Consider the following 72,089-nt stretch of genomic DNA (forward strand, 5'->3'; position numbering starts at 1 on the left):
AGAGGATCTTGCCAATCAATCCAGGGATCAAACCCAGGTCTCATGCATTGCAGGCAGATTCTTTACCAGCTGAGCCATGTTTCAATTTTAGTATACATTATAATTATTTTGTGAGGCTATGAAATTCTAGAAAATATAACATTAAAATGTCACTGGTCATGTTAATGTAAAATAATTTATCATAAATTAAACTGATAGAAATTTGAGGATTTTAAAAATAAAGTCCCCTTGGATAGAGTCTGATATACATTTTCTACATGAAATATGATTCAAAATTGAAAGAAAATTAAATTTCCAGGGTAAAATATTGAAAAACTTTATGTGACCCCTGTGTTGACTTCAATTTGCATTTAAAAGGTAAGATAGTGGAGGCATTTCCCTGGTGATCCAATGGTAAAGAGTCTGTCTTGCAATACAAGGGACGTGGATTCAATGTCTGGTCAGGTAACTAAGATCCCACATGCTGTGAAGCAACCAAGCCCACATGCCACAACTACAGTGTCTACATGCCACAGTGAACGAGTCCACATGCTGCACTGACAGCTTCCCCATGACTCAACGAATATCCCCCAGCTTGCAACTAAGACCCAGTGCAGCCAAATAATTTTTTTTTAATCAATTGGTCAAAAGATAAAAGGTAAGATAGTGGAGTTCAGTTCAGTTCAGTTCATTTCAGTTGCTCAGTCGGGTCTGACTCTTTGCAACCTCATGAACTGGAGCACGCCAGCCCTCCCTGTCCATCACCAATTCCTGGAGTCCACCCAAACCCATGTCCATCGAGTCAGTGATGCCATCCAACCATCTCATCCTCTGTCGTCCCTTTCTTCTCCTGCCCTCAATCCTTCCCAGCATCAGGGTCTTTTCCAATGAGTCAGTTCTTTGCATCAGGTGGCCAAAGTATTGGAGTTTCAGCTTCAACATCAGTCCTTCCAATGAACAGCCAGGACTGATTTCCTTGATTAGATGGACCTTTGCTGACAAAGTAATGTCTCTGCTTTTTAATATGCTGTCTAGGTTGGTCATAACTTTCCTTCTAAGGATCTTAGTTTCTTGAATGTTGAGCTTTAAGCCAACTTTTTCACTCTCCTCTTTCACTTTCATCAAGAAGCTCTTCTTCACTTTCTGCCATAAGGGTGGTGTCATCTGCATATCTGAGGTTATTGATATTTCTCCCGGCAATCTTGATTCCAGCTTGTGCTTCCTCCAGCCCAGCATTTCTCATGATGTACTCTATATATAAGTTAAATAAGTAGAGTAACAATATACAGCCTTGACGTACTCCTTTTCCTATTTGGAACCAGTCTGTTGTTCCATGTCCAGTTCTAACTGTTGCTTCCTGACCTGCATACAGATTTCTCAAGAGGCAGGTCAGGTGGTCTGCTTTCCCATCTCTTTCAGAATTTTCCCCAGTTTATTGTGATCCACACATTCAAAGGCATAGTCAATAAAGCAGAAATAGATGTTTTTCTGGAACTCTCTTGCATTTTCGATGATCCATAGGATGTTGGCAATTTGATAGTGGAGAGAAATAAGTAATTAGCCATTGTATCTTCAGAAAATATATTTCAGAATGTACTCACTGATTTCAGGATTGTTTGGGTTCATTAGAGCTAAGTCTGTGTTAAAGACACCCTCCTCTCTGTTAACTTTGTTCTTGCTCCCCCTATGGTTTTGATGATTCCCAGCCCTTCTCTTTTAAGAATTCAAATCTATTGCTTCTTTCATGACCTGTTTCAAAGCTTATCTTTTAAAGCAGGATCTCTTAAATATCACCTCCCCAACAAACAAAAAATTTTTCTACTCTACTGACCACTCTCAGGTAGGAAAGTTGATTTTTATTCCTAGGAGAATGAGCTACACCCTTTATATTCCACAAAACTCTTGCTCATCTCTTAGATTTTCATTACTAAAGACTCTTGTGTGTGTTAGTCATCATGCTCTCCTTGAAATTCTCTTCTGAAAATATAAGTATCTGGGGAAAATCTAACATAAGACCCTTAATACTTCAGTATGCATAAGATTACAGTATGTCTGTTCAGCCCAGAAGTCTCATCAGAGTTCTAGGTGCCAAAAGGAAAAGATGAATGCTTAAAGAAAAATAAGACAAAGTCTAGAGTGAGATCAGCCCACCACTTTTTCCTTTGGCCTTCTTAAGTTAGCATGTAACTATACTTTGGTTTAATGTGAAAAGTAAGATGGTGAGGTCTACTGTTAAATTTGGTTCAGTTCAGTCGCTCAGTCGTGTCCAACTCTCTGCGACCCCATGAATCGCAGCACGCCAGGCCTCCCTGTCCATCACCAACTTGCAGAGTTCACTCAGACTCACGTCCATCAAGTCAGTGATGCCATCCAGCCATCTCATCTTCTGTTGTCTCCTTCTCTTCCTGCCCCCAATCTCTCCCAGCATCAGAGTCTTTTCCAATGAGTCATCTCTTCACATGAGGTGGCCAAAGTACTGGAGTTTCAGCTTTAGCATCATTCCTTCTAAAGTGATGGGACCAGATGCCATGATCTTCGTTTTCTGAATGTTGAGCTTTAAGCCAACTTTTTCACTCTCCTCTTTCACTTTCATCAAGAGGCTTTTTAATTCATCTTCACCTATCTGCATATCAGAGGTTATTGCTATTTCTTCCAGCAATCTTGATTCCAGCTTGTGCTTCTCCCAGCCCAGCGTTTCTCATGATGTACTCTGCATATAAGTTAAATAAGCAGGGTGACAATATACAGCTTTGACGTACTCCTTTTCCTATTTGAAACCAGTCTGTTGTTCCATGTCCACTTCTAACTGTTGCTTCCTGACCTGCATATAGGTTTCTCAAGGTCAGGGGTGGCAGCCGAGAGGAGCTACCCCACATCCGAGGTCAGGGGCGGCGGCCAGGAGGAGCAACCCCACGTCCAAGGAGCAGTGGCTGCGCAGGCACAGGAGGGCTAGAGGAGCTGTTCCGCGTTCAAGGTCAGGAGGGGCGGCAGTGAGGAGATACCCCTCGTCCAAGGTAAGGGAAACACAAGTAAGACAGTAGGTGTTGCAAGAGGGCATCAGAGGGCAGATAAACTAAAACCATAATCAAAGAAAACTAGTCAATCTAACCACACTAGGACCACAGCCTTGTCTAACTCAATGAAACTAAGCCATGCCCGTGGGTCCACCCAAGATGTGCGGGTCATGGTGGAGAGGTCTAACAGAATGTGGTCCACTGGAGAAGGGAATGGCAAACCACTTCAGTATTCTTGCCTTGAGAACCACATGAACAGTATGAAAAGGCAAAATGATAGGATACTGAAAAAGGAACTCCCCAGGTCAGTAGGTGCCCAATATGCTACTGGAGATCAGTGGAGAAATAACTCCAGAAAGAATGAAGGGATGAAGCCAAAGCAAAAACAATACCCAGTTGTGGATGGGACTGGTGATAGAAGCAAGGTCCAATGCTGTAAAGAGCAATATTGTATAGGAATCTGGAATGTCAGGTCCATGAATCAAGGCAAATTGGAAGTGGTCAAACAGGAGATGGCAAGAGTGAACGTCAACATTCTAGGAATCAGCAAACTAAAATGGACTGGAATGGGTGAATTTAACTCAGGTGACCATTATATCTACTACTGTTAAATTACCTAGTTTAAAATTCAAGGCTGCAGTATTCTTTTAGAATATTGTCTAACATGTCAATGTACTTTTCATGCCAATACTCTTTGTACATCAGATCTCTTTTCCACATTCCAAATTATTTTATAATTGAAATGTTTGACAGACCTGGTTTTTACTGAAAATACTAAAAGGAGAGATGCTAGCTGATATTGATATTTGCAATATTCACATGCTAACAGAATATATTTATTCCAAATAGAATATTTGGTATATTAACATGTTAACAGAATATATTTTTAGAATATATATATATAACACAATAGATTTTTAGAATAGAGGCAAGAAAGGATGAACATTATAATGAAGGAGATTAGCGATTTACACATTAGTGATATAGATATCAAATCTATCCAACAAAGCAAGGTCCCTTGAAATAATGTGCATTCTCAATGTAGCTTTCAGCTCAACATCACTCCTTAAAGTCCTTATACTTGCCTTCAAAACAGGACAGGTGCTGCACTAAAAATAGACATTCTGATTCCTAGTTACCTACCTTCATTACCTTTACTCTCAATGATCATTTTAATTCTTGTCTTGCCTTGTTTGGGGTATTTCTTTCTTCCTGGCTACATTTTCCCTCTCTGGGACAAAATGATTAGTCTTCCCTCAGTCTCTTCCAAGTTTGACCCATCAACCCATCACTGCTCCCCTCCAATTGGCATCTGGCATTCAAGTAGAAGAAAGGAAACTACATATCAAAAATTATATAAAAAGAGCCCACACTGAATAAGAAATGTTAACACCTAGGATTTGTAATCCCTTTCAAAGGTAAGACACACTGTCTTATAAAATGCATTTATATTATTACCCTCTCTAGAGAAACACATTTATTTCTGTTGGGGGAATAATTTAAGAAAAAATCTTTAAATTTTTATTGTTTTAACCCAAGTAAAACTATTCTTGTGTAATCATTGTGGATTAACCATTACTGATGCAAGAGATGACAATACATTAAGATTTTTATTGATGGTATGGTGATTCCACAGAGGCTTGACATTGTTGAGCAGAATTTTTCAGTCTCATTTTGCATTTATTTTCACAAGTAAAGCACAAGCAATTTATAAATATTTAAAGATGTGAATAAAATACACTATTGAGCCCTTGCTCACTTACAGTCTGGCCTGCTTTCTTATGTTAGAGTAATGGGGTGAGATTGGAATGAATGTAATGGTACTGCATTCAGTCCTGGACAATGGGGCTTGTTTCTCCTGTGTGTAGTAGTGGGGGGAAATTAAGGTCCTATTCTTGCTTTAATTCAGGTCACAAACTGCATCATTTTGAAACAATCAGTTATGCTCACTGGTACTCTAAATTAAGATTCTGTCTAAATCAAGGTAAACCAGGGTCTAAATTTTTAAAAAGCTACAGAAACCATGGGAGGAGGGCTGGACTGGGAGTTTGCCATTAGCAGACACAAACTACCAATATTACACAAACTGGATAAACAACAAGGGCCTACTGTATGGCACAGGGAACAACAGTCGATATTCTATTTTAAACCATAATAGAAAAGAACATGAAAAAAATGTATATAACTGAATCACTTTGCTGTACAGCAGAAATTAATACAACATTGCAACTATACTACAATAAAATTAAAAAAAAAAAAAAAAAGGAGGCCAAGCTGGCAGAGCTAGGCAAGGTGGAGAGAGACACAAACCTTTATTTTGCAGCTTCCAAGATGCTAGTGGGGCCTTCCTTTGGAAGAGTTGAGCGCCCTACCAAAAGTCAACTCACAACACTTGGCGAGGCCGCGGGGAAGTGCACTATGGTCCATGGGAAGCAGAGGCCCTACCCAGCAGCCCCCACGGGAGAGGCGGGGCAGATCTCTGGATCCTACCAGGAAAGAGGTGAGGGTGCGAGGAGGACTGCCGGAATGAGCTCCACGTGGTCGGCTTTCACGGGGAATCAGTGCCCAGAAGAGCCTCCTTTGCTCCAGGTCAGCTGAAACGGCCCAGGTATGGGTACAGGGAGCGGAAGCTTTGCATGTTCACTGCAGCACTGAGTCCATTGGCCTTAGAAGCAGCCCTCCCCTGGGTGTGGACCGTGACGGCAGCGGCACTGTGGTGGACCACTGCTGAATGAAGTTTTGATGCGTAGGCACTTGGGTCTCAGTTTCCTGCGCATATCTCTGAGTCCTTTCTGGAGATGACTGCAGAGATCTCGAAGCTCTCATTAGCCCTGCTGAAAGCAAATTGCTCGGAACCCGGGAACAAGTGCTGCTCCATATCCCACTTGGGTCCATGGTCCCGGGGAGGAAATATCTTCTGTCTCTTCTGGAAGCCCTTGGATGACACTAGCTTCACTGCTTGGAAAAGAAATAATTGATCACTCATAGGATATTGTCAGCTGAGCAGCAGTGACAAAAGAACCATCCAGACTGTGCGGTTACCTAGGCCTTGGCTTCACCGCCTCTGTACATAAGTCTATCCTCTGCATGAGCTCTTTTTGAAAACACTAGTGATCTATCCTGTAAAGTACTTGATGCTTCTCGGTCATAACACCCCAATCTACCTAAGGAGATGTGGATATAAGAGTTGGAGAAGAAATGAAAACGATTGGAAAGAAAAGGGTATCCTTCAAGATTAAGGAAGCAATTAAGCAAAAGTAAGCAGTATTGCGAGTCCAAGAAACAAATTACACAAAGAAAAGTACCTCTCCCAGTTTCCTCTGCAGCTCTTCACTTACACCCCAACCGAAATACTAGTCTTTCTGCAGGATGTATTCAGGGGACATTTGCACAGCAATCTGTAAGAATTTACTCTACAGTATTACTAAGGATGGAGAATTAGGGACCAGTTATAGTGGGAATTTGTTAGACTCACTCTGCTTTCTCTGTGTTTTCATTAGCCTTTGTTTTGTTTGTTTGTTTTGCATATGGGTAGCCAGAAGGGGCATACATGTGTGTGCATATAGCTGAATGATTCATCTTCTGGAGCTGTTACAACTAATTTTTTAATGAAACAATTATTTATTGTGGTTAGCATTTGGCTTTAGTCAGATGATGATAAATTAGATAAATATTCCAGTAAAGACTATATTTTGAAGTCTTGCCTCTTGGATTAGAGAAAGAAGGCTATGGACTTCCAAAATACATAGAGGATGATAATGTACCTGCTTCCACATGTTTATTCACTGTTCATGATTCTTCCTCTTCATATGGGCTCTAAATAAGTGTTTCCTCTTGCCGGTTGACTTAACCTTGCTTGAAGAACTGGTGAGCACAGAGGAGAGCATTACAGTGACTTGAAAATGCATGAACTATTCAATAATATTTAATACCATATATGGTTTTATTCAGACACTTTTGGGACAAAGTGGCTGGTTCTGTCCTATTCTCCATTGTTAAGGAAACTTAGCAATATGTCATTATTTATGTTGTTTATACCCCTTTCCCTCAAAGGTCTTAGCAAACTTAGAAAATGAGTAATAGGTAGGGCAAGTAGAAATTCTCAGAAAAAGTCCTGCCTTTTTCATAGATTAAAAACATGACTATCTTTGGACATCTTCAGTAATTTAAAAAGGACACCCCACTGGTTGAGAAAAATAATTTAAAAGATGGCCCCAAGCATGTTTAGACACTGGGACATGAGGCAAGTTTAAAGGAATTGCAAAATAAGCTCTTAAATTTTTATTTTTATTTGTACAAAGTTTTGGTGGGTTTTTCTTTTTAATTAAATACTCCCTGTCCTTCACCCTTTTCCACCTCATTTTTAGAATGTTCTCTTGCAGTGACAGTTAGCAGTGCAGTACATATGGCCAAGGGGCTAACAAAATATTCCGCTGGGATATTAGGAGCTTAATTTGTGGGATAAATCTCTGTTCTCAGGCCTCTGCTCTCAGACCCCACAGGGCTGTCAAGCAGTGCTGGAGGGCAGTAGGACTTGGTTATAACTTTTATAGCATTTCACATGACGCTAAGACAATTGTTTTCCACTAGATTTCAGATGAAGCTGTTAGTTCCTTAGGAGTTCCTCCATCTGGGTTTCCATTAATCTTCCTAAGAGGCTCGAATCCTTTCACACTCATACTTTGTCTGCATCTGCAGCAGGATGATGGTGGATGGAACAAATTATTCTTATTGTTTTCTGGTATCCTTGCTCATTAGAAAATATTCCATAAAAGATGGCACCTTGTGGGTGGGATTTATTACAAAGAACAAAATAAGAATGGTTTAAAGAGATTTTTGTTTTAAAATACATTTTTCTGGAAAGATCTTTGTGCATGTGGGTGGGGGGAGGTGGAGGGGGTAAGGTGTTAACCTAAGGATTATTGAAGTTAATTTAGGTTAGAGACGTTCACCCTTTATTGGGATATAGTTCTAGGCATTTTAGAATAAGGTTAACATTACATAAAGCAAAATAGTCCATTTTAGTGACTAGTGCATGTACAATTTTTTCCAAACATGGAGTCATGAAGCACCTCTGAAATCAAACTATAGAATATTTCTATAACTCCAGACAGTTTTCTTATTCTCCTTCATAAATTTTCTTCACTTACCCTAGCCCCTAACAACCACTGATCTAATTTTTCCCCCACAGTTTTACCTTTTCTAGAAAGTCCTGTAAATGAATCCAACATGTATATAGCCTCCGTGTCTGGCTTCTTTCACTTAGTATAATCCTTTTGAGATTCCTCCATGTTCCTTTCATGTTCAATCAGTTCAGTTCAGTTCAGCCACTCAGTTGTGTCTGACTCTTTGTGACCCCATGGACTGCAGCACACCAGGCTTCCCTGTCCATCACCAACTCCCAGAGCTTGCTCAATTTCATGTCCATCGAGTCAGTGATGCCATCTAACCATCTCATCCTCTGTTGTCCCCTTCTCATCCTGTCTACAATATTTCCCAGCATCGGGGTCTTTTCCAATGAAAAGTATTGCATCAGATGACCAAAGTATTGGAGCTTAAGCTTCAGCATCAGTCCTTCCAATGAATCTTTAGGACTGATTTCCTTTAGGATTGACTGGCTTGATCTCCTTGCAGTCCAAGGGACTCTCAAGAGTCTTTAGCACAGTAATTCAAAGGCATTGATTCTTCAGTGCTCAGCTTTCTTTGTGGTCCAAGTCTCACATCTATACATGACTACTGGAAAAATCATAACTTTGACTATATGGACCTTTCTCAGCAAGGTAATGTCTCTGCTTTTTAATATGCAGTCTAGGTTTGTCATAGCTTTTCTTCCAAGGAACAAGCATCTTTTAATTTCATGGCAACAGTCACCATCTGCAGTGATTTTGAAGCCCACAAAAATAAAGTCTGTCACTGCTTCCATTGTGTCCACATCTATTTGCCATGAGGTGATGTGGCCAGATGATCTTCATTTTTTGAATATTGAATTTTAAGCCAGCTTTTTCACTCTCCTCTTTCACTTTCAAGAGACTCTTTAGTTCCTCTTCACTTTGTGCCATAAGGGTGGTGTCATCTGCATATCTGAGGTTATTGATATTTCTCCTGGCAATCTTGATTCAAGCTTGTACTTCCTCTAGCCCAGCATTTCACATGGTCTGCTCTGCATAGAAGTTAAATAAGCAGGGTGACAGTATACAGCCTTGACGTACTCCTTTCTCAATTTGGAACCAGTCCGTTGTTCCATGTCCATTTCTATCTGTTGCTTCTTGACCTGCATACAGATTTCTCAGGAGGCAGGTAAGGTGGTCTAGTATTCCCATCTCTTTAAGAATCTTCCACAGTTTATTGTGATCCACACAGTCAAAGGCTTTAGCATAGTCAATGAAGCAGAAGTAGATGTTTTTCTGTTATTCTCTTGCTTTTTAGATGATCCAACAGATTTTGGCAATTTGATCTCTAGTTCTTCTCCCTTTTCTAAATCCAGCTTAAACATTTGGAAGTTCTCAATTCATGTACTATTGAAGTCTAGCTTGAAGAATTTTGAGCATCACTTTGCTAGCATGTGAGATGAGTGCAATTGTGCGGTAGTATGAACCTTATGACCAACCTAGATAGCATTTTAAAAAGCAGAGACATTACTTTGCCAGCAAAAGTCCATCTCGTCAAGGCTATGGTTTTTCCAGTGGTCATGTATGGATGTGAGAGTTGGACTAAAAAGAAAGCTGAGTGCCGAAGAATTGATGCTTTTGAACTGTGGTGTTGGAGAAGACTCTTGAGAGTCCCTTGGACTGCCAGGAGATCCAACCTGTCCATCCTAAAGGAGATATCTATCCTGGGCGTTAATTGGAAGGACTGATATTGAAGCTGAAACTCCAATACTTTGGCCACCTCATGCAAAGAATTTACTCATTGGAAAAGACCCTGATGCTGGGAGGGATTGGGGGCAGGAGGATAAGGGGACAACAGAGGATGAGATGGCTGGATGGCACCACTGACTCAATGGACATGAGTTTGGGTAAACTCTGGGAGTTGGTGATGGACAGGGAGGCCTGGCGTGCTGCGATTCATGGGGTTGCAAAGAGTCGGATACGACTGAGCTACTGAAGTGAACTGAACTGATGAACCTTCTTTGGCATTGAAATAAAAATTGACCTTTTGCAATCCTGTGGCCACTGCTGAGTTTTCCAAATTTGCTGACGTATTGAGTGCAGCCTTTTTACAGCATCATCTTTTAGGATTTAAAGTAGCTCAACTAATTCCATCACCTCCACTAGCTTTGTTCATTGTGATGCTTCCTAAGGCCCGCTTGACTTTACATTCCAGGATGTCTGGCTGTAGATGAGTGATCATATCAGCATTGTGGTTATCTGGGTCATTAAGATCTGTTTTGTACAGTTCTTCTATGTATTCTTGCCACCTCTTCTTAATATCGTCAGCTTCTGTTAGGTCTGTACTGTTTCTGTCCTTTATTGTGCCCATCTTTGCATGAAATGTTCCCTTGGTATCTAAAATTTTCCTGAAGAGATCTCTAGTCTTTCCCATTCTATTGTTTTCCTCTATTTCTTTGCATTGATCACTGAGGAAGCCTTTTTTGTTTTTTTTTTTTAATCTCTCCTTGCTATTCTTTGGAACTATGCATTCAGTTGGTAATATCTTTCCTTTTCTCCTTTGCCTTTCATTTTTTTTCTTTTCTCAGGTATTTATAAGGCCTCCTCAGACAATAATTTTGCCTTTTTGCATTTCTTTTTCTTGGGGATGGTTTTGATCACCGCTTCCTATACAGTGTTATGAACCTCTGTCCATAGTTCTTCAGGCACTCTGTCAGATCTAATCCCTTGAATCTATTTGTTACTTCCACTGTATAATCATAAGGGATTTGATTTGGGTCATACCTGACTGGTCTAGTGGTTTTCCCTACTTTCTTCAATTTAAGTCTGAATTTTGCAATGAGGAGTTTATGATCTGAGACAAAGTCAGGTCCTGGTCTTGTTTTTGCTGAGGGTATAGGGCTTCTCCATCTTTGGCTGCAAAGAATATTATCAATCTGATTTTGGTATTGACCATCTGGTGATGTCCATGTGTAGAGTTGTCTCTTGCATTGTTGGAAGAGGATGTTTGCTATGTTCATTGTATTCTCCTGGCAAAACTCTGTTAGCCTTTGCCCTGCTTCATTCTATGCTCCAAGGCCAAACTTTCCTATTACTCCAGGTATCTCTTGACTTCCTACCTTTGCATTCCATTCCCCTATGATGAAAAGGACATCTTTCTTTGGTGTTAGTTCTAGAAGGCCTTGTAGGTCTTTATTGAACTTTTCAACTTCAGCTTCTTTGACATTAGTGTTTGGGGCATAGACTTGGATTACTCTGATATTTAATGATTTGCCTTGGAAACGAACAGAGATATTTGTCATTTTGAGATTGCACCCAAGTACTGCATTTCACACTCTTTTGTTGACTATGAGGGTTACTCCATTTCTTCTAAGGGATTCATGTGTCAGTAGTTTGTTCCTTATTTCTTTTGAGTATCATTCCATTTTATGGATATGTATTTACATACAAACTTTTTTTATGTGAATGTACTACAATTTAGTAACTATAATAATAGATGAACTTTTGAGTGATTTCTAGTTTGGGGTTATTATGAAGAAAATGACTTTAACCATTCACATACAGGTCTCTGTGTGCCCAAAAGTTTTCATGTGCCTCTATAAAACACCTAGAAGTGGGGTTGATAGATTATGTAATTATATATTTAGTATTATAATAGACTGACAAACTTTTCCCCATGCTAAACCTTGCTGGTGATTGCATTACCCCTGCAAGATATGAGCATTCCAACTGCTCCAAATCTTCACCAGTGCTTGGTATTGTCATGTTTGAAAAGTGGGGGGCATTGTTTGTTTTTTCTTTATGATTCTGTTTATGTAGCTATATCTCTTTGTGTTTTTGATTAAATTTGCCTAATGACTAATGATGCTTCATATGTGTATGTGTCTAGGTATAATGATGTTATATACGCATGTTACAATGCACATACTGTTTTAAACAATGAGGAAATATTTCATAATCCCCACCTTGGGAGACTGAGCATGACATTGTGGAAAAAGTGAGAACTTTGGAATTGGGCAGATAAGGGTTTATATTCTGACAAGTTGTATAGACCTCTGTGTTCTTGTTTCCTCATTTCTTAGATGACAATAATAATACCAACTCCATATAGCTGTTAGAAGAATTACATTAAGATAGCATATCTAGTATGACTAGCCATATTCTATGATCCCTTTTCCTCTTAGGACGGTGCTGGCCTTAATATATATGAAGCGTCTGCAAAAATAATCTCCATAGATGTTTGATGTCTGAAATTTTGGGAGCCAGAAACTTCATCTCTTGAGTGCCCTAGGTGGAAGGAGAAGCCTTGGAAGTGTAACGAGAAATGATGAGTGACCCTCTAAAGAATCAATGAGTCCTCTGGTGTTCTGCATCATTTATCTTCACCATTTATAAACTCTTGTCCTGATTTTTAATTATATGGAGAAATAGCTTCCCTCTCACTGGGCCATGTGTTTTACAGGGACAGGGACAGGGACCATGTGTTACTCACGCCTACATCCCTGTTGTTGAACACCATCTGGCTTGAGGTCACCTGGTACCTTGACAGTGTTATGCCTGTAGCCTGAAGACTGGTAGAAGGAAGCCATGGTTTGTCATGGGACTGAGAACAGCCAGTGTTTGGAGATTTACCAGAAGGTTAATGTTTAGTATCAAGTGTACATTCTCTCTGTTATTATGTGTTAATCACTCAGTCACATCCAGCTGTTTGCAACCCCATGATCTGTAGCTCATCAAGCTTCTCTGTCCATGGAATTCTCCAGGCAAGAATACTGTAGTGGATAGCTGTTTCCTTCTCCAGGAGATGTTCTCGACCCAGGGATGGAACCTAAGTCTTCCCTCTAGGTGATGTTTATGTACTCAGCTTGGCAAACTTAGCTGGAGAGCTCTAGGAGTCTATGGAGAATATATATTTGTCCCTGCTCAAGCCAAGAGCACACACAGTTCTGCTGCCCCCAAACTCAAGTAACCCAGGTATTCCAAAGAAACCTGCCCTTTGAGATGAGGATGAAATGGACTCAAACCATAATGTATATGCAGAGGAAGCTTGGATTTTGCTAATTATTTGGATTTAGGAATTACCATTGGTATACTCTATATGCTCTTCCTTTGTCAAACAGCAAAACAAACCACATAACAGTAAAAATTAGATATCCCCATGCTCATAAAATTCCTGTTTCTTCAAATTCAGTACAGCATCCTGATTTGCTGCCTAGATTTCTTTCTTCTGCCTCTCTGTCTAGAGTAAATTAAATAGAACAATATAACTTTCATGAAAACCAAAATTTTGTTTCCATTTTTTAATAAAGATTAAATTTTCTCTTTGTTCTTAACTTTCCTGTACAGGAATTTCCATTTCCATGGTTCTGGTTCTAGACGTCATCATTTATTTTAAAATTTTTCCTATAATCTCTTATTTACATTCTTTTAATATGACCAGATGTGTTTCTTAAGTATAGATATACTCACAGACTTCTTGGGGGAAAAGGGGATGTCTCATGTCCTTGCTTATAAAATAATTACAAATTTCTTGCTATTAATATATAAAATCTTTCACAGTCTGGCCACAAATTAACTTTTGCCAATGAACTTTTAACTTATGTATATAAAATAACTCAAAACACTTAAAGTATATCCCTAAGCCACTCCATCTTGTGAGTTCAAGACCAACATTTCCAAATGCCCTAGAGCTGTTCCTCGTGGATGTCTTTTCCAAGCACTTTAAGATCAAAATGGCCCAAATCAAGGTAATTATTTTTGTTATTTTTATCCTCCTAAAATAATCCTTTGCTGCTGCTGCTGCTAAATTGCTTCAGTTGTATCCGACTCTGTACGACCCCACAGACGGCAGCCCACCAGGCTCCCCCGTCCCTGGGATTCTCCAGGCAAGAACACTGGATTGGGTTGCCATTTCCTTCTCCAATGCATGAAAGTGAAAAGTGAAAGTGAAGTCGCTCAGTCGTGTCTGACTCTTTGCGACCCCATGGACTGCAGTCTACCAGGCTCCTCCATCCATGGGATTTTCCAGGCAAGAGTACTGGAATGGGTTGCCATTGCCTTCTCTGAAAATAATCCTCTAAGGATTAATAAATGATAGTCATGTTATAAGTAGATGTAGGTATAACTTGATGGTGAGCCCATGAGGTGTTTGCTTTCTAGTGGCCCAGGAATGAATAGCTACGGGAATTGAAGATGTTCTGATACATCCTATGGTACTTGAGGCTTGTTGGAGCTTGAGTATTTTGGAATGGGTAGAGTTAGCTGGTTAAGCAGATTTAAAATTTCTGTCACTGATTGAACAATTGAAACTGAAATTATGTAATTTGCCACTTAATGCTAGGTCTGGAAGCATCACTTGAGTAGCCTTTCTAAATTAAGAGAACCACAGGCAAGTAGCTTTGCATTGCTTTAATACACAGGTGTCATAGCTTGACAAATTGGCATCCTTCTCAGTACTCTTTTTATGCAAGCGGTTATTGGGATGAGGTGGGTGTAAATTTGCATAGGGACCAAGGAATCTCCCAGGAACAAATGGGTTGAGACTGCAACTCCTTTTATTTTGAGTTGCTATATTTTTTGAATGATTTTGGTGTATGCAAATTAAATTCTTTGACAGGCAATGATCTCTTTCCCATGTGCCTCACCTCTCCCCCATCTAAGAGAATGACCAGAGGAAGTGTTATGATGGAAGGAGAGGAGTGTGAACTGAAGACTGGGCTCAAAGCTTTGTCTGTTGAGTGAGGAAGTTGGTCTGAATGTGGCATGTGATTGAGTCCTGACTTGTCTTGTGATCCAGCAATGCTAGCAGAGTGGGTATGTTTGGCAGCACTGGCATAGCTCCAGGTGCCATGGGATGTAACTTAGTGAGGTAACTTACAGTAGTGATTAAGTGCATAGAGTCCTCAGCCAGATTTCTGACCTCAAAATCCACTTTGGGCAAGTTACTTGTCAGTACCTCAGTTGATTCATCTGTAATATGAGGATACTAATATTACATATTTTCTAAGATTGTGAAGAGGATTGAGTGACTTATTATTTATAAAGTGCTTAGAATAATCTATTGTTCATATTAAATGCCATTTAAGTGTTTTTAATTAAATGGAATCTCAGGAAGCCACTGGCATATCAACCTTGATCAAATATGTCAGTAGTCTCTAGAAACTAGATTTGTTTCATAGGGATTAAAATATCTAACACCTTAGTTACCTAATACATAAGATATTGCTTTTCTATAGTTTTATTTTAGTTTCCTTGTATATGCCTGGATATTTTTCAAATTAGAATACAATATAGCTGTGATGTTTTATTTAAAAACACATAACTGAGTATCCTCTGATAATTCAAATAATTTTTCCCATAATAGTTTTTAAGCTAATTGTACAAATGTAAATGCAAATGTGTTCATAGTGTTACATAAGGCTGTAGTCTCTGGGCTTATATGTGTAAGTACCGAGACGTATATAAGTCTGGCAAGTTGCAGTTCCTGTTTATAATCAACACCAGGATAAAAAAAGACTGTTTTCAAAAGTCCTACCCCATTAGAAATGGCATATCATATTAATTCTTCTGCATTGTTTTGTGGCCTGAAACTGGACATCGTCCCATTTTGTTAACCTCAAGAGATTCTGTCAGACATTTGGTCATCCTCTTTCACTAAAACTAAAAACTACTTTGCATTTTTTTTAAATGCATTGTTGACCCCTCCCAGTAACCATGATGGAATGACAATACCAAGGAAATAAATGAGCAGCATCAGCAAATTCAAACAATGTTTCCTTTAATCGCTTCAGGGATCCGAAAGACTAGAACTATTGTACCCTAGACAAGGTTGGCCTCTGTAGGAAAGCCAAAGACTTAAATTATGAGATTTCTGCACTTGGTAATCCTTCTCAGCAGATCATTGTTATAAAATCAAGCAGGATATACCTTACACCTGAAATATAGGTGAAATGACATGTTATTTTTGCAAAATATGAATGCTTCATCTAAATTATAGCTAAAACATTTTTTATTAACTCACTTATCCACGAGTCATTTATTAAACAGTTTAGATTTTTGGAATGTGATCACAGATGAAATTTCACAAAAAGGCGACCAATAATAACCACAAATATCACAAGCTTTTTTCAGGTCCCCATTTAGTTCTACTTTAAATCCAATTCCTACAAATTTGAGAGCCTGATTTTTCAACCCATGTAGATTCTAATTTGTGTGTTTTAGGAGGATAAGGCCAGAAGACATAAGTGTAGTTAGGTCATCACCTGATTGACTTTGGCAATGCAGGAAAACTGTAAAAAAATAGATTCAGCATCTCACAAAAAAGTGTGAGGTTATTGAATTTAAGGGTAAGTAGCTATGTATACTTCAATAATACTAAAGAATATGCTACAGAATACTGAACAAATATTTTGAGTTATTAGAAATAGGTTATTTTAACACATTTTAGGAAGTTTTCATTTAAAAATATTATGTGGGGGGTGGAGGGAATGGTTAAATTGGCAAACTCCTATAACTGAAAAATCTGCTCACATTCAACAGTTCATTCTCTGTGGCCATCATGTATCTGTAGTTCTAACCAAGAAATGCCATAAAACATAATCATCCAATGTTTCCTAATATTTTATCCTTATTTTTAAATCAGAAGATTTAGGAATAAGATCTATATCATATAGAACAAGCTGAATTCTAGTCTAAGAGTTCATGCAGTTATTTTAGAAAGTCTTTGTTTATCTAGAATTTTATCTATTTTCAGTGTCACAAAAGAGAGCAAGAAGATAAAAGTTGATATATCTTTCTCCTCCTCTATCATCTTATTCATTTTGCAACTAATACATATAGACATCACTCAATATCTTGGGTGATTGTTTCCAGGACCTCTGCAGAAACCAAAATCTATGGATGCTCAATCCTTTATATAAAAATGGTGTAGTATTTGCATATAACCTACACATGTGCTGATGTGCTTGTGCTCAATCTCTCAGTCGTGTTCGACTCTTTGCAACCCCGTGGACTGTAGCCCACCAGGCTTCTGTGTTCGTGAGTTTTCTCAGGCAAGAATACTGGAGTGGGTTGCCATTTCCTCCTCCAGGACATCTCCCTGACCCAGGGATTGAACCCGCATCTCTGGTGTCTCTTGCGTTGACAGGTGGATACTTTACCACTTGAGCCACCTGAGAAGCCCAACCTATGCATACCTTCCATATACTTTAAATCATTTCTAGATTGCATATAATGCTTAATACAAATGCTATGTAAACAGTTGTAAACACAATATAAATGTTATGTAAATAGTTGCTGGTGCACAGCAAATTCAAGTTTTCCTTTTTGGAACTTGCTGGAATTTTTTTTCTGAAAAATTTCTCTCCTTGATCAGTTGAATTCAAGGATATAGAACCTGCACATCCAGAGGGCTACCTGCAGTTGAGAGGTTCTGTGTATACTTCATTCTTCCTCAAGTTTGCCTTTGCTTGATAGAACAAAAAACTTGAAAATGTGCCCCTTAAGTTCAGAGAACTCTAGAAGCATCGGAGGTAAAAAGCAAACCAATTCCTAGGATGTGCCAGAAAGAAGGATGTGAATGACATGATAACAGTGTGGGACATTTACCAACTGAAACCAGATTTCAAAGATATGCCTCAATAATAGAGATAGGTACTGAGATGCCCAATTTTTGTATGGCTGAGGAAAACTCTGGAAATTCAGTTGCCAACCTATCACAAACTAGTACAAGTAATACATATGTCCTCCACCTGTGTTCATTTTGCAAATTTCACGACAAAAAGTTCAGGAGAAAGACAATGCAAATTTTGGATTCAAGTATCCTGTCCACCTTATCATTGTTCTAACTTCTCACAAGTATCCTTATTACATCTAAGTAGTATTTCTTCTGTAGAGTCAGTTATGGCCATAAGAGCAGAAATGAACTTCAGTAGACAGAGTAAACTCATTTGTTTTGTAAAATTTTAAATTATTCTTATCTCAATATAAGAAAATAAAGTACTTGATTCATCACTGAGTTTATTTATGGTTGTTAATATTTTCCTACATCAAATTACTTGCTCCTTCACAGCACTCATCAAGCTAACCTTTTGACACTTGTTCAAACATGATAATCATACATCCTTTCCCTATTGCCATTTTGAATGTATTTGGAAAAAACACAAAAAATGATTTGAACTGTGAAACCTACGGTATATAGTCTCACCATATTCACCTGCATTCTAAAAGATGATTTTGATTTGTGTTTTGCTTACTCTGTTATATTTCTTGCTTATGGGACTTTTCATTGTTTTGGATTAAAATTAAGTATTTTTTATGCATTTACAACCGATTTGTTGGAGAGGGTTCAAATTTGATTGCAGGAAGCCCAAATGATACTTTCTCATTAGAATTTTAATAAATTTCATATTTCATTATAATCCTAATGTCTTTCACCTTAACAGCACAAGCTGCCAGCGTAAGAAGCATGTTTTACATCATGGGGTCACTGAGTAGATTGTAGTTTCATTAGTACAAGCCTTGGGTAAAACTGGAATAGGTGACATTTGGCTTTGTTATTCATAATCTCATCTTTATTTATTTTATTTTGGGTTTTTTTTTGCTTTCTCTGAAACTTGGTACAGCTGGTATTCCTTCTGGCCTCGAGCACCCCTGTGTGCTGTCCTTCCTTCTATCGACCCATACTTGTTGCCTTAGGAAACGTCTGATTTCAGCTTTCATCTCTTTGTATGAATTTAGGTCTAGGTGTTACTCATATTGTGGAGGCAAAATTGATTGATTGGTCTCCTACTTAAAGTATTTCAGGCATCACTGAGGGTGGAAGAGGGGGCAGAGGGCCTTCTCCAGTGACCTAGGGGTAAGGTCAGCCTTGATGTCAGGAGCTCAGGTAGTCCAAGGGGAAAAAAATGAAAAAGAAAGAAATCTGAGCCAACCTTATCAAATGCTAATGAGTTTGGTAGAACGGATTTTTTTTTCATGGAATTTACTGTACTGAAATTGGCATGTTCCAAGTCAGATGCTGATTTTTTTCCTGCTTCAGATATTAATTTGATTCACGCAAATTATTTTGCAAACCATCCAGCATTTCTATGTTTTCAAGGTGAGATTTACCATCCTATGCACCTGCCCATCATTGGGCTATATCTGTACTAAGAACACTGGTCAGAGAGGGTTTGTACAAATCCCTGAGACAGGTGTGACCACGTGTGTGCAACAGAGATCAGTGAGGAAAAAAATAATGGCTGAAGGAGAAAATGACATCATCATCCTTAGGAAAATATTGATCAAATAATCTATTTTTCTTGATATAACCAACTGCTTTGCATAATTAGACTGTAACTTAAAACACATATTACATGAAAAGATTACTTTGATAAATATATAAAAATCTGGATATGATCCTGTTACTTCACTGATCTGAATTTTTTGTAAACTAAGCCTAGCTTCAATGTTCAGCCTCACCTCTGGACACAATTTAGTTGTACATGTTTATTTGAGTCCATGCTTCTCAAATGAGACAGAATGGCATAAACTCTGAGGTAGTAGTTTATGAGGTAGCCAAGACAACACAAAGTTTATGAAGTAACCAGGACACACATAAAACCCATGGGATATGCTTGATACATCTTCCCAGAGCTTCAAATATCCCTCCATGAAAATGCTAATTCACATGGCAAGCAATTTTAAAACATTATTTATAAACAAATACAGGTAAAGTTTGGACTAGAATTCCAAATACTAATTTTTGCTAATTTTTAAAATAAAGCAAAAAATATCAAATAAATTCTACTTTGGTAAGATTATTTCCATCCTGACCCGAATCTCACATTAAAAACTTTCACTCTATTCTTTAGGGGTATTTAGAAGCAGATATCTGAGAAGTACTTCATTAGGTACACCAGATTATTCACAGATTCCAGAACATTCCAGTTGCTATCCTGCCTCTGTACCTTTGCTCAGAAGTTCTTTCTGTTTGGAACACTTGCCCCATCTCATTTCCCTTGAGAATCCTTACTAAAGCATTGGGTCTGGATCAAAAGAGATTTCTGCCTTTTTTTTAAATATTCCTTGAACAAATCCCATCCTAACTTTCTAAATGAACAAATATGATTATATTATATTATATCATAGTTATGTATTATTTAACTTTCCTCAGACTGAGAGAATTTTAAGAGACAGGACTACATCTTTCTGATTCTTTAGAATTTGTATAATATCTGTGGAAAGCTTATATCAGGTGTTTCTTGAAATAGTAATGAACTTGCTTAATCTAATAACAATAGAATATATATTGGTTCTAATACACGGTTCTAGGTAAGAAGGTAGGCTGGTGACGACTGTAAGTCTTCAGTTAATGTATTCAAAGATAGCAAATATTTTGAAATCAGATCTGGGTTTGAATCCCAGCTCTGCTGGTTTTTATTAGTGTAAGTTTGGGGAATTATTTGTGTTTCTTCGTGTTCAAAATAGGGATAATAATAACTCCCTGATGGTATGGTTGTATAGATTCTGAAATGATTCATGCAAAATGTACAGCACCTAGTAGGTGCTAAATATTGTTTCCTCCTCCAGATCTATCAATCCCTGTCTACATGATGTAATTTGCAGAGTGATACATAAACTCCTAGCTCTATAATCACCCACTATCAATAAGTTGGAGTTTCAGAAATCATGGTCAGGGAGAGTCGAGACTAGGCAACTGGGACAAAGAGATGAAGTAAATGAAATATCTTGTCTACATTGGGAGGCAAAGCATAAGAACAAATCTAAAGCTGAAGCTCAATGAGTGAGCATCCTGGCTACAGATCCTATACAAGACAGAAAAGGTTGGCTTAAAGAGTGGGTCTGTAGATGTCCTTTGAAGCATCAATAACAGTAGGGGGTCAACTTTTTTTGAAGAAAGCTTTTACTGGCCCCACAAGAAGGGAGAGGATCTATTAAAGCTTTTGAGACATTTAAATAAAGTGAAAGTCGCTCAGTCATGTCTGACTCTTTGCAACCCCATGGACTGACTGTAGCCCACCAGACTCCTCTGTCCATGGGATTTCCCAGGAAAGAATACTGGAGTGGGTTGCCATTTCCACTTGAGATATTTAAAGACTAACCAAAAAATATATACTCCTCTCTGTCCATCCATCCAGTCCTTGAGTGATTTGTGGAAATGGCCAATTTTTAACCTGAATTATTAAATTCTGACTTAAGAGCAATTTGGCATTTGATCAGAGATTGTAGTATCCAATTTAAAGACATGACAATGCCTGCTCTGACTCAAGCAGAAAGCAGGACCTTGTTGGAATGAGAAGGAGAACAGGTAAATTCTGAGAGAAAAGGAAGTTGGGAAACAGTTAGAAAATGAGATATTGTCCAAATTCTAATGGGATGTTATTCAGTCCTAGGATACAGCTTGTACCTGAAGGGGCTGAAAGGAGAGGAGGATGGGATTGGGCAACCACAGACAGGCACTAGGGAAATCACATTTTGTCAAGGCCCTCTCACTTCCTGCCAGCCCGTGTGAGACTGGGAGGCTCTGCTTGGACCCCCATACACCATTCACCTGGTTGAAAATAAGCAGACTAGTCCATCCACTCAGTGGAAACGGATTAAAAGAGTACAGAGTGAGTTTCTGAAGGATCATTCCTACATGATGTTGCCCTTTCTCTAGTCTGGCAGGTAAACCCACACTGAGCCTATGGTGTACACCTATATCTGCACATCCTCTCTGCCCTTTCATTCGCATTCTCTTTTCCCTCAGTCTCCCTCCCGCTTCACAATAGTGCCTCATGAACAGCACAGCAATGTGAAGCTGTGTTTTCCAAATATCAGGGCACAAGATGGTATGAAGAGAAACAGTTCTATTTTCAAACTTTCCCCTCTCCTAGCTTCACACCCTGAGTTCCTCTTTATCCTTTAGCCATTTATAGTAACCCTATGGCTTTAACAGGAGGCTTACTGGCATCTGATATTTCTTGAAAATACTAATATGTAAACTTCAACTGATTAATATAATTAACGTAGAGCTCATGGATACCACTTTGGGACTGCCTAAAAATATTATTATTCAACAGAATAAGGATAAACTGGCTTGTTAACCACCAATTCTCTTAGAAGCATGTACCCACATGGCATCTCTGTAACTGGTGTGTTCCTTTGGTTTGAGGAAGGAATGCTTTAAAGTATCATGTTGAGCCATGAAGGACCAGTTATCCAGAAGAGCCAAGGGAAATATACGGTGTCTTTGTTCAGTTCAGTACAGTTCAGTTGCTCAGTCGTATCCGACTCTTTGTGACCCCATGAACTGCAGCACGCCAGGCCTCCCTGTCCTTCACCAACTTCTGGAGTTCACCCAAACCCATGTCCATTGAGTTGGTGATGCCATCCAACCATCTCATCCTCTGTCGTCACCTTCTCCTCCCACCTCCAATCTTTCCCAGCATCAGGGTCTTTCAAATGAGTCAGCTCTTCACATCAGGTGGCCAAAGTATTGGAGCTTCAGCTTCAACATCAGTCCTTCCAATGAACACCCAGGACTGATCTCCTTTAGAATGGACTGGTTGTATCTCCTTGCAGTCCAAAGGACTCTCAAGAGTCTTGTCCAACACCACAGTTCAAAAGCATCAATTCTTTGGCGCTCAGCTTTCTTTATGGTCCAACATGCATTCATGACCACTGGAAAAACCATAGCCTTTGTTACTGACTCCCAGACTAAAGTCAGGGAACAATTCAATAAAGCTAATTAATGCTGTTTTAACTCCACCTGCAAGTGGCACTGGCATAACATTTGCAGTCAGACAGTAAAGAATCTGCCTGCAAGGCAGGAGACCTGGGTTCAATCCCCGGGTCAGGAAGATCCTTTGGAGAAGAGAATGGCTACCCATTCCAGTATTCTTGTGTGTAGAATTCCATGGACAGAGGAACTTGGTAGACTACATTCCATGGGATCATAGAGTTGGACATGACTGAAGTGACTAAAACTTCACTTTAAGAAAAGGTAGTCATTCCAAGCATGGAAGAACAAAATTAAATACAAAGTAATTTAATATGATAAAATTCTTAAAGGCACATTTGCTGTAAAATCTCATAATGTTACATAGAATTTAGTCATAACCTGGCATAATTTAAACAATCACTGACTTCTTAGCTTCCAAAAGACTTTTATGGGGTCGTCTAATTGAACTCCCTCTCTTCACCCATAGATGTACCCAAGATAGATAGTTTCCTAGCATTCTGCTAAACATTTGAGACCAGAGATTCTGCAGTTTTCCTTCAGTAAAACATTGTGAGGTGGCTGAGTCATTCCTTGACTTGAGTGAATAGCAGTGGATCTGCACTGCAGAGGTTGGAACCGGTCTGCTCTCTCCCAGCCACACAAAATAGCAGGAAGGAGAATGAGCTGCAAGAAGGAGAAGGCGAGGTGGGGCTAAACCTGAGGAAAAGGCTGAGTTTGACTTGCGCTGCTGAAGTTTGTTACTTGGGAAAGTTAAGAACATGCGTGGCATTTATCAGGGATCACTTGATCTGATTTAAATATATGAGCACTGCCACCCACTGTTACTATAACCCACTGTCATTGGGGGATGTGGTTCCACACCCCAGCAGCTCAAGCCTGTTGTTTATGATTTCGTGAAATTACTAAAAATTGCAGTTTGGATCAGTGGGGCTTTACTGAGAGCTTGAAATTCTTCCTACAAGGGGATCTTGGTTCTATTTCTGTGACCAGGACCTCTGAGTGGCCCACGACAGCCTCAATACTGTAATGCAAGATTTCACAGTCTTTTTTTGGAGCAAAGCCTCCTCATGAAAATGAAGAACACTATTATGTATGTATATAGTACACAGAAAACTAGGCAGATAGTTCCAGGAGGTGTGCAGACCCCTGGTTATCAGTCCATTGGTGAATGTCTGAGTCACCTCAGGCCACTGACATTACAGAAAGCAGCAAGTGCAACTGGCCAGACTGAAGACCTCACATTTTCTTTTTCTTTCTTTCTCTCTCTCATTTTAGAAACAGCACCACCAGGAGCAGGGACATTCGCATATACAGTAAAAATGTACAGTATCTTCAATGCAAAGTTGGATGGGTGCCAACCCCCTCCCCCTCCCCACCCAGAAGCATCTTCATTTGAATTTAAAGGGGTGGATGAGTGACAGCAAGACTCTGTTCTCCTTCTGACAGGGCTTTGGCAGATCATTGGTTGTCATCAAACCTATTCCATTTCTTGCTCCCTGCCAGGAATTCCACCTACATGCCTGATGGCAATTAATCCCTCGTAGGTGCTAATGAATAAAACGCAGCATGTAGACTTCAAGAGGATGAAAAAGCCTACAATCCAGATCCAGAGAGGCACTCCAAGTATCAGCCCCCCACACCGGTCGCCCCTCAGATGTCACTCTCACCCTGGCCAGCAAGTGCTGTGCCAGGGCCAGCCCACCCCTGTGCTGTGCACTTGAGCACAGGGGGTAGGAGGGAGCTGTCCATGAGGACATAACTCCGTAGAAAGCATGATTTTAGAACCTGAAGTGTTAACCTGTTTTTTGGTCACTGTCACAGACCATGATCCTACCAATTTAAGTCTGTACTGGGGCATGAGAACTGAATCTCCAAACCAAAAATCCTTTAGAAGAAGCATTTAAAGATCTGATCAGAGAGGAGGCTGCATTGGTGGGGTGGAGATTGTTGTGTTATCAGTGCTTCCCATTCTTGCTGATAATCAGATGTCCCTAAGCAGCATTTAAAAGTAGTTTCCTTGGCCCTGTTTCTGGAGATTCTCTGCTGGGAGGCCTAGGATAGAGCCTGAGAATCTAAATTAAAAAAACAAAATTTTTTCCCAGGTGAATCTGATCTTCAGGCCAGATTCCATACTCCAGGATTAGATGAACTTCTGTATCCCATTTAACTGGAAAACTCCAGGATTAAGTATTGATTGGAAGATTCTCAAAGATTATGCTCACTTTTCATCTGTACTTTTACTATGTTTTGTGTTTAAAACGAGCAAGCAATTCTCTTTCGTAATGTAACCACCTCTCAGATATAAATTGATGTTCAAAAAGTTCTTTTAATTGAAGCTGTAGCTTATTTTTAATTTTTAATACTTTTATTAGAATTTCAAAATTTTATGTCTTTATTGAAAACTGAACATGGATATTTTCAATAATAAAAACTCAACAAATGTTATTTTTAAAGATCTTTTTGCTTCCCAAGAGAAGCTAATCTGTTCACAGAAAAAATTATATTTTAGTACTGTTGGTGTCTTTTAAATCCTATGTGTTTTAACCTATGCAGCTAAAATATATTTACTTAGAAAAGGGGATTATAAATGTCACCAGACTGTCATTTAGATAGTCCAGAGGAGTTTCAGGAAAAAAGGTAAGGATCCCTGATACACCAAAGACCAGTTTGTTATTCATATTTTACATGTACATAAACATTGTCTTCCTAGGATCTCAAAACACATTATGAGACTATTGCAGCTAAAGACTCGGAGTAACACAGTCTTGCAATTTGGTCTCCTCTGATAGTAGCAAACCAAAGAAAGTGACAAAAAAGGCATTTTTATTCTAGTTTTCACGGGCTCCCAAAGTCAAGATAGTTTGAATAGGATTCCCTGGAGCATTTGAACTCCATCATGTTTATCAGAGAGAAAACTTAATCCAAACCCTTTGAGGTTTGTTCTTCTCCAGTCAATATCTATTACAGCCAAACAATCATGGTTCTAAAGTATAACAGTGAAGCGAGGAAGAAAAGAGAGATTTTTCTTTCTGATAGCGAAATGGGCAGGTGCAGTTGGAACTGAAAGGCCATAATTAGAACATTGTTCAGCAGAGGCACGGTAGAGGTTCATGCAAGACTGCACAAATCCTCCACTACCCCACACGGCCAAATTCAAGGTTTTGGCAGGAAAGGAAGCCAAAGGTGCACTGCCATTCAAGAAACTGAGTCCTGAAGTCTGAACTTTAGGACCCTTGAGGCACACAGGGAAGAAATTCTACCCTGCTGGACCTGCAAAATCAGTTTGTTTAAATCTATACATTTTGAACCATATAAGGAAGGAAAGGAAAACAAACATGTTTAATTGAACATGTGGCAGGATTTATGAAGTAGTCCTTAGATAGTAGATTCTTTAAAGCTCTAATAAATAAATATTATTTCTATTTATTTCTAATAAATAAATATTATTTCTATCCTATAGAAGAGAAATTAGGCCTAATTATATAACTTGTCCATGTCAGATTCAAATATATTTTATGTTTACTGGCTGAATTATACTATGGACATTGACTACATCTATGTATGATCATATTAGAACATGCAGACTGAGAAAAGTGTTGAAAACAGCACTGGAAAATTCCTGGCACATCCTTTCAACCCACCTGAGGCAGATCTCATGAATCAATGACTGTGTTTTTTTTTTTTTTCCTTTCCAACCCAGAAACCTGCCCGGTAAAATATTCAAGGAAATCACTAGAGACCAACTGGAGCTAGCACATAGGTAACACCTACCACCAGGGATGCCAGGAGCAGTGGGCAGGGTAAAATGCTCAGGGAGATAGTCAGGGGCTGGCTGATGGAGCCCCTGATCTCTAGCCTTGTCCCCAGGCTCCATGAAGGGGCAGTTGTATACAAACACTGTACACTCCTAGAAAGATCATCTAAATTATTGAGAAGATGTCATCCTCTGATAATAGTTTATTATGTTAACTATTCTATAGAATCATATCAGGCTCTAGATTCAAAGGAAATAGATTGCTTTAACACAAAGAATTTAATCTCTGTGGAAGAAATGAGTTACTCCTTGATTAGAGGTTAAGGCAGTTTTCTTTCTTTCCTTTTATTATTATTATTTTTTTAATTTGGTAGAGCTTTCCCACATCCCTCGTGGGTAGCTGCCTCCTCTGCATATGCGTAAACCAGCTGTCGTCCATAATGACACAGGCCCCCACAGTGTCATGGGCTAAGACTGGTGGGAGTTGACTGAGAACCTTGAACAGCGATGGTGGGTGGGGGCTACTAGTAGTTGTGGGCCAGATCTTTCATTGCTAGGGTTCAAAGCCAGAAGGCCAAGACTTTTGACCTGGACCACCATCTTTCAGGCTACAGGCCAAGGATTGCTGAGGCCTAATATAGGCAGGGAGTCAATCAGGAGAACTTAAGAGGGAAAAAAAAAAAAAAAAGACTCTGCCTTTGCTTAGTTCTCCAGATTGGCTCTCCAGATGGCCCTCTTTTCTCTGGTAAATTATGCAACAAGCTGCTTCAGCCGAGTTTTGCAGACCTGGATGATCTTGAACTGATTTCAACAAACGGGCGGACTTGTGGGGTTGCAGGGCTTTCTCCTAGTCCTTTCATCTGAGGAAGAACACTGGGGAAAGAAAACCAAACAATTTCTGGTACCAGTCATAGAAACAGAGCAATACATATACGGAAGTACCACTGCTTTTTGTCCGCCTTCTTAAATGATTTTAAAGAAGTGAAAAGGCTGTTTCATTAAGAAAGGTTAGAGTTCATCATGATTAGTCCACAAAGAGGAACTTGGCCTTGCAGTTCTCACTAGTTAAATGCCAGAATTGTTCCCTAATATTGCAGGAATGGAAAAGGTAGAAAGGTTACTTCACAGCATAAACAGGTATGAGGTCTCATTCTCTGCTGCTATTAACAAGTCCTGGAACCAAAATCAATAGTGCATGCAAATGAGCCTCTGATTATTTCTTTGATTTGCAGAATGTCTCCTCCCACTGTACCCTCCTGGTTGAGGCAGAATGGATTAGCTCATCAAGCCCTGGGACTGCTCCTACCCCTGAGGAAGATGAGGTGGGGGGAGAGCAGTGGGTGGCAGGGCCATTCTGTGCCTTTCCACCCTCAGAAGCAAGATCACAGCCCTGACACAGCCTCTTCCTTCCCCTGCTTTGGAAAATAGAGGCACTAGGACCAGATTTTCCACCAAGCAGGGAGGAAGGCAGAGCGAGAACAGGAGGCAGAGTCAATAGGCCAGGTGGCGTGGGGAACTGATGGGTAGGTGGTGACTGAGCTCAAGCTACAAAGGGAAGAGTTTCAGGAAAGGGGAACAACCCACTAAGAAGACCAACTTGGGAACTGATATGAAAGAGGAAACAAACAGAAGACTGGCAAAAAAAAAAAAAAAAAATTGAGATGATGAAAGTGTATAAAAGCCAAACTTCATCCCTATCATCCGTTCAAAGCTTGTGAAGCACCTTTCTGACCTTGCACTGGGTGTTGGACATGGTCTTACTCCAAGTCTGTTACATAGGTGAGACCTTTAAAAGAGAATTGAAATATGATGCGATAAAGTGCCTCAGGAGAAACACCAAGCGCTAAGGAAACACAGAGGAAGGAGTGGCTCGGCAGGTGAAGGAAGCTCAACAGGAGACGAGCTCCTTGTCCTGGCTCATGAAATTGAATTGACCGGGGTGTCTCCGCTGACATGAAGAAGAGAACACTCTCAGCAAAGGGAGTGATGAGGCAATGGTATGGATTGAAGGGCTGGAAGACCGCACTAGTGTGTGAAACAGTGGTATTTCTGAGACAGGGGTACTGCCTGGGAACAGGCTGTGGGAGCCGAAAGTGGTCATCCAAGAATCAGGAAGCAGGCTCATAGCAGCCTTATATGTCATTCTGAGAACCTTGGATTTTCCTTTCATATTGCAGCACATTTGGAAGAGTTGGAAATATGAACTGGTAAGTTTACTTAATAGAGAGTAGGAGAAGATAGGCAGAGAAAGGATTAGTGAGTGTTTAAGTTCTGGTTCCCCAAACCACAGTTTCTTTAGTTTCCCTTCAAGCATACAGCCAATAAATACCTTGTAGAGTGGGACTTGATCCGTTACTGACTCTAAATATAAATCACAGCTTATTTTGTTATTAGTTATGCTTCAGAGAAAGACCAGTATAACCAAAGAGTGAAGACAATGCTAATGTGAATAATCGGTAGTAATGGTATTGAGTCACTAAGTTGTGTCCAACTCTTATAGACCTAATGGACTGTATGTAGTCTGCCAGGCTCCTCTGCCCATGGGATTTTCCAGACAAGAATACTGGAGTAGGTTGTCATTTCCTTCTCCAGGGGATCCTCCTGACTCAGGGATAGAACCCAAGTTTCCTGCACTAGCAGGCCCTGGAAGGCAGATTCTTTACCACTGAGCCACCAGAGAAGCTCCAGTGTGAATAATTACTATTCATATATACAAACTCAAACTCTAAGAACACATTCTACAGGTCAAGCACTGTGCCTGGCACTGGTTAAATAATGAAGAACACTACAATCCTGTTTTGTGACTTCTTGAAACTTTCATTGAAAAGGGGAAAAGAGTAAATACATAATTGTAAATCAGGATATATCAGAGGAAGGCAAAGACCAGAAAACCAAAAGAGAAAATAACAGGGTAGAGGGAGAGGACCAGTTTTACATGATATGTGAGTAGGAGTTTCATAAAAAGGGTAAGGTTGTAGGAGGTGGAGGGAGAAGGGTGTGTGATAGAAATGAGTGAGATGATGTTGGAGAAATAGTGAGAACCAAAGTAGGCATGGACTTGTAGGCAGCTTAAGGAGATAGTCTATTATTCTCCATGGAATTGAAAACCATTAAAGGAGATACTAAGTTTTTTAAAGTTCATTCTGACAACTGTGTAAATGGATCAGAGGAAGAAAAGATTAGAGGTGGAGAATACCAGTTAGAGGGCAGTGATCTAGGGAAGAGATAATGATAGCTTAGAAAATAGTTGTTCTTGAAGAGGAGAAAAGTGGATGAATATGAGTATTTCTGAGGCTCCAATTAGAAAAGGCATCTAGAAAGCATTCTATTTAGAATAGAGGAAAACTAAAGAAATATAATCTCTGGAGTTGCTCTTCAGGCAATGGAAGAGCTAAACCAATAGAGGAGAGTGAAACATCCTTGAACGTAAACAACAGATACTTTCATCCTTCTCAGCTGGAGGAACTAGGAGAGAAAATGGCACCACTGGAGCTCCTAGGCTAGAGTTACCTGCTTGAAAGCTGGAGCCATTGCATAGATGCCACCTATCATGGGGTGGAGAAAGAAGTACTCTTTTCTCCCCTTTACTCCTGTTCTCCATGATCCTGTCAGTGTCCTTGATTTAAGGAAGACAGAAGCCATCTGCCATGGAGGCCTGTAAGCATAATTTTCAGGGATAAATCCCCTTTGTTATAGAATAGAGAAGATAAAAGATAAAGAATGACAGCATAAAAATAGACTCAGGAATGGTATAATATGCTATTTTTATATTAAGGTAGAATTGACATGACTTAGTGAAGAGTAATGGGTATTGGAGAAGACTCTTGAGAGTCCATTGGATGGCAGGTAGATCAAACCAGTCAATCCTAAAGGAAATCAATCAATCCTGAATATTCATGGGAAGGACTGATGCTGAAGGTGAAGCTCCAATACTTTGGCCACCATGATATGAAGAGCCGACTCATTGGAAAAGACCCTGGTTCTGGAAAAGATTGAGGGCAGGAGGAGAAGGGGGTGACAGAGGATGAGATAGTTTGATGGCATCGCTAACTCAGTGGACATGAGTTTGAGCAAACTCAGGGAGATAATAAAGGACAAGGAAGCCTGACATGCTGCAGTTCATGGGGTCACAAAGAGTTAAACATGACTTAGTGACTGAACAATAGCAATAACAAGAAGTAGGGAGATGAGTAGGGAAATAAATGTCAAGAATAATCACTAGGTTTTTGGCATGAGCAACTGGTACAATGTGCAGGATGAGGCAGATGTATACAAATGTAGATTTGGTGAGGAAGAGTATAAAAAATTCACTTTAGGAGGGATCAAGTGTAAGATGCCCATTAGATGTATATTCAAGAATCCATCTAAATCAGGAAGTTGAATTTATATATCTGAGCAAAAGAGAAGAAACCAGAGCTTTTGGTTTGGATGTTGTTAACATTTAGATTGTATTTACAGCTATGAAAATCAATAGGTCACCAAGGAAGAGAATTTAAAATAAAAAGATGGCTTGGACTAACCTCTATGAAGCCCATCATTTGGAGGACAGAGAAAAGAGGAGGACTAGAAAGGGAGATGGAGAGGCCCCTCTTACCAAAACAAATAAAAAACCCCTCCCACTCTTGACAGTAAAATGCCTTCTAACCACCATCGACTTTTCTGATCCCTTTTATTAGCAGAACTTCTTTATTCTGTTGTCTGTACTCAGTACCTCCTATTCCTATACTCACATTCTATCCTGAGCTCTCTCTGCCCAGGCCCTGACCCCTAGGATCTCCACCACAACTGGGTATGTCAAAATCCTTAATCACTTTTACATTTCTTAATATGAGTCAATCCTCAGTTGACATTACTTGACCTACCAGTTGGTTGACCACTTCAATTATGAAAATGAAAGGTAGTACTGTTAATAATTATGCTAAAACAACAGGTGTGATAGAAGACAGTGCTGGGAAAACCATGACCTGTAGCCATCCTCCCTATCAGCCTCAGTAGACACAGGTTTTCACTTCCAGCTTGACACATGCATCTTATTTGGCTTTCAATGCACCACATCTAGTTTTCTTCCTGCCTCACTGTCAGTTCTCAGTCTCCCACATTGTTTCTTTCATCAACCAAACCACTTCACTTTGGAGTGCCCCAGGGCTCAGACTCATTTTCTTCTCCATCAAAACCCATTTTCTTGGTGATCTCATCCAATATTATCACTTTCAAATCCACCTGTGTACCCAGCTGCTCTCAAGTATACGTCTCTAGTTTGAAAATCTCGCTAAACGCAAATATTCAGTTACATTGGTAAACCATCCTACAACCAAAGCTCTGAATATCCTCTCCAAACTTGTTTTGTAATCTTTCCCATTTCAGTTAATACAACTCAATCCTGCTTTTGTACAGTTCAAAAAGCTTGGAGTAATTCTTAACTTCTTTTTCTCTCTCTCTTTTTCACAGTCACATCTAACCCCTCAAGAAAATAATAGCATCTGTACCTCTAGGTATTTTCAAAATCCAGATGCTCTTAGCACAACTGCGATGATCACCCTGGTTCAAAGACTGAATGATATCCACCTCCTTGCTCCTATCCTTGTCCCCAGGTACTCTTCTTAATTCAAAAGCCAGAGTGATTCTGTCAAACAAGTTGAATCTTGTCAATTTGCTCAAACTTATCCAGATTTCTATCTCAGAATACAAAGCCAAACTCCTAACAAAAAGTCTACCAAGTCCCGAAGCAATGTTTCTTCTCACTATCTAGTCTTCATCCATGATTTTACCTTCTCAGCCTTCTCTTCTTTCAGTTCATTCAGTCACGCAGTCATGTCCAATTCTTTGCGACCCCATAGACTGCAGCACACCAGGCTTCCCTGTCCATCACCAACTCCCAGAACTTGCTCAAACTTATGTCCAAAATCGGTGATACCATTCATCCATCTCATCCTCTGTCATCCCCTTCTCCTCCTGTCTTCAGTCTTTCCCAGCATCAGGGCCTTTTCTAATGAGTCAGTTCTTTGCATCAGGTGGCTAAAGTATTGGAGCTTCAGCTTCAGCTTCTTCTCTTTGCTGATCCTCAAACAAGTGGAATGCACCTGACATTGGGCATCTGCTCTGGCTATTCCCTTGGCTTGAACAGGCTCCCACCATTCACTCATGTGGCCCCTCCTTCAACTTTTTTGCTCAGATGTCACCTCAGTGAAGTCTTCCCTAATCTCCTTTCTCAAAGTTGAACACCTTAATACCTCTTCCTAGTTTTTTTCTTCTTTACGTTTATCCTTATCTGCTGCTGCTGCTGCTAAGTCGCTTCAGTCGTGTCTGACTCTGTGCGACCCCACAGACGGCAGCCAACCAGGCTCCCCCATCCCTGGGATTCTCTAGGCAAGAACACTGGAGTGGGGTGCCATTTCCTTCTCCAATGCATGAAAGTGAAAGTGAAGTCGCTCAGTCGTGTCCAACTCTTAGCGACCCCATGGACTGCAGCCCACCAGGCTCCTCCATCCATGGGATTTTCCAGGCAAGAGTACTGGAGTGGGGTGCCATTGCCTTCTCCTATCCTAATCTAATATACTGCAAATTTTTGTGTTTATTTTATCACTTGCCTCCCCACACTGAAATACAAGCTCTATGAGGTTGGAGTGTTTTGTCGGTTTTCTTTACAACTATATCCCAGCTCTTGGAATATAGTGTATAGACTCAATAAATATTTGTTATATAATGATGAGTAAGAAGGGTGGGTGATAGAAGAAAAAAGAAAACGGATTGTGTTACAAAAACCAAGAGAAGGAAGTGTTTCACAAAGAAAAGAGGGATCAGTAGCATCCAGTGCTGCCAAGACATCTCTTGACATGAAACTTGACATCATGCAGGTCTCCAGTTGTATCAGCAAGAGAAATTACAGTGAAAATGTGGAGGATTACAGGCTGGAGGGAGATATAAGTCAGCGGTAGGGCAGGTTGAGTGGGAGATGGTGAAGGGGATATAGCTGAGAAGCCTGGCAGCGACAGAGCGGGTAGAGGGCTGAAGCCGAGACAAAGCAATGCCATCATCAAAACCCAATTAGCCAGTTTCTGAAACAAAGAACTTTCTTTGATGTTTGAGCTACCCAATCAAAACTAAAGTCCTAATGACTGAATCTCAATTCAATTCAATTTCATTTCAGAATATTAGAAAGAAATTTCTAACAAATATTAGAAAGTTGCTATACTTCCTATCGTTGTCATAGTTCCAACTATTTTATAACACTATTTCACTAATCTATTCACTTATTCATTTTCCAGTTTGCATCCTGAGTTTAACTCACCTCTCAGAACCTCATGCCCTTCCTGTTCTTCATTCCCTAATCCTGCAAATAGGGCCACTCTTTAGATCATTAAGCTCATCTAATGCCTTTGCCATTGCAATTCCCAGTGCTGCAAGGCTTCCCCGTTTCCATTCTCTACCAGAAGGACTCCTCTTCATGTGTCAAAGTTCATTTAACCTTGAAAATGTAATGACCCAGATAAAAGTTGCAATAAAAGCACCAGCATTTAGCATCATCTTGTACTTAGGTACATGTTGGTACAGGTCACAGCATGTTGTAAAACCACGTTTCCATTTTGTAAAATTCATTTTTTAAAAAAAACATCTTTAGAACTCATTAACAGCATCCTTGGCCTCTGTCCCAATGAGGTACATAGTTTTCTGAACTTATGGTTGCTGGTGGGGAAGGGCTGGAGGAAGGGTTGGTTAGGGAGTTGAAGATCGACATGTACACACTGCTGCTTTTAAAATGGATAACCAACAGGACCTACTGTATAGCACAAGGAACACTGCTCAATGTTATATGGCAGTCTGGATCGGGGGGGAGCTTAGGGGAGAATGGATACTTGTATATGTATGGCTGAGTCCCTTCGCTGTCCACCTGAAACTAGCTCAACATTGTTAATCAGCTATGCATGTGTGCTAAGTTGCTTCAGTCATGTCTAACTCTTTGTGATTCCATGGACTGTGACTCGCCAAGCTTCTCTGTCCATGGAATTCTTTAGGCAAGAATACTGGAGGAGATCTTCCCAACCCAGAGATCTAATGCAGGTCTCTTGAATTGCACATGGATTTTTTTACCATCTGAGCCACCAGGGAAACCCGCTTCGATATAAAATAAAAAGTTAAAAAAACAAACAAACAGTAGTTCTCAACTGGGGGTGATTTTGTCATCCAGGGGACATTTGCCAATATCTAGAGACATATCTGATTGTTGCACCTGGGGAAGGGAATGCTACTGGCATCTCACGAGTAGAGGCTAAAGATGCTGCCAATGTTAAGTTGTTTTGAAGTAATTTATTCTAAAGAGAGTTTTGAGAAGCCTGGAATGAGCACGGTATACAGACAGATTCCATCTAATGTAGACGAGGGAAAAAGGTGGAGTCAGAAGCATGAGACAAGCTGAATGGGACATGAGGTGGCCCCAAGTGGGCTCTGCCAAACCCAGTACTTCACAGAGCTCAATTGAAAATTCCAAACATAGTGAATAGAAGAGGGGAGTATGATTCATTTAGATTCGTGTTGTAATCCTGAATCTACCACTTCATAATTTCATAAATTTGACTAATCTGTTTAATCTCACCAAGTCTTAGTTTTCTCCTATAAAAAAGAATGACAGTGATCACTTCTTGGTGTCACTGTGGGGTTAAATAGAATGTAAAATTAAATTAGAGCCTGGGACATGGTGTTTAAATTTTGTTAATTTGTTTTAAAATGAACTTTTTGCATCCTAAAGAATGGCACCATTAGACCCAGAAGTACTGACTGAAAGATCATTGAATGTTGAAGTTTATAATTATAAATTTTACTTTTAACATTTAAACTATTAGGAAAGACTTTATGGCAATATTATTTTTAAAAGGAAGACATTTCAAAATCTAGTATTTGTAGGACTGGATTTACCTGGTGGCTCAGACGATCAAGAATCTGCCTGCAATTAGACAGACCTGGATAGGACTACCATTTACTAAAAAAACTGACCAATTTTTAAAATAATGATTGACTGTATATTTCTACAAAGCATAGGAGAATGAGCTATTATGCCCTGTAGACACACAAGTGTGAATGTAAAGTCTATTGTAAGAGTGGGACATCTATTGTTTCATTTGCCTAGGCTAGTATGCACCCTTCTGCTGGGAAATCTTTCTTCGACTTTAACTTTGGGGTGTAAACAGGAGTGTCCCTTGGTTTATAAATCCTTCTCCCTTGTCCACTGTTTATTGTTGCAGGAGAAAGCATATAATCTTAGCTGGAATAATATTCTTGTCACCCTCAGCTTTTCTGCACAGGTATGGACTCCCAATCCATATCATACCAATAAAGCCCTCTCCTGAAACTTTTGAGCATGAGATAAGAGAGAGAAAATGCAAGTTTTAACTCTCTGATGTTGAAATTGGAACAAATAAATCAGCAGGTGGGTTGCCTTCAATCTGAGAAAATGAAACAGAAAGCAGAGGTGTGGCCATGTGTGTACACCATGCTGGGGGTCAGGGCAGTGATAGCAAGACTTCCTCACCCCAAGCATAGTGCATCTGAAGCCTGGTTCTGCAGCCAACTGAATCCTCTGCTTTTCCCCACATGTGGGTGTGAGTCAAGGAATTCTTGCTTTGGCCGAAACTAGTTCTATTTGGATTTCTATCACCCAAAACCATGATCAGATCAGATCAGTCACTCAGTCGTGTCTGACTCTTTGCGACCCCATGAATCGCAGCACGCCAGGCCTCCCTGTCCATCACCAACTCCTGGAGTTCACTGAGACTCACGTCCATCGAGTCAGTGATACCATCCAGCCATCTCATCCTCTGTCGTCCCCTTCTCCTCTTGCCCCCATTCCCTCCCAGCATCAGAGTCTTTTCCAATGAGTCAACTCTTCGCATGAGGTGACCAAACTACTGGAATTTCAGCTTTAGCATCATTCCTTCCAAAGAAATCCCAGGGCTGATCTCCTTCAGAATGGACTGGTTGGCTCTCCTTGCAGTCCAAGGGACTCTCAAGAGTCTTCTCCAACACCACACTTCAAAAGCATCAATTCTTCGGTGCTCAGCCTTCTTCACAGTCCAACTCTCACATCCATACATGACCACAGGAAAAACCATAGTCTTGACTAGACGGACCTTTGTTGGCAAAGTAATGTCTCTGCTTTTGAATATGCTATCTAGGTTGGTCATAACTTTCCTTCCAAGGAGTAAGCATCTTTTAATTTCATGGCTGCAGTCATCATCTACAGTGATTTTGGAGCCCAAAAAAGCAAAATCTGACACTGTTTCCCCATCTATTTCCCATGAAGTGATGGGACCAGATGCCATGATCTTCGTTTTCTGAATGTTGAGCTTTAAGCCAACTTTTTCACTCTCCACTTTCACTTTCATCGCCATGGAAATTTCAAATGTCTGACCAAGGAACCAGAGTTTGAGGCTAGAGCCAGAGACACACCAAGGATCAAAAAAGAATAAACCCGGTGTGTGAGGTCAGGGGCGGCGGCGGGGAGGAGCTATCCCTTGCCCCCATGCCCCATGCCAGGGGCGGTGGCCCGGAGGACCAACCCCACGTCCAAGGAGCCGTGGCTGCGTGGGCGCAAGAGGGCCTAGAGGAACTATCCCATGTTGAAGGTCAGGAAGGGTGGCGGTGAGGAGATACCCCTCGTCCAAGGTAAGGAGCAATGGCTGCACTTTGCTGGAGCAGCCGTGAAGAGATACCCCATGCCCAAGGTAAGAAAAACCCAAGTAAGACGGTAGGTGTTGCAAGGGGGCATCAGAGGGCAAACACACTGAAACCACACTCACAGAAAACTAGTCAATCTAATCACACTAAGACCACAGCCTTGTCTAACTCAATGAAACTAAGCCATGCCCATGGGGCAACCCAAGATGGGCGGGTCATGGTGGAGAGATCTGACAGAATGTGGTCCACTGGAGACAGGAATGGCAAACCACTTCAGTATTCTTGCCTTGAGAACTCCATGAACAGTATGAACAATATGAAAACCATGGTAGTTGCTACTAATTCAAGTGAGTTATACTTAGTAAAAAAAAAAATAATAATAATTCTGTCTCTGCAAGTATCTAACTGAAAGCTATCATGATGAGAGCTAAAAGAATAAACGGTTTCTTCAGATAAACTAGTATATAAGTTCCAAGTTAGCTGTGGAAACTTTAAAAAGTCAAATAGATTAGTTAATCTATGTGAGCCTTAGGTTCAGTCAGGAGATAGAAGCCATCCCAATTATTTTAATGGAGAGATTCCAGTATAAAGTGTTGTTAGTTATGTGTGGAAGAACTAGAAGAGTAAAAGAATTCTAAGGTATCATGGAGGTGGCCACTGCAGCAAAGAGCCACCACCCACAACCATGGGGGAAGCAAGGGAAGAGGAGGGGACTGCTAACACTTCCAAGCTTGGAGGAACAGCCTATTTAGAGCCAGGAACCAGGCCTATGAGAAGGCGTCACTCCACAAGTGCTGGTGCCTCTGAGGGGGCTTCCTGAGACCCACTCTGTCAGTGTAGGAAAAACTGCCAACTAGATTCAGCTGCTAGAAAGAAAGCTGAGTGCTGAAGAATTGATGCTTTCGAACTGTGGTGTTGGAGAAGGCCCTTGAGAGTCCCTTGGACTGCAAGGAGATCCAACCAGTCCATCCTAAAGGAGATCGGTCCTGGGGTTCATTGGAAGGACTGAAGTTGAAGCTGAAATTCCAATATTTTGGCCACCTCATGCGAAGAGCTGACTCATTTGAAAAGACCCTGATGCTGGGAAAGATTGAGGGCAGAAGGAGAAGGGGACAACAAAGGATGAGATGGTTGAATGGCATCACCGACTCAATGGACATGCTGCTGCTGCTAAGTCACTTTAGTGTCCGACTCTGTGCAACCCCATAGACGGCAGCCCACCAGGCTCCCCCGTCCCTGGGATTCTCTAGGCAAGAACACTGGAGTGGGTTGCCATTTCCTTCTCCGGTGCATAAAAGTGAAAAGTGAAAGTGAAGTCGCTCAGTCGTGTCAGACTCCTAGCGACCCCAGGGACTGCAGCCTACCAGGCTCCTCCGTACATGGGATTTTCCAGGCTAGAGTACTGGAGTGGGTGAGTTTGGGTAAACTCCGGGAGTTGGTGATGGACAGGGAGGCCTGGCATGCTGCTGTTCATAGAGTCACAAAGAGTCAGACATGACTGAGTGGCTGAACTGAACTGAACTGAGATTCAGCTGTTGCTTGAGTGCACTATACTGCTGGAGGGAAGAAGCCCTGCTCCAGTGACACTCACAGACAGAGAAAAACAAGTCCTATTTGCAGTCCTACTCTAGCTTCCTCTATCAGCAGGGCCTCATATGGAACACACTGATGGACAGAAATGCAAGTTTAGGGTCCCAGGCCCTGAACATAAAGCTGACAACAAAAGATGGATTTGAATCTGAGAGACAACAGATTAATAATTAGCTAATAATAATAGTTGGCTCCCTGGAGAAGGGAATGGCAACCTACCTCAGTGTTCTTGCTTGGGGAATTCCATGGACAGAGGAGCCTGGTGGGCTACATACAGTCCATGCAGTTGCGAAGGCAGACACAACTGAGTGACACATTTTCACTTTTCAATTATTGGCCAATAATAATAATACTGATGAAATAATAATTTCATTACAAAAATAATGAAATGTATGTCAGCAGGATATGGGGCATATTACTGACATCTGTCTAGAAGAACATTTCCTGAAAAGGAGTAATTGCTTAATAAAAGCCATGTCCCTTCTTCCAGTGAACCTCATGAGGCTGCTGGAGGCAATATTAGAGGTGCCAAGGTCTTGCTCCTCCCCTGTCTCCATTAGATCAATGTGATGCTAGCAGAGCCACTTCCCTAACTCTAGCTGTGTAATTATTCACTTCCAGTCTATTCCCTGCAATTCAGATTTGCCTTTCTCTTTCATCATTTGCCTTCATAGAATGTCTTTTTCAGCTGTTGTCTACCTTTAAACCCAACACATATTCTTTTCCCTTTGGGAACATTTTCCAACCTAAAGTGATTTTTCTGCCCTCTTAGTTCCTAGTATGTTTTCTATGTTTTTCCTTCTTTTTCCAAGTAATGGTGATATGCTTTGTAATGTGGCTGGGGTCCATAGCCAAGCTCAGATCTCTCTGAACTAGAGAAAAAAAAAAAAAAAAAAATGGAAGGGAATGTGAAGGAATTAGTGGGAAAACTTGTGACCTGGGCAGAAGCCCTATGCAGTCTGCATCCCGTGGTGGGACTAGGAAGTAAAGCTGAAGCAGTCCACTCTAGTGGACTGTACCGACAGCCTGTTTATCCCCAGACTCTTGAACCATAAGCTCAAGACATTAATAAGCTATCTCCAGCTCCTAACTGTTCAGGAGGAAGGATCTAAGGCTATCCTGGCAATTTAAGTTTGCTTTAATTCCAGGACTGGGCATGTTTAAGCCTGTGCTTGAGTATTATGGGCTTCTGGAGCTGGGCTAAATTTGACATTGCTTGGACTAGACCCTCAGGGCTTCACTCGTAGCTCAGTTGGTAAAGAATCTGCCTGCAATGCAGGAGACCCAGGTTCAATTCCCAGGTTGAGAAGATCCCCTGGAGAAGGAAATGGCCACCTACTCCAGTATTCTTGCCTGGAGAATCCCATGGACAGAGGAACCTGTCAGGCTACTGTCCATGGGGTAGCAACGAGTTGGAGATGACTTAGTGACTAAACCACCACAGGTAGACTAGACAATGCTTGGTACCCTCATGGGTCTTAACCTAGCTCTTTAAGAAGTGACTGTGTGCAAAGGAATTCATTCTTTCCCTTGAAGATCTGCCTTCCCTATGGATTGAGAAGACTTCTCTAAGCTTTTACCAGCTCTATTCCAGGATTGAAATTAAATTTGGTCTGGATAAAATCTGAGATATTATCTCATTTATATGGAATCCCCCTAATTGACAATGGACCAAACCATCATCACCAAAGACCATTCTACTCATGGTAGAATCTAGAAGCTATATAGAGGGGCAAAAATCTCTACACATGAACATTGCATTCTTCCTGGAATAAACCCTTCTCATGGAAAGATTTCTTGTGACAGGTGATAACAATCTTCCCCAATTACTTGTAAAAGTAAGTTGACAGTACAAAATTTCTTTTTAAGATACTCTATTAAGTACATCTCAACCAATGTTTACTGTCAAGCCAGGAATTTATGCCAGACAGGTAGAATCATTTTCCTTTATAGACCTATTATTAGTATCAGATAGACAAGCAGGCTGCTAAAAGAGTTTTCATTAGCATTTGCACATTACCAAGAGGCAAATATTTTATCTCCCAGGCCCTCCATATATTCAATATAATCCCAGTGAAAAATATAACTATTATTTTTTACGCCATGTACCAGAGCCTATGTTAAGTGATATATGCTTGTATTTGACACTGAGATCAAATACTTAAATGATTTGAAATCCATAATCTTCAATAATTTTCAGGCCATGTACTTTATGTCAAGTATGTTCATGGTTTATTGGTTTTGCTAGAAATGCTTATTGAACCCAGTGATTTCCTCCTATTTTCTTAGTTTCTCCTTTCTAGGCAAGCAGTGAGTAGTGAAATGAGGAAAGATGGTTTCAAACATACAAAACCTGTTCCTTGTGTAGATACAGCTTAAAGAATATAAACAGATGGGTTTCTCCCACAAGGACAGGTCATCATACCATCAGGGGAAAATGAGTTGGCTGCTGCTGAGTTAAGAAGCAATGAAGTCATTGCTATGCACATAATTAAAATGTGATATTTCAAGAGGAGTGAATCCAAGGAGGAAAAAAAAGAAAAATTGCAGATAATGCATACTGTGGTTGTGGCTTTGAATTAATATGTGCCCGGGTACAGAAGACGCAATGCAAACAAATGTCAGCCATTAAAAATAGGCAAAAAAACAGTACATTTAACTTGTAACCTTTTCCACCCCACCTTCCTCGACACACATCTTTAAGGCAACTATTATTTAGTTTTGCTAAGCTCCTTTGATGTAAGTGTTGTTAGCAGACTGAATTTAAACAGGTAGAATGGCTTGATGTATACAATTTTGCTGTCTAATAGAAGCCCTAGTTAGGATATAATAAGACAAATCAATCCAGAAAATATGGGTCCAGTTCATGCCCCTCCTGATGCCGCCATGACAGCTCCTGCATCTATATCTGAATTACTAAATGGACCAATTTAGAAAAGAAGCTCTTCTTGTCATGGTGCTTACTAATTGGCTTACACAGGTATTCTCCTTTCTAAGCAGATTCAGGCCTAAATAAAGAAAAGAACACTATAGGATTTTGAACAATGGATCCTGTGCCCTTCCTGTCCAGGAAGCTGCCTAGTGAGGAGAAAACAGCAGATGCACAAGCAACTGTTATCTTGGGTAAAAGAGATGCTTTTCTTGGGACCATATCAGTTTCATGTTTATAGCTCCTTAGAAGGCTATATCTATATGATGACAGGCTTTCTGGTGAAAGCTGAGAAATTCAGTTACAAATCTGAATGCTACAAAATGTGTGGCTATTTGGCAATGGGAGGATCAAACATCTGGATCTTTGACTCAGTTTTTTCATTTTCACCCAATATTTTCATATCGTGAAAAACACCAATTAAAAAAAGCAGCCAATCTGGTGTTTTGGCTTTCTTAACAGCCACTTTGTATCTCAGAATGGTTGGACCAATTGATTGTTCTGCTTTACATGGCCAAAATGAACAGATCAAGATAAAAATGGTTAGGTAGCTGTTCTGATTTATTTCAATTGATATACTTGTATTGTGAACTCTAGCTAGGTGTTTTACAAATGTAAATAATTTCTGGCATCTCAGAATTCAATAATCTATCAGAAGGTAAATAGTTGTCATTTCTCTCCAGTTCTCCAGATAAAGAAGTGGCACAGAAAGTAACATGATTTTCTTTGGGAAAATGACAAGTCAGTGTGTTCATTCTCTACTAGAACTTGTATGTTCCTCTCTCTGTGGGACTCAAACTGTACAAATGAGACCAAACTACATATGCGTATTCACAGACAGCACACTACAGTTGACTTTTGAGGCTCTGAGAAATAGAATTACTGCAATACTAAAAAAAGATAGAAAAGTAAGAGAAAGCATATTGAAATTCTGTTTTACAGTGTACTATGTTGGAGTTTCCAAATGTTCTAATTCTGAGGAATAGCCTACATTTTTCAGGCTATCAATGTTAATATACTAAATGCATTTCATTTAGAAAATTAAGGGGCATGAAGGTCAGGATAGAAAATATTGAGGTTATGATGCAATTTATATACAATTTCACTTGAGTAATACTAGGGCTAGTATTAAAGTGGTAGAAGCCCTAGTCAGGGTATAGATTAATTTTGGGGTAAAATTTACATAATCAGGAAGTGTTTTAAAAAGAAATGCAATTATATACCTAAGTAAATTACCTTTGCTTTCTATCACCGTATTTTCAGTAAAGATCACCTAGATCTACAAATATGAGTATAACCATTTTTGTAGGCCTGCATCTAGGTTTTCATATGATGATGGTTCTATAGCTGCCTTCAAGATGACTTTTTTTTCCTCCTGGCAAAGAATGTGATGCTATGGAAAGATTAAAAAAGAAAAAAAAAATACTAAGTCAAAGAATAAAATTGAAATAATATTTAAGGAAAATTATTTTCTTTCCATGTATTTTTAAATTTTACAGCTTTCAAAATAACCCAGCATACAGTACCCCTCAGATTGACTGACTCATCTCCATGTCCACACACTTTCTTTAAAAACAGAAAAATCATTTTTGAAAATGATCAAAACATAACATTTTGCTGGAACAGATGCCTTGCCTGAGCTCTGTGCCACATTTTTGTAGTATTTAAAATGAACGTTTCAGTTTTAAACACCACAGCATGACTAATCGCCAGTGAGGAGGAAAAGAAGGTCCTAGAGGAGTCAAAGTTGGGGTCCTCCTCCACCCCACTGGTGAGAAACACTGCAGCTCTGATTTGTGGGCACCTGGCCTGTGTCCCAGGACTGCTCTTCTCAACTTGCTTCCCAAAAAGAAGCATTTTGGACATTTTGACTATCTTGAGATTCAAAGATAAGGGGTCGTTTTTTAATATCCAAGACAGATATGCACTTTGGGGGATCTGTTTGTTATTTTATTTTGCATCTCTTATTATAATGCATCCTTTTAAGCACCATCTAAATTTTAACCTTTTAGGATACATTCTGAATCCCAATTTAGCATTATGTCCCAATTTACATGTGTTCTTCCAGAGAAGTATTAACAAAGACCCCTTTTCCTTTTAAAACTGGCCTGATTTGGAAGATAAATTCTGTTGCGACCCAAAGTATAAAGATTCTCTGTTCAGGGAAAAAAATACACACACACAGAGTACATTATTTTTCTGATTACATTTCTTTATATTACTGGATTTAGTGATGGATGGATACAAATAGATGACATTTTCAATCATATAGGCTTCTCCACATTTCTACAAGTTTGGAAGACCAGCTAAGTGATCTATTACTTTTCACCAGGGTAAGAGATCACTATGTCTTTGCCCTTTAGTATTCTGCTGATTGTTATATTATATTATAGACGACTGCTGAGACTAGGCTGATGGCTTTCCTCTTCTTCCCTCACTTCCAGTTCTGCATGCATGCCTCTGAAACCTAAGAAATCATTGAAGAAACATTTTCAGAGTAAAGGCTTTATGGTCACTGCAGCATACGAGGATCATATTGACATCCCAACAATAATGATAATAAGTATTCTTTCATGTAAGAATGTATGCAGTAGGGCTAAGGACCTTCTTCTATTTTAGTGAATATTTTGCTCATTTCTAATCTTAACACACATGTAGGTTTTGGCCAGCTATAAGCTCCAGAGTTTTGTTTGTTTGTTTGTTTTGTTTTTGTGGGATTTTTGTTTGTTTATTTAGTCCTGCTGAAGTTACTCAAGTTCTATATATTCTGGTCTTTGATGGGAAATGTGGGATTCATAAAGAGAGAATCAGACAAGTCTGTTCCAATTTTAAAATGTTTCTGAATGTGTAAGGCAATTGGGAAAATCTAGGGTCTGCCATTATGCTATGCCAATCTACTGGAATCTTGTAATTATTATTAAGAGTTAATTTACTAACAAGTTTACAATGGAAATATGGACAGAATGTGGTTGTCATTTCATGATCCAGAGTACTGATCTAACCCTGAATCTAGAGTATTTGTCAGGGTCTCAGTCACACATTACACAATACTGAATTTTCTAGGCAAGAGTCATGGCTTACGCCTTCAGAGCAATATTGTGAATGTATAAGAACAATATAGCCATGTGTGAAGCCAGACAGGGATGAGGGCTCTATTTCTTTACCTCATCCTGTATTATTATTTTAGGGAAAGTTCTATTTAAGTGGACTCTTGAATTGCACAGGACATTCTGTTTCTCTTCCTAATGGATGGCATTTATAAATGAGAAAAGGGTTGATGATAAGATAGAATGTGGAAATGGAGAAATTATCAAAAAATTAACCTAAGCAGAAACTGTCTAGCTCCCATCTCAACTCTGCAGTATAAAATGATCAATACATTTTTTGGAAAGTGTTTAAATTTATTTTGTTTTCTTTTTTATACTAAAAAAGATTTGGGGAATCTTATACATGTACTATATGCCAGGGGAAGTCAGAAGAACTAAAACATATGTGTCATGGCATCTAATGACCTAAAAATGCTGTTGAGAATTAACAATATGAACATCTTATGGGGGTAAATAATTATTTGCTAAATTGTGTCACATGAGAACATGTTGTATAAATTTGAAACTAACTCAGGTATTCCAGGATATCTCATATATTTCAGAATTACAATGATCTTTAACATTTTATTTCATTCTTTCATAGGTGCCATTTCATCAGATTGAACATTTTAATTTTTTAGATTAGAAAATATAATCACTATTAATATAACAGAAATCTTGAAAGCATCTAGAGAACAATTACATTCATGAATATGTGCACATTTAGTAAATGCTTCAAGGGAGATAAGAAATAAATTGGGACTTAAAGAATTACTGATTAGTTCAAATGGTTCAAGGGCAAAAGTTGAATATTTCAGGCAGTTAGAACAGAACAAGGAGGATCTAGGAAATTATGAGATTTTAAGAACACTAGTAGGCAATGTCAGGGATTAGGAGAATGGAGGAAAATAAGGTTGGATAGATGGAAATTCTGGAAGATCTTTAAAATGAAGTGATTCAGAAAAGATTTATCCTGGGGTACCACTCCTTGTTTGATTTAGGAGAGTGACCACTTATTGTTGGATTTAGGTCGGTCTGGCAGTAATGTGAAATAAAGCAGGAAAAAGGCTGAGGTGGGGCATCTAGGCCAGAGTTGGTATAATAATATAGTTATGAAATGAAAACCTCAACTTAACTTTTTTTTCAGTCATATGAAGATATTTTGCTGTTGACTTACAATGGCCCAGTGTAATCAGTCACCACATTGAACAGACATAGGGTTGAGGGAAGGCAGTTTCTAAAGACCAAGCTACCTCATAGCAATGAGGGAGGGGGCTCTGGCCTGCAGCATTTCCAATCAGATTGGACCACAGCACTTTTCTTTCATGTAGCATCTCCTGGGGACTGGGGGTGGGGGGACGCGCATAGTAAGAAATACCAGTATATGAAAATAAAAGAAAGCAATACAGTCTTAAATATAAAGATATATGGATGTATAATTTCATTAAGATTGAATCATTTCATAGCTGCAAGGAATTCAGCCTTTGTTAATTGCCTTTGGCTTTAAGACTTGTCAGAATTCTTCTGCTCATTAAATTCATAATCTCTCCTTATGAGGAAGCATTGAGGACGACTTCACTGGAGTGGTTCACCCACTCACAGCCCCCAAGTCAGGCTGTTCATCATCTGAGTGTTTTTCTCCAAGCACACAAAGAAACTATTTTATCCTGGGTAGGGGCTTCCCCTGACCTCCCACCCACCCCTGTTAGGTAGACAGCCATCCCCAAAGAGATGTGTCATTCTTGGAACAGAACATCCCTTGGCGAAGATTCACTGAGTAATCATTCAGCTAGAAGCATAAATCCACCCCGAGGGGCGGAAAAACCCATAGTGAAAAAGAATATTGGGCAAAGGGAATTACATTCCAGGCTATTAAAATAGATACAGGCAATGAAGTGAATGCACTGGGATGAAACAAAGGGAATTCTCCAAAATCCAAACACGGAACTCTAGGTGATAAAGTCTTACCTAAGTCGTGATTAACTCTTCAGTCACTCAGAAAGATATCACTCTTGCCTTTTACTCAGGACAGTAAGGTGGTTGATCTACACTGAGCCATTTCCTGTTGACTTCATGGAGCCTATAAGGAAAACAAGCTTTCTTCCTTTTCCTCTTTCCTTTCTTCCCTGCTGCCCTTCCATTTGTGGCTATCATGTTGACCCTGCAAAAGACATTAGACAAAGGATTAGTCAGAGCTCAGGATTCTCCGGTGAGTCAGAGCAGCCTACCTGCAGCCAGACAGGCCTGGGGCAGGGAGCAGAGTTGGCACCAGCCCTGCTCTGTAGGTTGGAACAGGAGCTGAGAGAGCTGTCCTTGCTGCAGAGGCTGGCGGGGAAGTTACTGCTGGGTGGGCTAGGCATAGGTCCAACAGGGATCAACATGTTCCCGTCACGATTCAGACAGACGCCTGGCACCAGGGGGTTCCAAACTGGAGCCACCCAACAGGTGGGCAGAGCATTGCTCAGAAATTCAGACTGGCCGGGGGCTTGATTATTAAAAAGACAGGATATGGAAGGAGTTAGAACACAGACTCCTGGTGTCATTTGCCTCCCTTCTAACTAGGTGATTGTGGACAAACTTTCTGTACCTCAGTTTCAAATAATGTGACTAAGGTTTTGTTTTTAAGGGTGAAATGAAGTAATAAAAAATATCTAATATTTATTCAGCACTAACTGTATGTTAGGTAGTATGCAAGGAGCCTGCTAGGCATAATTACATTTAATCCCCATGGCAAACCTATGGGATAAATATCACTATTGTCTCCATCTCATATGTGAGGGAAGTAATACTCAGGTCACCAGCTGGTGAGTGATAAATCCAGATTTGACTTCAAGGACCAAGAGTTTAGCCAAATGCTCTCAAAAATCTAACTCCCCTATCACTGCTGTAGGGGATAGGGACAATGTTTCCAGCCCAAGTTCCTATTGTACTACTCCAGTCCTTGGTGTGGGAGAGAGGGAAAGATGATAGTAATGCTGTGGTCTTCTTCTTAGTCCAGAGGGTTAAGAGCTGGGGTCCTGCTCAGATTGTTGGAAAGGGCACCAAAAACAAAACTTAAATCCTATATACTTTAGCACACAGAAGAGACTTGAGCACTAGGAGCCACCAATAGAAACAAGTCTTCAAAATGGAACTCCATGCAAGTAGGCAGGTAGCAAAAGAGGAGCCCAGGGACCAACTCTGGGGCAGTGACCCTGGATTATCATCCAACTCAATCAAGGAAATTAGCAAAGGGCAGCCCACTGCATGGAAGGTAAATGAATCCTAATGCCCAGAGCAGGAGGCACTGGGAAAGTGTGCAATAATAGGGTCAGTATCACTCAAGAACTAGAGCTAAACTGAGCTTGCAGTTTGGGGATATTAGTTGGACTCCTGTGGATTAAATCTAAATAATTGAACATTAAAATTTGTTCAGGCTATTTCTTTAATAATATAATGTTGGGCAATTTAGTGTAGTTTACTGTAGTGTAGAATGTTAGTTGCTCAGTTGTGTCTGACTCTTTGCAACCCCATGGACTGTAGCCTACCAGGTTCCTCTGTCCACGGAATTCTCCAGGCAAGAATACTGGAGGGGGTTGCCATGTTCTCCTCCAAGGGATCGTCCCAACCCTGGGATTGAACCCAAGTCTCCTGCATTGCAGACAGACTCTTTATCGTCTGAGCCACCAGGAAAGTATAGTGTAGTACACTGTATACAAAATAGTGATGACAGAGTAGTATAGTAGTGTTTGGTATGATGTAGTACCCTCATGAGAAGAGTTGACTCATTGGAAATGACTCTGATGCTGGGAGGAATTGGGGGCAGGAGGAGAAGGGGACGACAGAGGATGAGATGGCTGGATGGCATCACTGACTTGGTGGACGTGAGTCTGAGTGAACTCCGGGAGTTGGTGATGGACAGGGAGGCCTGGCGTGCTGCGATTCATGGGGTCGCAAAGAGTCGGACACGACTGAGCGAATGAACTGAACTGAACTGAGTACTGTGCTGTGCGGTGTAGTCTATTGAAAGATAGTACAGTACAGAGTAATGAGGTGCGATATGGTGTGATGTAATGTAGTGTAGAGCGGCATAGTGTTTTCCTTATGTTGTGTGCTGTAGTGTAGCTTGTTGTAGCAGACTGTAGTGTAATGTAGTGAAAGAACCACTGAGCTGGAAGTCAAGAAACTCGAGTTCTCATCTTTTCTGTGCCATTAATAATTGTATGGCCTTGGCTAAATCATTTAGTCCTTTTTGGCTGCAGTTTCTTATAACATGTAAAATGGGGAGGTTGGAAAAGATGATCTTGAAGGTCAGTTCTGAAACATCCCACAGCTTGGTCTTACTCATGAGACCTCTAATAACTTTATTTTCTGCCAAGATTTAGAGGTTTCTTATACAGACTTTCCCCAAGTTTAGAATGCCAGATAATGTTCCTGGAAGAAAGTAGAAAAGGGAAAAGTCCATAAATAGATTTTAGTACCAATCTAACATTAGGAACTAAATTAAATGAAAGGTTAACTTATTGCAATCCAATTCTGGTCATAATTCTTTGTTAAGTGAAAGACATTCTTAGCCAAAATACTGGGAGGTCTGGGTAGCTGGAGACCAGTTCCAGAGAATTTCCTATTATACCCTTTGTATAAGCACAACTGCAGTACCTGGAAAGTAAGTAATCAATTTGGTCAAAATTGCTGGAGCAGATGATCCTCCCAGTCCAGATTACTGTTATCAGTAGTAAATTTTAAATGATTTATCTGCTGGAAGAAGTATGAATTCAGTACAATATTTTCAACTAAATTATTAATTGATCTAAAAATAAACGTACAAGTTTTAAAGTTAAATCATTCTAAGAAGCTTATTTAAAAAACAGAGAGGTTCTTTGTGTTATTCCTTTTCATTTGCTCTAGTCCTTCTGCCCCAAAGCAAACACTTTTGACTGTTTTATCTATTACTTCTGGTATTTACACATTTTCATATTTATTAAATAATGCTATACTACATTCCATTGATCCATCCCTTTTTGATATTACCCATTGACTTCCCATATTGATAGATTAAGTTTCAATCTCTAACACTAACATTCCCTCTTGGCCTACTCTCCCATACTTCTGAGGTTAAATCAATATTCAATGTTAGTATTATTATGCCCTTGAAAATACAACGTACTATGATGATTTTTTTGGTACTTTTGTTTTTCCTTAATATACAAACTTATTTTCTTTGTATGTATGTATTGTTAATTGTTTAAACACCTTCCAAAAACCTTTCTGTGAGAACTAATTTTTCACTAGATAAATCACATCAGCTGTTTTCCAATTCTTTGTTTCTGTTTTGTTTTGATACATCTATAGGTCTATTTAATAACTGTCATCCTGGGATTTCCCTTTGTCTTTCATCCTTAGAGTTCCCTTTGCTTTACTCCTTATTTGGGTTCCCTACTCCCTATGTCTCATGACTCCCTCTGTAATGACATGCTCCTTTATTTTGAAGATGCAATTCTTTTAGCCATTCTGTCAGATTAAAAATATACTGTTAGAGCAGGTATCATGATGATAACATGCCCTTGACATACCTGTCTTTTGAGTCACAGGGCTCTCATTTGTACTGATTTTTTCAACTCTGGGGACCCTTTGTCATCCTGGAATTTCCCTTCTTCATCATCATGAATGTTTCCTTGCTTCTCTTCTGTGTTGACGTGTCTGTCTGAATGTTCTTTCTTCCTAATTCTAGATTACTACCTCCTCTGGTGAAGAACTTCTTCCATTAGCTTCCTGAAAAAATGTGCAAGGGAGATCTGCACCTTTGAGACCTTGAATGTTTGAAAATGACTTTTATTTTTATCCATCCAATTTATTGATAGTTTGGCTAGGTATAGAATCCTAACATGGAATTCCTTTTCCTTCAAATGTTAAAAGAAATTACTCTATCACTTTCTTGCTTTCAATATGACCTAGAAAAGTCAGAATCCATTTTAATAATTGATCCTTTATATGTATTTTGCCTTTTTTCCCTCTCTAGAGGTTTCTAAACTTGTTGCTTTTTTTGTTTGTTTGTTTTTGTTGTTTGTTTGTTTTCTGGAAGGGTTCCTTAACTTTATTTTCTAACCCACTATTGAGATTTTCCATTTCTGATGTTTCCAGTGTTTTTAACTTCCAAGAAATACTTTTTGTTGTATGAATACACACACAACACACACACACACACACACACACACAGATGATCCTCCTTATTCTCAGATTTTGTAGTGGCACTTTCATGATCATTCACAGACATGTAGAACTGCAAAAAAAAATTGAGTCAAATGATGTACACATTCCCAGCTAAGGTCAAACAAGGTGATACACTGTCTTCCTTTTTCAGCTCTCATACCGTAAACAAGTATCATTTTCATGGTAAATGTAGTGCTTCATTTTCCACATTTTCTTGCTTTATGTTGCTTATGTATTGATCTATTGATAAAAATATCACCAGAGGCTCAGAAGAATCTAAGTTTGTGTTTTCCCACGAGAACAATGATTCAGTATTCCCTAATTCATATTATAGTGACATTACAGAATATAGCTACTAAAAACAATGAGAGTCAACTATATATATAATATACATATATATATATGTACATGTGTATTAATATAGTTTGCTTCACACTGTATAGTCTCTGTTTCTTCCAAGTTGTTTTTATTCTTCGTGGTAAGTGCTTCCTCAGTTGTTTGATAGTATTTGGGTTTCTTGATTGTGATAAAAGTTAAAACCTAATAAAATAATTATATTCTCAGAGTGCATGTGGAATCATGTTGACTTTGAGTTTCACTTCTTTTGGAAAACCCAAGTATGCTAATATCCCTACAGTTATTTTTCATTGGTCAGATTATCTAGAGAATATTTCTTTTAAAGCATACATTCTTTCAGTTTTATGCATGATCATAAATCTTTTCATCTCAACTTCTGTTTTTAGAAAAACTAAAAAGGACAGATTAAAACTTAAACAATGACTATGTTCATTGCAGTGCAGTCATTTTGAAAAACTGTCAAAGTCTATGTTCTCAGTGATCAATTAACTAAGAAGAACATTAAAAAAGTTCCAGTGAAATATTATATAATCATCAACTATTATGTTTACAAAGAAATGTTAACATCAAAACAGATGCTTATGTTATAATTAATATGAAGAAAACAGTGTAAAATATAACAGGATCTAAACAAAGCCAGAAAATATGTATAGATGGAGTTATGTCTAAATAGTAGGATTATGAGTGACTTTCATGCCTTTTTATATGTTTCGTCATTTACTTAGCTAGTTTCCTACCATAAGAATGCTTTGAAAAGAAGAAAAGTTTATATCTAAAAATGAAAAGCTAATAATAGTCACAAAGAGTTGGACACAAATTAAGAGACTGAACAAGAACAATAACAAGAGTATTCTGCTTTCCTTTACTCCAGAGTTTCTATAGGACATATTAGTATCCAGAACTATGGTTAGCAATCATCTTCATTTGCTTGTAACTAAGAGATTTCTCAGGATGTGTATTTCACTGCTAAAACTGGGACAGCCCTGGAAAACTGATTGCTGGCCACTGTATAACTAGAACTCTTAATGGAATTACATGGAAACATGAAAATTTCAGTTGAAAACTGGATTCTAAAGGTCCATCTAGTCAAGGCTATGATTTTTCCAGTGGTTATGTATGGATGAGAGAGTTGGACTGTGAGGAAAGCTGAGCACCAAAGAATTGATGCTTTTGAACTGTGGTGTTGGAGAAGACTCTTGAGAGTCCCTTGGACTGCAAGGAGATCCAACCAGTCCATTCTAAAGGAGATTAGTCCTGGGTGTTCTTTGGAAAGACTGATGCTAAAGCTGAAACTCCAATACTTTGGCCACCTGATGCGAAGAGTTGACTCACTGGAAAAGACTCTGATTCTGGGAGGGATTGGGGGAAGGAGGAGAATGGGACAACAGAGGATGAGAAGGCTGGATGGCATCATCGACTCGGTGGACGTGAGTTTGAGTGAACTCCGGGAGTTGGTGATGGACAGGGAGGCCTGGCGTGCTGAGATTCATGGGGTTGCAAAGAGTCAGACATGACTGAGCGAATGAACTGAACTGAACTGAATTCTTCTAAATATGCAAAACAATAAAAATCTGTTAAGTCTGCCCACAAAACAAGCTTCATTGAATCATACTTATAAACACATTCAAGATTGTCTAAAAATTATCGCATCAAATATTTGGATTTGTGAAAATTTAATTGTATTTTATATTTTACATTCTATTTATTTTATAATTAATACAACACAAAGGGACTATGTTGTATTGCATAATGGTAGAAAAAGTTGGGAGTTTGCTTGCTTCTTGACTTCTTTTCAATTTCCCTCTTTTGCTTTGCTCCATCACCCAATCCCAGTGTCCTTTCCTGTGGTCTCTTCAACCAAAGCTATAGCTTCAGGTCTCACATTTACACAGGGACTCTCAAATTTATCCTTTCTTCTGATTTCTAATATTTAATTTCTATCTCTACATGTCCTGTCATTTATCATATCCCAAACTATTTCCCTTCCTAAGTCACCAAGACCCCACAATTCCCCACTCAAATTAATCAGTCCACCAAGCATTCAGGTTACCATCCATTTTCATTCAATCTGTCCTCTCACCAAGCAGATCATCCCCAAACAATCTATTGCTAAGTCTTGCCAATTTTAACTTCATAATATCTCTCTTCTTTGTTTATTTTGATAATTCCTAATCCTTTTGGCCACCAAGTAGCCTTTACTACTGCTAGGAAGGCAAGTTTTATTTTATAAATAGTCAGATGCAAGTAAATTACTGTCTCTCAGGGTTCAGCAAAGTCTTCCTGCTCCCCTGACCTCTTGTAGTTTCTGAACTTAACTTCTACACTCAATTCTAATTTTTATATCCACCCTAGTCAGTGCTAGGCATACTGCTGACTTTCACTTCGCACTTTTACTATACAAATGTTTCTTATACTGTATTACTAGGCAAACAAAATGTAGTTCTTTGGATGCAATCTATGCCTCTACTTGCCACCTTGATGCATGTTAGATCTTGCTTGTCTGAGTACAACTCAGAAACTTATAAAGGATGGCAGGAGACTTTCAGGATTTCCCATGTAATTTACCCATATTTGAAAGTCAAGAAAATGCTTTTCTCATCTTCTTTCCATTGGATCCTAGAGCAAGAGGAATATTAAGGGCATGAAGATCCAGAGCAGTACAGTTCCTTCTTAAAAGTGTTCCAGAAATATTTGGAGATCCTTGTAAGTGGCAAACTTCCAGCTAAGTCAGCTTCATCAAAAGTAAATCTCTAACCAAAAGAATACTATTATTTTTTGCCTCTTTTTATAGCACCCAAAGCAGAAGTCATATAAACAGAGTTAGGTGATTCACTACCTCCAATGAAATAACTTGGCCCATGAAACTCTGCTGCACATCAGGTTGGAAGAGAGTTATAGTACTTCATTAGGTCTCTTACCTGTGAACTTGGTACCCATGATTAGCTCATTTGGTCACCTCTGATGGAGAAAACATATGACACTCGTACTGAAATCTCAGGATCAAGCTAAGCGTTTGATTCCCAAGTGTACGTACAGAAACATCTTGCATGCATAGCAAATACAGAAGTGGTTTTGACAGGACATTTTTTAAAAAGAAGAGGAACTCTTTCTTTAAAAATTGTCATTTGAAATCAAAACATAAAACAATAAAATTGGAATTATGTGCTTAAAGCTGATTAGGCATCTCTGGGTAGCTTCCATTAAAAGCTTTGGAAAACTCTAATGTTCTAGGAAATTATAATTTGAAATAAATAATAATAGATATCTCTGTCCACATTTCCATAGAGGAAATATTACATATGCAACTGTTCCCAAAATTAACTTTGTCCCTTTTCTTCAAATATCTTAATGACTAGTTCACGACAATTGGGATTTAATGCACCTAAGCTGATTGGGTTTGTGGCCTAAGGCACTATTCAAACCCCCAAAATCTAAATTGATGGGTTCATTGACCTATACATTGACAAAGAACTAGATGTACAATCTCAGGGTCTGTGTGAGGAGTAAGAAAACCTCGATTCTAGTTTTTTTCAAATTAGCCCCATGTTAATATAACAATCAAACAGATTTTTTCCTCCAGTAAGAATAGACTAGCTTATTATTTGCAGAAACTGAGGTTTGCTTTTATTCCACAACATTAAAACAGAAGAAAACACCTTGTTTTGCCATGGAATACTTTTCACCCAAGAAATGTCCAAACTTTCAACTTCCTCAGCATTGATGAAAAGCAACAGAGTGCACATGTTTCTCAGTTTTAGACTCTTCAAAATGCCCTTGCACTTTACTTTAAAATAAGGGAAAAAATTCTGTACCTTCTTCCAGAAATTGTATCTCCTTCCTTCCTTCAGTCCTACCTTGCCATACCAGTAAATGGCATATCTTTAGAAAATATGAAAACATAGGAGTCTTGGGACTTCCCTGGTAGTCCAGTGGCTAAAACTGTTTTCACAATGCAGGGGGCCCAGATTTGATTCTTGTTCAAGGAACTAAATTCCACATATTATTGTTTAGTTGCTAAGTTGTATCTGACTCTTTTGTGACCCCATGGAGTGTAGCCACACCAGGTTCTTCTGTCCATGAGATTTTCCAGGCAAGAATACTGGAGTGGGTTGCATTTCCTCCTCCAGGGGATCTTTCTGACACAAGGATTGAACCTGGGTCTCCTACATTGCAGGCAGACTCTTTACCACTGACCCACCAGTGGAAGCCCAGATTTCACATACTGCGACTAAAAGACCCTCTACTCTACAACCCAGCAGAGCCAAATAATAAATAAATATTTAAAAGCAAATAAAAAACATAGGAACTTTGTCTTGAGAGATTGGTTACAACTTACAAAAGCTCAGTGATATGGCTTATCAAGTCAACCAAATCACCCCTGTTTGTATCTGTAAATTCTGGACATGAATCAACAAATTATTGGGTAGATTTGGATGACTGACCAAATAAAATGTTAGTTCAATTCAATTGCCCACTGATTTCTTCCTCAATTCTTAGAGCTGATGATCCCATAAACATAATTAATAATTTCTTTTCATTTAAATTCTACTTTAATATCAACAGGTCAACAGCCTTTTCTTATTAATATAGTTCATTTCCAGAATAAAATATAAATATCCTTCGTAGAACAGAATGTTAAAATTAAGATTTCTTCTGAAGTGGCAAGATTTGATCTTGAAACTCAAAATGAAGGGCTAAATCAAAATGCAGAGTTCATAAGGGAAATAAATGATGGACAACCAATCCCACAAGACCTTCATCAAACTAGTGCCAGAAAGGGGAATCAAAAAGTATAATGAAGGAGTTGGAAGGCCTTATCTCTCAAGAGAATTTTTTGCTGATGAGCCATTTCCTACCTCAAGGGAGTTTGGGGGCAGAGGCAGGGCAGTCTGGGAGTGAATTGCCACTTACTTTGCCTCAAGTATAGAGCCAGATGGAGAGCTTGAAGTATGTTCTCAGAATATGGGTTCATCTTGGATTGCACCCTTTATTCATGCCTGAGAAGGCTGCATGAAACAAGTGGTTTAAAATGGTTTATAGCAAGAAAGAGAGAGAATAGAGAACTGCATTGTGGAAATAATCTCTCATTCATGGCAGGGCAAAGGATGTGAGAGTTTCTCATGTGCCACCCAGAGAAGAAAAGGTCTGGAGCTATTTAAGTCTTACTTGAGAGGGTACTTGGAAGGAAGGAGGTTCATTAGCAAAGAATGGGCATGGAAAGGAGCCCCTGAGAACCAGCATCTGAGTGGGAAGGGGCCAGGTTACCAGTCATTGGCTGAATAAAAATTGGGGGGAAAAGAGAGAAAGGCTAAACATACCCCTTCCAGGACTGTGGGTGACTGTTCAATACAGGCTTCAACAGGAGGATTGGATGGGGGCATCTAATATTACAATGAAATTGAAATTATAATTGTATCTTAACCTGGATATTCTGATTTCTCAATTGGCCAGTTTGAAATTTAAAATGATTTTAGGTTGGATCCATGGTCAGAGAACTAGATCCCACAAGTCACAGCTAAAAAAGATTCTGCACGCTGTAACTAGAAGATCCCTCATGCTGCAACTAAGACCTGAGGCAGCTATATAAATATATAAATATATATATATATATATATATATATATATATATATATAAAAGGGTTACCTCTAGGGAGCAGAACATAGCAGGGAAAGACAGAGACCTTAAAAAAAATGAAATAATTTTAAGTCTACCTGTGGCCCAAGATTGACTGGAAAAGTCTTGGTGGTGGGAAAAACAACCCCCGACCCCCATATAAATTTTAAAAGAACAAAGGGAGACAAAGCAAAGTTGCATTTGATTAAATTTTGGTTGCATTTTGGTCATGACTTTTTATGTATTGTATTAGGATTGTTGAATTTAATTCAGTGAATATTTATTAAGCTCTTACTAGAAGAAAAATTAATATTGTTTAGTTAAAAAAAAAATAGTATGTGCTTTCTGATCAGAACACCTGCCATTAAATGCTAGACTTTCACCTACCTCACAGTATTGTCCCAAGGAACCTGACCTCTCTACACCTCAGTTTCTTTATCTGTTGACTGATGAAAATAAATTGAGATTATTTTGAGGCCTGAATGGGATAGTGGAAAGACTAATACTTCTTGGCACTTTTGGCACTTGGAAAGTGCATTAAATGGTCACTTTATAGCACACAGTCCTAGATATGTGTTCTTTAAGTGAGCTCAAGGAAGGAATGCTGGTACTCATATCAGGAGATCATTTCTTTTGTAGTTTTCAACAAGTTTGTTCTTGTCTTTGGAGGAATAGCTTTTCAAATGCATTAGTTAAGCAGTCTACAGACTCCTCTCCACAGTCATATAAGGACAGACGTACACAAAATAACAGTAATCATCAGTCGCATTGATACTGGTTAGCCACAATGACACACACCTCTGAAATGGGTGTTCAGAAAGAAATGTTAGAAAATATCTTTTTAAACACATGTCTCATAATAATGACTACATCTTGAGTAGTGCTTAAAATAGACTGACCTTGTGCTTTTTTAGTGTCTAAAAAATGAAGATTCAGCACATCCAAAACCTCAAATGACTTTTTCCAGGCTGTTGAAACCCTCGTCAGTGAAAAACCGCTCACATTTTGGTGAAGGGTAAGGCTACAAATTCTGCTTATTTTCTTCTATGCTTAAGATCCTAAGCTATAACTGTGTGGACATTAAGATGACTAATACAGACTCTCTGGTCCTCAAGAAACTTAACAATAGAGTTGGGTAAACACAGTCTGGATGAACACAATTACAAAGAAAGACATTTTATGCTAAATTCCAAGGTGGGGTGGGGTGACAGGGAGGCAGGTAAGACAGTACCACAAAATTTCTAAAAGGGTCAGGCAATTATTTTCCAAACCAACCACCTGTGGTCTCCATGTCATGCTTTATAATTATATGGCCCTCTGACCCCTCCCCAGCTAGAAATTTCCAAAAGATGGTGGAAATGCTCCACAGTGGATGACATCACCACTTGGCATTGCTCACTACAGTTGCATGCTACCCAGGGCAAGGAATGTGATCGAGCCCTGTCAGGAGGATGTTGTACTTTCTCTGAACCCGACCAAATACTTCACAGTCCTCAGACCCCTTTTTCATCCCTGGCCATCTTCACACACTTTTAATCATCGTGTGACAAGAGGCGCTAACCATAATTTATAAGGAGCCCCATCAATCCCTTATACAGGCCTCAAGTAATTTCCTTCCATTTACACTCATTAAAATCCTCTCTTTCTGGTTCGCAGTCTTCTATTTATTCTGTTTATTCTCAATTTGTACTGAAGACTTCAGAATTTATTTTTCCAGTCCCTCATAACTTTCTCCCTCCTAATACCATTAGGCTTTATATAGTTTATTTTTTCAGGAACTTTGACTTTGTCTTCATTTTTTGACATTTCTTTCCTGGAATTTCATCAGCCATTTATCAGAATATGTTTCTATTTGTCTTTTCACATCATCCTGAATTTTACTTCTAGTCCATTGGTACCATTTCACCATTAGATCCTCTGTCAGGATCTACTTCTTTACTTTCATCATCTTATCAAAAATAACTTTGGGGGGACAAAATTATTCAGAAAGAACACATTTAAACAGGCCCTTGTTCCTCCTAGCAATCACTTTCCATCTTTCTCTCTATATTTAGAAAAGTCAGCAGAAAATTAACCTCCTCTACAGACAATAGCATATTCTATATATTTATACACAAATGCAAACATTGCTCCTTAGATGTATTTGCTATCCCCAGGCATCATTCTCCTAAAGGAAAAAATTTAAGAGAGTGTCTTTGAAGATAGCATTTTTTAAAAGGGTGATCAAAAACTGTCACTTTCCCTTGAATATTTTATTATAACTTTTCAGTAATTTATTCATTCACAGGTACCCCAAATTTTTATCAATGTATTATCTCCTTTTTTGATTAATTAAAGCTCTGATACCCTCTTTAACCCCTTAGCAACATGTGACACAGTTGAGCACTGGCCTTGACTTTAACACCAGAGACATCTATTAGTTCTCATACCTTCCATCCACTCTTTCTTAATCTCTTGCTGGTTCCTTCTTCTCTATTTAATTTGAATGATGAAGTCCTCGAACCTTAGGTCTGGACCCAATTCTCTACCTGCATTTTTCCCCTTGATGCTTTCATCTTATCTCATAGCTTTAGATACCATCCATTTGATGGTAACTGTCAAATTAATGTCTGAATTGCTTCTCTGAGCTTCAGATATATATATATATGTGTGTACATATATGTATGGGCTTCCCTGGTAGCTTAGACAATAAAGAATCTTCCTGCAATGCAGGAGACCTGAGTTTGATCCCTGGGTTAGGAAGATCCCCTGGAAAATGGCTACCCACTCAAGTACTCTTGCATGGAGAATTCCATGGGCAGAGGAGTCTGGTACATACATCCCTACAGTCCATGGGATTGCAAAGAGTCAGATATGACTGAGCAACTAACACTTTCATATTTTCACTTTTTCATACATACGTATATTTTTTATTGAAGTATAGTAAATTTATAATAGTATATTAGTTTTAGTTGTACAATATAGTGATTCAATATTTTTACAAATTATAGCCCATTTAAACTTATTATAAAATATTGACTGTATTCCCAGTGCTGTACATTACATCCTTGTTTCTTATTTATTTTATACCTAGTAGTTTGTACCTCTTAATCCCCTTCTCCTGTAATTCCCCCCTTCCAGGAAAACTCTTCCTGTAAATCTTCCTATGAATGAGTCATTTTCATATCTCAGGTCTTAACCCAGATATTACTTCCTTAGAGAATGTTCAATGATTGCCTTGTTCTTTCTATTAGCACTTATCACAATGTTATACAAGAAGAAAAACCACATGATGATGTCAGTAGATACAGAAATAGCATTTGACAAAAATCCACCATCCATTCATAACAAAAACTTTCAACAAACTAGGAATAGAAGGGAATTTCTTCAACTGGATAAAAAATATCTACAAAAACTTACAGCTAACATCATATTTAATGGTAAGAAATTAGAAATTTTCCTATTAAGATCAGGAACAAAGCAAGAATTCCCCTTCTTACCACTCTTTCAACATTGTAATCAAAGTCCTATCTAATGTAATAAGATAAGGAAAGGAAATAAAAAATATACATATTAAGAAGGAGAAAAGAAAACTGTCCTTGTTCATATGATAATCTATGTAGAAAATCTGAAAGAGTTAAAAACAAAACTCCTGAAATTACCAAGCCACTATAGCAAAGTTGGATGATACAAGGTTGAGATATAAAAGTCAATTGCTTTCTCCTAATGAAAGAGTGGAATTTGGAATTAAAACACAATGTCATTTATATTAGCACCCACAATGTGAAATATTTATGTATAAATATAACATATATATATATATATATGAGATCTATTTGACAAATTTGACAAAAACTAGAACTCTGATGAAAAGAAATTAAGAAAGACCTAAACAAATGGAGAGATACTCTATGTTCATGAGTAGGAACACTTAACATTTTCAAAATGTCACATCTTTGGTTTTTCCAGTAGTCATATATGGATGTGAGACCTGGACTATAAAGAAAGCTGAGCACTAAAGAATTGATGCTTTTGAATTGTTGTGTTGAAGAAGACTCTTGAGAGTCCCTTGGACTGCAAAGAGATCAAACCAGTCAATCCTAAAGAAAATCAGTCCTGAATATTCTTTGGAAGGACTGATGCTGAAGCTCCAATACTTTAGCCACCTGATGTGAAGAACTGACACTTTGGAAAAGACCCTGATGCTGGGAAAGATTGAAAGCAGGAAGAGAAGGGGATGACAGAGGATGAGATTGTTGGATGGCTTCACCGACTCGATGGACATGAGTTTGAGCAAGCCCCAGGAGTTGGTGATGGACAGGGAAGCCTGGCATGCTGTAGTCCATGGGGACACGACTGAGCAACCACACTGAACTGAACTTCCAAATTAATCTATAGAATCACTGCAATCCCCAAATCCCAGCAAGGTATTTTGTAGACATTGACAAATTGATTTTAACTTTTATATGGGGAAGTGAAAGACCAAGAATAGCCAATATAGAAGGAGAAGAGCAAAATTGGAGAACTGGCATTATTGACTTTAAGACTTGCTATGTGTGTGTGCATGCTCAGTAGCTCAGTCTTGTCTGACTATTTGCAACCCCATGGACTGTAGCTCACCAGTCTCCTCTGTACATGGGATTTCCCAGGCAAGAATAATGAAGCGGGTTGCCATTTCCTCTTCCAAGGAATCTTCCTGACCCAGAGATCAAAACTGTGTCTCCTACTCAATGGTTATGAGTTTGAGTAAACTTCGAGAGTTGGTGATGGACAGGGAGGCTTGGCATGCTGCAGTCCGTGGGGTCACAAAGAGTCAGACACAACTAAGAGACTGAACTGAACTGATGTCTCCTACCCTGCAGGCAGATTCTTTACTGCTGAGCCACCAGAGAAGCCCAAGACTTAATATAAAGCTAAAATAATCGAGATAGTGTGGTATTCACAAAAGAATAGGTAAATTGATCAATGGAACAGAATACAGTCCATAAATAGACCCAATTAAATATAGTCAACTGATCATTGACAATGATCAAAGGCAACCCACACACAAGAAAAGAAAAAATTTATCCGAACACATAGCCCTCACAAAAATTTACTCAAAATGGATCCCAGACCTAAACATGAAATGCAAAACTATAAAACTCCTAGAAGATATCACAGAAGAAAATCCAGATGACAATGAGGATGGTGAGGACTTTTTAAATATGCACTAAAGGCATAATCCATAAAAGAAATAGTTGATAAGATAGACTTTATTAAAATAAAACCTCACACTGTAAAATACATAGTAAAGAGAATATGAAGACAAATCACAGACTGGGAGAAAACATTTTTAAGAGACACATCTTGCAAAGGACTTTATCCAAAACACACAAAAAAATTCTTATAACTCAACAATAAGAATATGAACAACCCGCTTAAAATGGGCAAAATATCTGAACAGACACCTCATCATAGAAAATATACAGATGGAAAATAAAAATACGGTAAGATTCTCAACATCATATCTCAGGGAATTTAAAATTAAAATAAGATCCTGCTATACACCTATTAAAATGGCCAAAATCCAAAACACTGAAAACGCCAAATGCTGACAAGAATGTGGAGCAACAAGAACTCTCAGTCACTGTTAGTGGGAATTCAAAACGCACTGCCACTTTTGAAGACATTTTGGCAGTTTATTACAAAACTAAACATACTCTTACCATACGATTTACCAGCCATGCTCCTTTGGTATTTATGCAAATGATTTGAAAAGTTATATCCACACAAAAACCTGCACATGAATATTTATAGCAGCTTTATTTATAATTGCCAATACTTGGAAGCAACCAAAATGTCCTTCAGCAGGTGAATGGGTAAAGTGTAGTACATCCAGATAATGGAATACTACTCAGCACTACATGGAAATGAGCTATCAAACCATTAGAAGACCTGGAGGATCCTTAAATATATATTGCCAAGTGAAAGATTTCAATCTGAAAAGTCTATATATTGTACAATTCCAACTATACAATATTCTGTAAAAGGCAAAATTATAGACATAGTAAAAGAATCAGTGGTTTCCAGGAGTTGGGGAGGAGGGAGAAATGAATAGGCAGAACACAGAGGATGTTTCGTGCAATGAAACTATCATGGTGTATACATGTCATTTTACATTTGTTGAAACCCATAGAATGTAGGCCACCAAGAGTGACTCTTAATGTAAACTATAAACTTTACATAATAATGATGTAGCAATATAGGTTCATTGATTATACAAACGTGGCATTCCAGTGTGGGATGCTGTTGGTGGTTAAAGCTGTGTATATGTGGAGGTAGGAAGCATATGGGAAATTTGTATCTTCTGTTCAACTCTGCTGTAAACCTGAAACTGCTCTAAAAAATAAAGACTATTTCAGAAAAGTTGTATGTTACTTACATGGGTCAGGAGAAATCGGATTCATTCTCATCCCCCCTTAAATTCTGGGAAGTGTCTACTTGCCCTACTGTCAAATTTGAAGTCAAGGTTACGGGAGAACGATGCCATAGAGAAGGCAATAACCAACAGCAGTTAACAAGCTGTGATTGAACCATGAACAACTGTAAATGACAATAGAAATCAAGCTGCATGATTTATTGGAATCAATAATCTGACTCACAAACCCTTAAAAAAATAAAAGTTATAGTTAAACATATTAGAATACAATTTGGAAAGTGTTTTCCAGTTTGGAAGTAGTAGTATCCAAACAATAGTTCACAACAGTAATAATAATAAAGGCCCTAACATGTCTCTAAGAAATGACTATTTGGATCTCAATAGCTTGGTCATTCATATTTTTTTTTCTTTCTTATACAGTATAGCATTATGGATGTTTTTAAGGTACAATTTATTTTAGGATTTTCAAAGTCTGTAAATCATTTAATGAAAAAATGAATTAAAACAAATGCAAAAGTCAAACAACATTTTTAAACAAATGTTCTTTGAGGAAAAAAGATGTTGAATAAATTTATATAGCAATTTAAGCAACTCTGTAGTAACTAATACCAGTCATTTAACTGAAACTATTAATCGAGTCAAGGAGAGGAAAAGGATCATGAAGAGACATTTATGTCATCTCAGTTCTTCCAGATTGTAAGTTTAAAATATTAATTCAACAATCAATTTTTTTTCACAAGGAAATTGAAATGCTTGACGATTCACTTACTTTAGGCCTGGTTTGAAGTCTTGTGTGGTCTGAATTTGTGTGGCCATTCATCAATATGATGATTCATCAGTGGTTTTAGCTTCCAACACACCAGATTTTAACTTGGGCATTGCTAGGAGTTACTCATAAAACTGGCTTCTCTACTCTGTAACGGAAAGGAAACTGAGAATAAAGCCATTATTTTATTATGTAGCTATAAATTTTTACATAGACTGGCGGCTTTAACGTTTTCATTTAGAAGAATAATCAGTTGTATCTGTGGGTCTCGGTCAGGGTTCAGTTTATATAGGGAGTGAAAGAAAGAGATGGATCTTTCAGAAATCTGAAAAGTAGGTTGAAGGTAGTAGTGAGGACCTTTGACAAGAATTGATGAAACTTCTCATCCTAAACTTCCCTGATGCTGTTTTCTCCATATATTTTAATAATGCAAATCCATCATGGGCTATTTCTTAAAAATTTTCTTCCTTCTGAATAAGTTGTTGTCTTACAAGTTTGATACTCACTGGTCCAAATCTGTAAATAATTGCTTTAATTGATTTTGTATTTTTATCTGTTATTGGCACTCACAATGTGTATGCTTGCTTGATTTTTAATAAAATCAAAGAAAATAATCTTCTCATAGTTAACTTTAAATTTACAGAGCATGGACACAGTATAGAAAATCAGTGTCTTCTATTAGGGCTTCAAATTTATACGTAATTAAATGCCTTTGTTAAATGGTCAATACGCAATGCACTTATAGTTCACTCTAGTCTATTTGACAAAGGAGAAGTACATAATAGAGTACCTCAGTTTCCTTTAACTTCTAAATCCTCTTAAAACATAAGCAGCCTACTGACAGAGAGACAACAAAGAATGCACAAACCCTCTTTGTGGAAACTACCATGGCAATTTCCAGCAGAGATGCACTTTCTCTGTTGTATCTGGAAGGCACTAGAATACATGTCAATCTGACCTCCTTCTTTAGTATCTTGCATAGTTGGGCTTGGAACAAACCCCCATACGAGTTATGGCTGTGGTACTTCTAATAGTTTGACTTATGAGGAACGTTTTTAAAGTGGGCTACAGGCTTCTCTCCAGATGGACGATTAGAGGGTTAGAAGAATCTCAGAGCATCCCACACTTCGTGATCCCTTACTAAGTTTCGCATCCTTCAAAAATGTATATAGTGCAAGACTCTCAGGCATATCCACTAGAGGTTCTTTGGAGGCTGAGGAGGACAAGGACCTCAGGGAATGGTCACATGATGGCACCGTGGATCAACCATGCCTTAGTCAGAGGGCAATTACTTCACACAAGGCAGGGAATGAGGAAAAGCTCAGAAAATAACAATTTGCATGGATAACATAGAGTTTTTAAGTAACCGATGCACCAGATTACCCAATCTGCTTTTGAGGACTGAATGGGAATATGTGTTAATTAATATTCTGATACGTGTGTGTGTGTGTGTGTGTGTAGTGTGTGTGTGTGTGTGTGTGTGCCCACACGTGGATGTATATGAATTTAAGTGTTACTGATATATTATTAGAAATTTATTGTCCTCCAGGATAAACTGGTCACCCATGAGGAGATATCCATTGAGTAGTTGATAGACATATCAGAATCAAAGTTAGATCTAGGATTGTAGATTGGAGTTCTATATATCATATCAAAGGTATTCATATCAAAGGTAGTGAATAAAGTTACGAGGTTGGATCAGATCGCCAAATGAGAAAATATGGAGACCATCTGAAGAAGAGAACCTGTGAAGATTGCAAGAACTTCATGTAGGAAGCGACATCTAAACTGAGGTGTGAAATACTGATAATTTATCAGTAGGCAGAGAGGCCAGAAAGGAAATTTATAGCAGTGGCAGAATATTCAAATGTATGAATATGTACTCAAAGTTCAAGGATGAGAAAACTACAGTGTGGAATGTATACAGGCTATATAGAGGCTGTATTCAAACATACTGGTGTCAAGTTAGATTGAGGGGAAAGACATATTTGTCATATTAAGATAGAGCCATTTTAAATATTTGTTCATGCTAAGATCTGTTAATACAAAAAGTAAAGAAATTGGGGAAGAGAAGAGGACACAAAAAATACTGAGAAAGATAAAAAGATGAAAAATTGGATAGTAGTAGGGAGAGAGACAGGCTTCCCAGGTGTGTTAGTGGTAAAGAACCCGTCTGCCAGTGCAAGAGAGATAAGAAAAGTGGGTTCAATCCCTGGGTCAGGAAGATCCCCTGCAGGAGGGCATGGCAACCCCCTCCAGTATTCTTGCCTGGAGAATCCCTGGTGGGCTATAGTCCACAAGGTCGTGACAGAGTCAGACATAACTGAAGTGACTTAGCACGCATGCACACATTGAGTGAGAGACTCTATTAGAATAGAGAAAACTAAATAATGAGAAAGATGAAGCTGAGATAGAGGAGCAGCTCTGGGAATTGAAGATTAGTTTTAGAAGCCCCACCCTGGTGCTGTGCTGGACATGACACCCTTGGCCACGTGAAGCATCTACTAATGAGTGGTTAGGCACAGCTGTCAGACTGCTCTCCTCCTTAACTAGAGTCTCTGCTCTGCCTGCCTCAACCACATAAACACCACAGCCCCCAGGAGAGTCATTTTTGTTTGCACTGAAGCAGAGGCGACCATGGGAGGGAAAACAAGTCTAAAGGTCAAGTCTGGCTGTTCACCCACAGTTTCCTCATCAAATACTAAACAGACTCAAAAGTTAGCAGTTTTATCCAAATGACAGTGCGTCCTTCCCTCATAAGAAAGAAATCTCAACCTCCAAAAAAGAAAAGAAAATTCCTTTTGCAGTATGCATACCTTGGCTAGTCAAGGATGATAAATATTGTCTGTGCTTAAATTAATCTATGGTACACAAAGAGAAAATTCATCAGCAAATTACATAAGAATATTTTTACCTTGTCACCAGTACTGTCTTCATTTCTGGTCTTCAAGTTCAAGTGTTGCTGTATCACTTTTTGTTGTTGTTGCTCTTCCCCATGCACTGGGCTAAGCCATGGGAAGCACTGTTTGCTGACTGACCCCAGACTGCCTGGGCTGCGGTCTGTACAGTGCAGGGCCTGCTAGACCTGATAATGTCATCCCACTGTGGTTGATGCAACTGGAGATGGTGCTATTTGTAAACTTGTATAATCCCAAGACAGAATCTACCTGATTGACTCCTGTGCTTATGTTTCCCAAATTTACTTCTCTTTTATTTTCTCTTAAATTGAGGAGGCTTGACCTCCCCAATTTTATTCATTTATTTTATTGGGGGTATAGTTGCTTTCCAAAGTTGTGTTAGTTTCTGCTGAACAATGAAGTGAATCAGCTATATGTATACATACATATATCCCCTCCCTCCAACCCACATTCATCTCACCCCTATAGGGTCACAAAAGGGCACCTAGCTGAGCTCCATGCACTATTTACCAGCTTCCCACTAGCTAACTATTTTACACATGGTAGTGAACATATGTCAATCCCAGTCTCCCAATTCATCCCACCCGACTCCATCCCCATCCACAAGTTTGTTCTGTATGCCTGCATCTCTATTACTGCCTTGCAAATAGGTTCATCAGTACCATTTTTCTAGATTCTACATTCTTCTCTTTGCAGGCTATTAAGACCCAGAGAAGCAGATTTTTGCTTAACTGATTACACTGAATAGTAACTCTAGTCTGGTCTGCTTTCACATGGTTAACCTTATTACATTTCACTCCAATTACACATGGCTGTGCACGGTTGCAGCATTCTACCCATGCCTAAGCTATGGGCCTTCCAGGTGGCACTAGTGATAAAGAATCCACCTGCCAAGGCAGGAGACTTGAGATACGAGTTCAATCCTTGGGTCAGGAAGATCCCCTGGAGGCAGGCATAGGAACCCACTCCAGCATTCTTGCCTGGAGAATCACACAGACAGAGGAGCCTGGTGGGCTACAGTCCAGTGGGTTGCAAAGAGTCAAACATGACTGAAAAGACTTAGCACACACACATACACCCATCCCTAAGCTATAGGACAGTTTCACATTTCTCCTGATAAGGTATTTCTCTAGCAGGCCAAAATACAAAGTTCTGAGGTCCTGAAGATTATCCATTGCCCTGTTTTTTTGAACTAGGTGGGGGTGAGTGGTGGTAGAGCAAATTTTCTGAGTGTTTTCTAAGTAACAGGCAATGAATGAGGCTCAGTGCATGTTTTATCTCATTGAATCCTCACAATTGTGCAAAGAATCTATCATTATATCTATTTTATGATAAAATGATTCCTTTATAGGTTATTTCACTTGCCAAAGATTTTACAGCTAGAGAGAACATGCTTATCAGTAAATGTTAAATATTTATGATGTTATCTCAGGATTCTGAATCTAGAAGCAAGGCTAGGGTTGAACAAACCCACAAAGCAAGAACATCCAAACCCAAGAAGTGTGGTGTGCGTTCTTGTTCTTTGGGATTCTAGGCTGCAAACCCACAGTTCTCTAAATATATACTAGTCTATCTAGTTACTGGGGGAAGAAATTTCTTTTACATGTAATCTAGTATTTCAGAAAGCTTATTTGAGTTTATTTGCCATGAGCCAATTTGTGTTTTTCAGGATTCATGACCTTGTGAGTAATTATTATTGAATTTGACTGTATTAAACATCTTACTGTGTATTCCCATTTTTAACTGTCTGTGTGGTGAATATATATTCCCTGAAGGTCAAATTTCTGTGTGGTCCATGTAGTCCCCAATGGTCAGACTTTGGACTTTAACATGGCAGCTATCCCACATAGACCTTTCCAAAAATCAAACAAACATAGAAACAAACAAATAAATCTTATATTTTATTGCACTAACTTCTCAGCAGGCTTTTCCATCTATTTTTTCATGGGCGCCCTACAAATTCTTGAGAGATAAATAGGAGCTCCCAACCAAAAGACAAAAACCTGCCCTGTCCATTTTAAGCTACAGTTGAATTACAATTAAGTTGCCGTTTATGCAAAACAAATTTGGCACAGAGTTCTAAACATGTATTTTAAGGGGGAAAAAGCCGCTGGGTTTCTAATTTCTAAAAGTTCCCAAACTCTCAATTACTGAATTCATCAGAAATCCCAGATCACCCAGTCATGAAATCATGGCATTGGCATGAGAGAAGCTGGACTGTTGTTTAACTGAATGTGTCTTTTCTACATGCTTTTCTCAAATCAAAACCTGACATGGCTTGATTTTCAAAATCATAATTGGCCTTCCTCAAAGGTCCATCTAGTCAAGGCTACTGTTTTTCCAGTGGTCATGTATAGATGTGAGAGTTGGACTATAAAGAAAGCTGAGCAGAGGAATTGATGCTTTTGAACTCTGGTGTTGGAGAAGACTCTACAGAGTCCCTTGGACTGCAAGGAGATCCAACCAGTTCATCCTAAAGGAAATCAGTCCTGGGTGTTCATTGGAAGGACTGATGTTGAGGTTGAAACTCCAATATTTTGGCCACCTGATGCGAAGACCTGACTCATTTGAAAAGACCCCGATGCTGGGAAAGATTGAGGGCAGGAGGAGAAGGGGACAACAGAGGATGAGATGGTTGAATGGCATCACCGACTCAATGGACATGAGTTTGGGTAAACTCCAGGAGTTGGTGATGGACAGGGAGGCCTGGTGTGCTGCGGTTCATGGAGTTGCAAAGAGTCAGACATGACTGAGTGACTGAACTGAAGTGAACTGAAACCCAGAGCACTCATCTTCTGATGTGTAGCTTTTTAGCAGTGGAAATAATAGTGCTGGTAATACTTCATTCATTCCAATCATCTCAGTGATTTTTCCATACTTCCACAAGTTACTCAATTTCCTGCTTGATAATCATACTAGTAGTTCTCCAAGTGTGACCCAGGGTTACCTGTGGGTCACTGAGATTCTATAGATCTTTGCAATCAAAACTATTTTCATAACACTAGTAATATTAAGGCATTATCTGTCTTTAAATTCTTATTTTCTGAAGAGTGTACAGTGGAGTTTTCTAGAGACTCCTAAAACACCAATAACAACACAGACTGAATATGGAAGCAGATGCAAGAATCTAGCAGTTTTCTATTAAGGAAGACATTAAAGAGATCAGAAAAATGTAAAATAATTCTGTTTTTATTTTGGAATGTCTATTTTTTAAAATAGGATGTTATTTATATTAACATGATATAAGTTTATTATTATCATTTTAATAAATTGGAAAATTTTTTTAATTTCTTTAGCTTTAATTTCTAATATGTTAACTACAAATAAACATAATAAACAAAACAAAAACTCTTCTAAAGAGTGCAAACTGAAACCAAAGAGTTTGAGAACCACTGATTTAGACCAAGGTAAATAGGTTCTTTTTAAGGAAGAAGACAAAAACCTGATATGAGTCTGATTAACCTTTTTTTTTATTTAAAGAAATCTTATTCATGAAGCAGCCAGAACAATGAGATCTGGAAAACCTACTCCTGTCCCCACCCCCACCTTCCAAATACTTCCTCTTGAGATTCTGCAAACTGCTTTCACACTTTCCTAAACTCCACCCTTGTAAATATACACATTCCTCACTGCTGGAAGTGATTCCTCACTGTTGAAAGAAAGAAATTTCTCTGCACATATACCCACACCCTTATAAACATAATTCTGTATTTTCCTCCTATTAGTTTTCTGACCACTCAGCTCTGTGAGTCAAGCATTCATTGTTAGGACTTGACGGGCACCCTTTCCATATACCACTGGAGAAAAGAAGACAAGATTTGAAGGGGTGAAAATAAAAACAGCACATGGAGGAAGAGAACTGGAACACTACAAAGTCCTTTCATTTTTGCCATTTTCTCCAGTTTATCTGTTCACACCAACTGGGGATTTGCAGGAGGGCTGGTTTTCTTTGTGGCCCAACAATAATGGCCTGGTTGCTTCTCTTGCCCTCTCTCAGAACCAGGGAGAGAACAATATAGCATTCTGGAGGTGTCAGGTAGCAGCTAGGAGCTTGCCAGCATGCTTGACACCTGAGTCCTCTAGTGATGGATACAGTGACTCCTCCTTTGGAGGTGGCCAACTAGCTGGTGCCCGGAGACATATGGTGACTTCTCCCCTGCCAAAGAAACCAAGCCCCTGTGCCAGGAACTTAGCCAACCAGTGCTGGCTCCTCAGGCCTGCTTTCCCAGGGGAAGATAAGTGAGCACCCGCCGGCACTGTCGTTTGTTCGGCGTCCAGCAGCCCTCTCTAGGTTCCCGGGTATCACTGTGTCAGGCACACAAAAAAGGAGAGAATTTGATCAATCGATAGGAGAGACATGATAGAGAGGGCAGCATCCTTCTCTGATCTCTCTGCTGATAGGAAGTGCAACACAGCGGCGCCCACGTTCTGCTCCAGCAAGTCAGTCCAGGCTCAGGAATGGGGGTGTAAAGCAAAGGACCCGCTGCTCGTGGGGTCAGTAACTTCAAGTTTCATTGCTCTGTGCCATAGCGAGAAATTTAAGCCAGCTGGGCTTGATTTTCCCTTGAGTTCCTGAGGATGTTTGGGAGCCCTCCCTTTTTTTTTTTTTCTTTTTTCTTTTTCTCTTAAGTTTTCTTTTCAGCAAGAAAAATTAAAATCTGCTTACAGTTTTAAAGAAATCAAACAAGTACAGAAAGTTATAAAGTGACTGAAAATATTCTATATTCCAATACCCAAATTTTATTGTTCTACCCCTGGTAGCTAAAACTAATAATTCTTTGTATCTAGAAAATAACTGTGTGTGTATGCCGCAAGCGCGCATGTGTGTACGTGTGTGTGTCTACAACACTGTGATTAACAGCCGACAGTGCAGTTAGGGCTTGTACAGCCTAGTTTTGAATACCGTCTCCATCACTTGCTAAGACCATGGGTAATTGACTTTGCTTTCTGACTCACAGATGGCATATCCTTTAGAGTTGTTTAAGCATGTAAAGT

Source organism: Bubalus bubalis, chromosome 8, assembly GCF_019923935.1.
Source record: "Bubalus bubalis isolate 160015118507 breed Murrah chromosome 8, NDDB_SH_1, whole genome shotgun sequence".
Taxonomy (NCBI): Eukaryota; Metazoa; Chordata; class Mammalia; order Artiodactyla; family Bovidae; genus Bubalus; species Bubalus bubalis.